This window comes from Candoia aspera, chromosome 3 (genome assembly GCF_035149785.1).
Source record: "Candoia aspera isolate rCanAsp1 chromosome 3, rCanAsp1.hap2, whole genome shotgun sequence".
Taxonomy (NCBI): Eukaryota; Metazoa; Chordata; class Lepidosauria; order Squamata; family Boidae; genus Candoia; species Candoia aspera.
In genome coordinates, this window is record NC_086155.1 from 34,758,383 (window position 1) to 34,828,781 (window position 70,399).

General features: G+C 39.9%; 1 protein-coding gene across 1 annotated transcript; it reads right to left on the reverse strand.

Moving 5' to 3' along the window:
* Nucleotides 1-2,781: 2,781 nt before the first annotated feature.
* LOC134493082 (receptor-type tyrosine-protein phosphatase V-like) lies at nt 2,782-58,985 on the reverse strand. The gene is made up of 37 exons (XM_063297349.1): nt 58,704-58,985; nt 55,037-55,103; nt 52,139-52,405; nt 50,454-50,720; nt 49,483-49,752; nt 46,988-47,260; nt 45,969-46,235; nt 43,011-43,280; nt 41,475-41,744; nt 37,390-37,659; nt 36,527-36,796; nt 35,968-36,240; nt 34,354-34,623; nt 31,991-32,263; nt 30,256-30,528; nt 29,411-29,692; nt 28,857-28,991; nt 28,550-28,760; nt 28,178-28,245; nt 27,159-27,285; nt 26,632-26,679; nt 25,910-26,003; nt 24,582-24,672; nt 21,818-21,894; nt 16,499-16,633; nt 15,221-15,343; nt 14,704-14,864; nt 13,478-13,613; nt 12,702-12,775; nt 12,105-12,192; nt 11,372-11,465; nt 9,794-9,870; nt 8,147-8,281; nt 7,113-7,235; nt 6,102-6,256; nt 5,812-5,950; nt 2,782-4,619 (listed from the first exon to the last, which is right to left on the reverse strand). The coding sequence occupies exons 1-37, from the start codon at nt 58,881-58,883 to the stop codon at nt 4,560-4,562; spliced, it is 6,393 nt and encodes a 2,130-aa protein (XP_063153419.1). The 5' UTR covers nt 58,884-58,985; the 3' UTR covers nt 2,782-4,559.
* Nucleotides 58,986-70,399: the final 11,414 nt, after the last annotated feature.

Genomic DNA, 70,399 nt, shown 5'->3' on the forward strand with positions numbered 1-70,399 from the left:
AAATAAATAGCTTGGACTCAACGTGATGTAATGGAACAAGTGTTGAATTAGGACTGGGGAGACCCAGATCAAAGTCCACCTTCAGGCATGAGCAGGGACTCTGTCATCTTAATCCACCACACCAGATTGTTTCAGTTTGGGGGAACAAACTGAAGAGAAGTCCCTGTATAATCTGCCTTGAATTCCTACAGAACAGGTAGGGTAAAACAACTAACAAATAATACATTTGTTAATTCCAGCATGCGAATGATGAATTTGGGAGGGGTCCCACAATGTCTACATCCTAACCTGACAACTGCCCTGCATAGGGAAAGAAAGGGAAACAAGAGAAAAAGCAATGGGGGAGGTGTGAGACAATGTATTCACCAGAATGGCAATATTGGTTTCCAAATTTATTAGAAATCATATACCTGTGTGTCCCTGGCTTGACTTAAAAAATAAACAGGTCAGGGTTTTCCCATTTCTTTACCTCCATCTGGTGTGCCAGAACCGAGCCACTGAGAAAGCTAGCAGCGTTCCCAGTTGCCATGCAAGGCCAGGACGGGAGCTGCAGGCGGGAGAGAAAGGGAAAGGTTGAACATTGCTCAACTCCTTTAGGAGCAATTCTATCTCCCATTTCCTGGCAACACCCCCCAGCTCAGGTTGCTTGTGCCTTTCCCATTGTAGACTTCAATTGCTTGTCTTTTCTTCCCTTCTCTTTAATTGTGATGCTCCTGGGAGCCAGACACTATCTGGGGCCTTTGTTACTTGCTTAGAGCAAACTCCCTAGCTTTGATCTCCATTTCAGGGCCTCCTTTTCTTAAGGCCATTCTCCAAGAATGAAACCCAGCAAAGCCAGAAATCTAAGACTCACTCTGAGCAGTGAGCCTTCCGCCCACCTGCTATGTCTGCAAAGCTTCCCCAGGAGCTAAGGTGTGTGTCTGGTGGCGGTGGAAGGGAAGCATGGCATACATTCTTGATAGATGTGCCCCCATGGTTGAGCCTTCTTCATCATAGACTGCAAGTTTTGTGGCATAAAGGTGTCATTAAGATAAATTGGCTTTTCACAGGAACTTTCCAAGGAATTGATTCACTGGCTGGGTTCTCACACTGCATGAAAGCCTTAAGGTAGTCTGCTTGGTCTGGGTTTAATTGTGATAATTGGGCTTAATTGTGATTTAATTAACAGAAACAAATGGTCAATCTTTAAAAAATCATGGCACAGCTCAAGACGTACACCCCGCCATTCTCTCATAAACATAATAAAATGGAACACTAAGTTTTGAGATATTGGAAGCTTGAGGGTAAAAGACTATTTCTGTAAAATGCTTAATGTTTAAAAATGAAGAAACAAAACCACATAAATAAATGCTAGATCATTAAATTTTCCTAACAGGTGGCTCTGCTGTCTTGCATTTCAGTTGTTCAGGTTTTACAATATTTTCTATTCATTCTGATGACTGGGTTGTACCATGTTTTGAAAATATGCTAGCCAGACAATATATAAATGAATAAATGTGATGCGTAATCAGACAGCAGACTGCACACTGACTCATTTAGAAGACGCATAAGAAATTTACAGGTTTTCTGCTATTTCAGTTTCATTGCCCAAAATCAATTCACATTACTAGGTTAGCATGTTGAGAATTACTCAGAATTATATGAGAAAAAAGAGGGCCAATCTTTAAAAATCTATTTTTTTTACACTTTTCCTGCTTCCTACCTAATTCTACTGTTTGTTCACCCTTAATCTCTTATGCTTCTCAGAATGCTAATGTGACCTTCCTCCAAATCTCTCTCAAAACTAACTTTTTCCAGGCAGTCAATAGAAACTTCTCCTCTAGTCAAAAAACTACCTTACACCCTTCTATAACTTGTTACCTCAATATTTGCTGATTATGACTCCAATCATGTAGTGGGGAAAGTCTGTTTTTTGACTCAGGCTTAACTCCTAGTAATTTCCATGTTGTTTTCTTGGCAACAGTAAAGTAGTTTGTTATTGCCTTTATCTGAGATATTTCCTTGATTTCCCATTCTAGTTTATAGCCCTGGAATCTTCCATCCAAGTGATATATAGGCCCAGCTCAGCTTAGCTTTTGAGCCCAGAAAGGTGAGCCATGAGCCACCTCTTGAGGCTATGAGATATAGTCCAGCATATCTCATCCTGGAGAAGGTTTATCTATGTGGTTGCTGAGAGTCAACGCTGACTTGATGGCAAATAATCAATCAATCAATCAATCAATCAATCAATATCTCAAGGGCACCAGGCTTGGGAAGACTGCCTTATTTGATCTAAGCTGAATTACATATAGCTGAAAGAATTCTGCTGTTCATCCCTATCTCCATCTGTTTTCTCTCCCATTTTTTCCCCCGTGTCTGTTTTTAAGATTGTAAACTCCTGGCATCCTTTTCGAAGTTGACACCACCAGAAGTGTTTGAGTACTCAAGAATCCACAGCTTGCATTGGAGAAAGTTGCTCTTGAGAGGGTAGCCTGCCAAAGCTATGTTCTACAATACACTGTCATCTATCTGTTGAACCATTCAAGCCACACACTTAGTATGACTGCTGGTTTGTGTTAGCCCACATCTCCTGGGTATATGAATTCATTGTTTCTAAAATTCCCTGGCTCTCATTTGTTTGCCCTCTGGAAGAAGACTCCCTATCCTACTAGTGATCATTTTGACCACAACCTTGTCTTCTAGTGAAACACCACTCACATTGCAAAGTATGACTAAGATTTTCTCTTAGCACAAACATCAATGGATGAAGCAGACAGAACTGAATAATGCTAAATATTTTTCTTTTCATAGAATAATTTATTATTGTAAAACACTTCCCCCAGGAAATTGGGGTAATTCATACCTATTTGTAAAAATGTATTTCTCCCAATGGACAGTTCAACTCTATTTTAAAACTAAATTGATCGTTTTAAGAAATGGAATTAGAAGGGAGTCAAAGAAAAGCATAACTGGATTTGATGAAACTCAAAATAAATTTCTCAAACAAGGCTTTAGAATAAGAAAACCCTGTGATGGAATCATATGCATATTAACAAGAATTAAGTCCAGTTTAGTACAATGAGTTACTTCCATGTAGATAAGCGTAGGATCACAGATCAGAACTTGCAAGAGGAAAAGCCCAACTTTCAGCAGTGTCCTCAAAACTTACCACTACAGCTGTTTTTACTATGTCTTTGCTACACACTCTGAGGTGGAACCAAGTGCAACTCAGGAATCCAGAGTCAAGGAGAAGAATGGAACTCGAGAAATGGAGTAAGCTGTAAACTTGCAATGTGGGCCTCGCAGCAGTTTTTTAGAGATTGGACAGTTTCTGCCTGGTTCTGCATATGGAATATGGATCAAGGGACTTAGAAACCTTGCCTTATCTGCAACAACAGCTAGGCACATGCTTTGGGAAAATTCAAAACAAGACAAAATGGTGCTTGTAGCTGGTATCATCTTTTCCAGACCATGCTATAATTTTAATCCCTCAAAGAACCTACTCTGCATTAAATAAACATTTATGCAAATGCTGATGCAAATCCCTTTCACACCAAATTCCATAAGTTATTTGTATTCTCTATAAGGATATTCTTTTTGAGAACTTCTTTATCAAAATTCATCTGGTAAACGCTTTATTCATTCTTTTATTTACCTATTATTTTACATTCCCAGAGTGGATCTAACATAACCTTTCTAAACCTGTCTCTTTAAAATATTTTTTCTCTCTTTTTCTTTGTAAGAAAGCTAGGTTTAGGCTGGTTTTTTTAAAAATATGAATAATTTCATATATGGAAAATTATCTTTCTGCTTAATTTGGTTGTGAATGTGGATAGAAGATAGCCCACTGATCTGGTATCATCCTAGTATTAACATGCCAGTTAGATAACCGTAAGGTATTTACTCAGCCTGCTTGTATTGGAAAATGTCAAAAAAAGAAAAATAATGCTGGCATCCAGGCCATGCCATTGTGTATGGTAGTTCCATGGACCTAAGTGTCATCGTTGGGTAGCTCTGTTGCTATAAAGGTCCAAACAGGCAACATCAGAAATGTAGCAGAGAGGGAGAAGGAGAACCACTGGATCTTTATGTCCATCATCCCTTCTTGCAACTTTTGTCACAAAGCCAAATTATCTGAAATGTACTACATACTGTACATTTATATAATGACATTATGAGACATCTTGAACCCACCAACTACATCCATATCCAACAACACGGTTCATTGTGTTTTAAGGACATTGAACAAACACTGGGAAGGCTCAGGAGGTGGTTTTTCTATTTTTTCCTCAGCAAACAGTGCATCCAGAATGAAGGATGAGTTGTTATGGCATGCACAACCTTGCCTTGAGGAACAGAAGTCTGCTGTCAGCAAAAATTAGCTTCCTGCAACTGGAAGAGTGGAACATCACAGCCAGCACTTTTACAGACTCATTATGTCACCTTCTGCACAGATTAAGGTCAGAGCCCTGGGGTAGCTGCTCATCTCAGCACAGGAAAGCACCAGTTCAGTCTATGTCCACAATTCTGCTTCACAATGAAATTCTATCCACTGTCTTACAAGGAGCAGAGACCAGAGCCTAAACTTGTTTCTGGGTGATGACGTCACGAATGCATTCATACAGATAAATATACTTATCCTAGAGGAATGGGGGAGGGGGAGAGAAAGAGACATGAAATACATGAGATGTCACAGATAAGCAGATTTAAATATATATATATATATATTGATATTGATATTGAAAAAAATGAGAAACATACACTGAAGGCCATCACACTACACTAGGAATTAGGTCCAGAAAATTACAGGTTCACGCTAGAACTACTAATGTAGCATGAAGAGCTTCATATAGTAACAGCATGAGCAGTAACATCTGCCACTGCTTTATGGTTATAGGGAAAAAACAAACAAACCACAGCCTGACCACTTTGCTACATGGCTAGCAAGGCTAAACTGCATGTCATTAGTGACCTGTATTCCTCCTCCCAGTTGGACTCTACAAGGCAGTGCCAGGGAATTCGTTGATTACATAAACTTGGAACATGCATAAGCATCACAGAGCTAAGTATAAAATCTAAGCAATACAAATTTTACATCAATGTTTCAGTTTTCAGTCTGAGAATAGGTTGTATGCAATGCCCTCTGGTGGCACAATATTATATATTGTCTTTCAACTCCCTGAAAAATTTACTGATGTAGAAGCAAGCTTGTGTTGCCGTCTTATGTGTAGTTGAGCATAAATCTAGATGAACTGAATTATTTTAAAAAATATATATGATTGAAAGTGTTTATATCACTTCATTTAATGGAGTAAAACATGAATTTGTCTTTTATTCACAGCAAAAAGCCTGTGTTTTATTCACAGTATGGTCCATATATTTTCCTAGTACTAACTCTGCAATATTTTGATTTGACAAACTGCAATTCTTCTCCAAACTGTATTATTTCCTTTTATACTGAATATGGAATGGACATGTACCACAAATGGCTAGAGATGATGGAGAGTATAGTCCAATACATTTGGAAGGCATTGGGTTGAGTAAGACTGACTTAGAGCAATTATCTGTCTCCTGCCATGGTGACGAATGAGCCAAAAATGCATCTTAAATGCTCCTGATAATAATGTTCTGAAGCATTATATCTAATATATTTTTGCTTCTTTTGACTTATAATTAGAGACAACCATATTTGATCATCAGAAAAGATATCAGCACAGTTAAGGGGACAAGCTCCCTATGACCTGTACAGAGGCAGGCTTTAAGGGCACAGCAACCATGATGACTCTGTAGGCAGGAATCTTCCATTGCTGGTCAGTTCTCTGCTTTACTTACCAATGATGGAGTCATGAGACAACAGCTTCTCACCAGCCTCAAAACAACACCATATATGTCCACATTCTTCTCTCCTTTCAGCTGCTGCAGCAGAGTATCCAGGGCAATAAGTATCCCCATCTGGCCCACACCTCCCGAACTGGGAAAGAAGTAAGGATCAGTAGGGGTTGCCATATTACTGCTATATACTGACATCCAATCCAGACAACAGGGAGTATCTAGTACTCATCAATCCAAGATTGATATCCAAGAAAGATACCCTTGACCCAGAATGGGATTTGGGCTCTTACCTGCAATGCAGGACTAAGGGGCTGGTCCTCTTCCGGTATGGCACTAGCTGTCTGACAACAGTGAGAAAGCCCACCAGAATCTGAGGATCTGGCAACTCTTCTTCCCCCAGAGGAAATCGGAACTGTTGCAGCAGTCTTTCCTTGGCCTTTCTTTCCTGACAAAGCAATGAAGACATCATCAGTGCAAGCCAGAACATGAATTAAGAATTCGGTGTAACTCAGAAGCTTATATACACTGAGAAGGAGTAGTCCATTGTCAGTCCAAAAGAAAAAGAGATGGTGCATTTTCATTCTCTTCCATAAGGAGAATCAGGAACAGTAAACACGGGTATGACTAACAATACAGGATTCCATTTACTTTCAGTGTAGAGCTTTCACTTCACGTGGAAACATATGCTACTGGGGTTTCTACCTCCCTATCTCCAACCAGCAGCAAAGATAATCAGACCTTGTAGTTCCATCTGTTGTGAAACTACAGAATGGAATGTGTGTGTGCGTTTGTGTGTATTCATAATACAAGTATATCCAGATCACATACAATAAAACCAAGCTTCAACAGTATAAGCATGTAACAATAAAAAGAACCCAAAATCTAGACTGTTATTGGATCTAGGAAAAAAAAGTAATTGGTTTCTAAGTATAAGCAGATCCATTGAGTTCCTCCAAGAAAAACAAAAAACAAAAAACCACTCCACTGAGTTACTCCAAAGAAAATATAACATCTCCCCACATTATCTCTCCTGCTTTGCCTTGTATTGGCAATTCCAGATGCAGTAAAGTGGTGTCTGCAGAATTAAAAAGGTCTATCTAAGACCATGAGCCACAAATTGGAAAGACAGAAGTTGACATCTTCCTAAATATATTCAACTTCTGAAGTTTAGTTTGTTCACAAGCATCTGTTGTCAAGCTCTTGTTTAAACATCTACATGCTATGCCAGCAAGCTATCTCTGAACATTGTTGTTCATGTTCCCATGACTGTTCGTCTTTCCCCTCCTCTCCAACTTACGTACATATTTTAGTCTGAGCTGAACACAAGACCATCCTGAAATTATCTTTTCAGCCCCTTGCTGTATGGTCAGCATCTCTGTGCAGACAGGCTCACTTTCCGATGGCCAGCAAGACTTATCTGGAGCCTATGCAAAAAATGAATGAATGAATGAATGAATGAATGAATGAAAGAAAGAAAGAAAGAAAGAAAGAAAGAAAGAGTACTGCAGTTACAAAGCCATGTTTCCAGAAGGACTAATAGCATAGCTATTGCTGGTCAAAGTCCTTGAGCCAAGAATAGATCCACATGATCAACTTCCTATACCCCAAATAAAATTCATAACATCAGAATACACAGCCAAATGATTGTAGGTGGCTATTACTGATCTAATGCTTCCCACATGAATATTTTGGCAGAGCTCATTCGAAACCCATTTCCATGCACTGAAAAAGAAGCAGGTATCCTTTTGTTATCATAATGATGCTAATTAACAGGGCAGTCTTCAACATACTGGAGTCCTACAGAAGGACTCATAAATATGGGGCAGGGATAGTTATTTATTTAATTATACAATTTGTATGCCACCCATTTGGGGCAGATAATAATTAAATAATAAAAGCAAAACAACAACAACAACTTTAACCTTTAAGAATAATAGCATTACAGCCCAGGCATTCTGAACCAGCTGCAGCTTCCAAGTGCTTTACAAAGGTAGCCTGATGTAGATCCTGTTACTTAGGCAAGAGGTGACTAAGGCATGAGCGATTGTAAGCAGAAATTTTTCCCATGAGTCATCACCATTCTGGGAAGGACGGTGTTACCTATGTAGGAATGTCTCAGGCTTTTGGCCCTGCTCATGAAGTAACATCACAGCTTCCACTTTCATGGAAGAACAACTCTTGTGCAGCTAGGAAAGTATCTGAGTGGCATTTCTGCCAATCTTAAGTAGCCAAATTAAACTCCTTCTATTATTCTGTATTGCTGAATCATTTAATGTCATTATCCCAGAATGGCCTCTCTTTAGGATTCTGTGAATTTATATAATGACTATCTTACCGGACTATTCATCTGCCCAGGTAGTAAAGTGATGATAGTGTGGACACCACGTTCCCAGACTAGTCCCCAGAACTCCTCCAGGGCCAGTTTGTCAGGTCCTTCTATAGCAATATAGTCTTTGGCTGAATTGCAGCCCTACCAAATTAAAAATAAATAAATTTAACTAATTAACTAACAACACTAGTGTTTCTTTTATATAATTTGTTAGCAGAAAAGATGCAGTAAATTAAGGAAGCAAATGGCATTAGGTAAGTCTGGCCTAATATTGGGATAACAAGTTAAACCTAGTCTAAGCCTGATCTAAGTTTTAGCATGCCATTAGAAAACTGCGGCTGAGTTACACAAGTAAGTTGCAAATATACAATATCTGCACCTGTCCTCCACCCCCATGCAACATGAAAGCTGCTCAGGGATGGGCTGCCAGGAGTTGCTGGAACTAGAACCAGAACCTTCTAGCTCCAGTATAAGTAGCCCTATAGTTGGGCAGGACATGTCAGCAACTGGAAGTACTGAAAGATAAAGCTCCATGTGTGTAGCATTCAGTCTTTCCCTCAGTCCATAAATTAGTGCACTACTCTGCAGAATGAAAGATGCTATGCCAGTGTTGAAATAAGGTTTAGTTTCCACACTGAAATAGAAGGGGGAAAGGGGCATCATCTTATCCTTTATCAGTGGTGGCAAACAGAATTAGGAGAAAATAAGGAGAAAAAAATCATCAGCTTTTTCCACATCGAGCATAATTTTATCAACTCTTATATCCCCTTTGCTTGCCTTTTCCCAAGCCATAAATTTTCAAACATAGTAACTTTCTTCATAGAGAAGTTGACCTTATTCTGGATTCTTTTGGTAGGCCTTCTGGCATGCTGAAAATTCCTTTGCTTTGAATACATTTCTACCAATGCAGCTAAAGTAGCACTTAGCAATTTTGCAAAATAGTATCCTGTTGGACGTAGATCTTCTTACCTTTTACAGTTTTTGTATGAAAGTATTTTTACACATTTTTGCCTCAAGTCTCTAGATTGTCAAGATATTTTGGATTTCTAAATATGTCCTCAAAAGCATTTACAAATGGTCCCTAATTCAGGTTAATTCGCAAGCTTTGATACTGAATTTTCTTCACCAATATCTATGTTATTAATGAATAATGAGCTAAGAGTTTCTGCATAATCCAATTATTATCTCTTCCCATCTTGACAAGAACTACATTGTATAATAATAATAATAATAATAATAACAACAACAATAATAATGTTCCTTCAACCTAGTCTTGACTCCTGGAGACTGCCTGTATGAGTCCATGCAGTTTTCTTGGCAATATTGATCTTGCCTGCTTCCTAGGGCTGAGAGAGAGAGACTGGCCCAAGGTCACCCAGCTGGCTTTGTGCCCGAGGTGGGACTAGAACTCACAGTCTCCTGGTTTCTAGCTTGGTTCCTTTAACCAACAGATCAAAAGTCTCAACTACACATTTTATGGATATATAAAATATATATTTTAATATGTGCCTTTTACATTCATAGAAGCAATAAACAAAGAAAATAATATCTACATGCGTAAATGATTCCTTTTATCAATAAGCCAAGCAGCAAAGAAATAGTTTGGTAATACAGAAAGCAGAAAGAAAGGAACATAAAGTATGGTGGACTCACAGGAATAAACCAGACATGTGCAAGATCTGAGAACGGATCTCGATCCAGTGGTAAAAACTTCACTTTAGAGCGATCATCTGCAAAACAGCCTTAGTGTGAAGGACAATGGTTGGAAGACACAGTGTATCAGGTTCAGCTGAGACCATCCAGCAGGATTTCACACCTACCATCCCATCTCTTTTAGCTCAGCCTAGTTAATTCAGCTACATTGTTATTGTTCTTGCTATGGACCCTACAAGTCTCAGAGCAATTAGTTTTTTATATTAAGGCTTTTGCTTTGCCCAGCTTAGCTGTAACCTTTTTCTGAGGATGTCTGACCTAGCTATAAGGAGAGCCACAACTAAAGACAAGCTAAACTAAAGGCTTCCTATATATTTTTAGCTGTGCAGGACTATCATACCATTGACCACAGTATCCTTCTGAGATGGCTCTGTGGGTTGGGGATTGGGGACACCGTTTTACGGTGGATCTCTTCCTTTCTCTGGGTTGGTTCCAGTCAGTGTTGGTTGTGGGGGAGAGACTGCTCCCTAGGCCCCTCCTTTGTGGTGTGCCACAGAGTTCTACTCTCTGTCCCCTCCTTTTCAACATCTATGTGGAACCACCAGGTGAGATCACTAGCCGGTTTGGGGTTTGGTATCATTAGTATGCTGATGAAGCCAATGATATTTCTTGACCCTGGGACAGCCAAGTGAGGCTGTCAGGGTTCTGTCCCAGTACCTGGAAGCTGTGCAGGTCTGGATGGGGAGAAACCATCTCTGACTCAATCCTACCAAGACTGAGTGGCTTGGGTGTTTGGACTGCCTGGATCTGGGGATTTTTCAAATGAATGCTATAATTTGACACAGGGATCAGTAAAGCAATTTCTCAACTCTGCCTCTCCAACCAGTCTTATCAAACAGCCAATCTCAGCTGCACAAATCCAGATGATCATTAAATGGCTGCCAAGAGAAAAAAAAACTCTGGTGTCACCTAGTGATCAATATGTGGATGAGTCAGTCAACACACATTTTGGAAAAATTTTGTGGATGTAACTGAGAGTACTGCACAGCTGAACGGGTCTTTCATAAACACCCAACCCCCTTTCTTGAACTCCAGCCCCAAGAATACTTATGAAGCAGCTGCATCTGGGCTGCACAAATCCAGACAACTGATATATTGCAATTAAGAAAGACAAACTCTTTCCCACCATCTAGTGGTTGCTAGGTTGATAGGGACAAAAGTCCTTTGAGAAAAGAAAATAGAAAAAAAGATTGATTCGATTGGTCCGGACCTTATAAGCACCTTATCAGACATGCTTATGAAATTAGTGGCAAATTTCAGTCAGGGAAAACTTCCAATTACTGCCCTTCCAGTGTCATGTGGAGAGGTTGTATGGACAGCAGCTCAGCATGATCCCAACTTGGATGCACATTAAAGGCATGCTGTGGGGACAACACAATATATGCTGATATGATTACCTCCTGACTCTGGTTCCAAGAGGAAATCACAGCCAAGGGGCCATGTAGATGAGCCCTCTTTTCTCCTTAAGTACAATTTCAAGACATATGCTTTTTCTGGCTACAAAACTGTATCACTCACATGGAATCTTGCTGGAGCTGAGGTTGATTTGCTGGTTGACAGAGGGTGGTATGGCAGAATTTATTTCCTCTTTTGCAACTTCCAAGAGCATCTGCTGAGGACATACAGAGTAGACGAGGAAAACTAAGACTGGAAAATTGTTAGCTTCTGGATTCCTGACATACTTTTCATCCACAAAGAGCATGGCAGAATCCTGTCCCTGTGGGTGTGGAGAGTATCAAGCCAGGTCCTTTGGTAATTGGTACAGTTAGTACGCTCTACAGTCTTTCCAAACATTCAGCGAAATGGATAAGGTCTGTAAGTCATGAGGAGTCAGGCAGCATATAATTTTAATAAATAACAACAAAAGCCAAATTGACTGGTATGTGCAGCTTACATGCATTCAACACAATTTTTTTTAAAAAATGAAAACAGTCTCTGAAACTGTGAGTTTTAGTAGAGGAACGTTGAGGGAGAAAAACTGAGCTCTACTTGAATAAATACCGAGAATAATGTAGGAAGGTATGTACATATAGAAAGCTGCATTACATACTGAGTCAGGCTTTATTTAACCCAGTACTTTGGACACTGGGGTTCTGAAGGATTTCAGAAAGGATACTTTTCAGCCCTACCTAGTGATGCTGTTATTGAATTTGGACCTCTGCTATGGAGTTATAGTCTTTCCCAACTGACACATATGTGTGTTGTAGGAAGAATCTCCTTAAACTCAACATCCTCTATGCCAAAATCTTACCTCATATTCCTTTAGGAAGCCAGCATTGGATTGAGAACAGTTTTTTGCATGGTGCTGAACAAAACTCTTGAGAGAGACTGGATGGGAGCTTGAAAAGAGAATCAATGCGTTTACTCAGCTACTGATTACACTTATTTAACATCAGATGATAACTGTATACAGAAAAATCAGCAGCTAAAAAGATCTGGTATTGTTGGTTGGTATTATTGTATTGGTAACAGGAACAGCAGACGTCAGTCTGCTGGGCAAACTAAATTTTAAAGGAAAAAAAATGGAGAATTCTATAAATTGTACTGAAAAGAAGCTTATGTTATTGTAATGCAGGGCAGGCCAAACATGTTTGCCATGAGTATGTTGCATGGACTGCTGATTTCCAAAGGTCCTTGTCGATGTGAAATAAAAATCCCTGGATTTGTTCCCCTTAGACTTACAGTTATACAAACTCTGATCTGACACAATAGTGTGACGATCTGCTTGAAGATAAGGGATAGAAAATTTCCATGGTTGATAACTTTTGTAGGGCAAGCACTAGTTAGGCTGAGAAGGGTAGATATGATGCGAAACCTAACAAGGATTTAATGTGGAAAAGAAACTTACATCTCTGACAGACCAATGAGTGGATCTTCAGAGATCTTCTCTAGAATGCAGCTATGCAGAAAAATGTATTGTCCCTGGAAAGCAGAAAATATAGTTTATCTACACAGCACATTTTTAAGTAGAAATGATACATTATCTAATGCTAGTGCACAACTGAGAGTTTCTATCCACTGTGTGGATTGTCAAAACTACAGAAAAGTCCAACCCTGGGGACTGAATAGGAGGCAAGGACAAGTAGGACAAGTCTGAAGGTCTGAAATCCAGTCAGTGATTCTGTAACTGGTCTCTAGACTTGATAGGGTCTCCCACATCATGTCTTCTCAGTTTTTCTATGTAGCACAGTTTCTTACCAAGCCTTCAATTTGCAATGTCTGCTTCTCATAACATCTGGAACATGTCTCTGATCTTTTACAGTATTTCCCTTTGTTTCTCGCTGAAAATTGGCAGGACATAGTTCCACCAAGTTCCAGAGTTTTGCAACCGATTTTCAGCACCATCTTGGGGGCCTCAGAGAACCACACAAAAAGGGCAGGGAATTGTATGTGGGTCACAGGCTACTCATTCCAGTGTAATAGCTCTTTCATCTATTTTAGCTTGGTAATAATCAGTTCTCATTATTAAGGCTTTTAGTTCCTCTTCTTAATGAAGGATTTCTTTCCACTATGGTTTCAACACCTCCACTGGCCACAAATACTCCATGGGAAAGATAAGACTTTCTTGTATCCTTAAATGATTGGACAGTTTCAGGTTTAGGACAGAGGTCCAAGTTTTCTCACCAGGGTCTCTATCATACGATGGCGGTTCATCCGAAGACTGTAAATGGTACTGAAGATATCCACCAGCTTCTCGTGCTTTAGCTGCTGCAGGAGCCGATCAAGGGCAATGAAGGTGCCAGTGCGGCCCACCCCTGCACTGCAATAAGAGTGAAACCAGGGATTCTCTCAGTGAAAAGTTTCATGTTTCTGTTCATTTTATCCATTCTCACCTCCATTCTCTCAAAATCCAACATATAAGGGATTTGTACAAGAAGTGGCTCCTGTTCCTTCAGAAGATGAGGAAGATGTAATATAATTCCTATGTCTTAGACTTTCTTGTCACCATAGTTTAAGAAATCCTTCTTCTAACATAAGGATGGGCAGTATTTTGGTAGCCAAGGGTTATATTTCTGGGGGCTGAGGATTGATGCATAAAGAGGCACATCATCCTATTGGACAGGAATGACTTTGGGGGAGACTCTGGAAGTCTAGTTGTTGTTTTTAACTGAAATGTGCCTGTTTTGAGCTTGTCCTACAGTTTTGTTTCCCATCTCAAAATGGAAGGAAACTATGCCTTCAGTTTTAAGCAATCAGTGTCACAGTCACAGCCTTCCTGTTCTAACAACTGTTCATGGTAGAGCAGCACTCTCCTCTTCTACATCTTCTGAAGTTAGCTTAGAGATGGTGAGGGAAAGGGCCTTTTCAATGGTTATCATGTGTCTGCAAAATGCCATCAAAGACGGACAGACTAGTGCCACCAGTGTATATAATTCTGGTTCTAGGTAAAGGCCTTTTTATTTGCTCAACTTTCTCTTTTATATATAAATAATCTAGAATAATTAATCTACCCAACTAATTCTCTTGGCAGCTATCTTCTACATTTCTCTAGTAAGTGCTAATGAATTGTTCATCGAAAGTATATTATACAGCTTATATAAGAATATATTACTTTTAAAATGCAAGCAGAGGTTGCTTCTTTGAAAGCTGTCCAAACCAAAACTCTGCATATCAACAGTATCAGAAAAGATGGCAAAGTTAGAACTCTGAGGGCACAGCCTTCATACATGAGGTTTGATGCCTCCCCTTACCTCCATTTTGAAGTTGTATTGTTTCAGGAAGGCCATACCACACATCATTCCTGCATGTATCACTATTTTTGTCACAAGAATGAATTGATGTAAATATTTCCTTTCTATCTTTGCAGATTCTAATAAAATGAATGTTCATGTGGGTTGATTGCAACTTACCTCCCATGTACCAGGATAGGTCCACATTCATTTACGCTCTGCATGTGTGCTCGTACCAGCTCTATGAAAGCAATCATGGAGATGGTTGACTCAGGAACACCATGATTAGGCCATGCTGTGTAGTGTAAGTGACTCACTCTTCGTTCCATATTTAGTCCTTTCTGTGATAAGAAGGGACTACGTTAATATCCAAAACAGGAGGTCAGGTAACAGAGATGGTCTGGGCGAACGAAGACAGGAACAGACTAGCAGAATCAAATGACTGAGCTATCACATGTTGTACCACAGACTAGGTCCTAATCTTGAAATTGCAGACGATAGAGCCTTGCCCTGGTACTATGTGAAACAGCTTCTGTGGATTTTAGCTATTGCAATCAAGAAAGGTGATCCAGGAAGGGTCCCTACTAGCTAAGAATCAGTTACTACAGCCCAGTGATTAACATAACCTATTTGCAGTTTTCATTTGGGAAGATTTTTGAGATCTGAAATGGGAGTACTTTGCAGGGCTTCTACTTACATGCTGCAGCTTGAATTCCCGTGTTGTCCACTCGTCAGCAAAATTCTGAGCAAGTAGATGAATGCTAATTTCTCCAGAAGAGACAGGAGAAGTGTCTGTTGGCCAGTAGTATTCACATAATACCTATAAAAATAGGAACATTTTCAAAGGATGTAGAAGAAAGAGCAGTCCAAACAACGTTAGCACAAAACAGCCATGCCAGCACTAAAGCATATTTGTTCCTGGTTGTCCTTGATCAACATGCTTTGTGCAGTGTAATATACCACATAGTAGGGACAAGCTGATTATTCCACCAATTATAAACAGATAGAAAACAGGGTATTGGAAATCAGAGTCAGCTACCTATTGCACCTTATGAGCCATACACTGAAATTAAGACGGATCTACATCTGAGTCTTAACAGATCAATTATATACATATTTTACTGAGACTGAAAATGAAGCAAATAATATAAGACCGGAAATTATAATTAAATAACCAAGCAATGAAAACTCTTGCTCATCTACTGCATATTCCCCAGAGATCTATCTGTAGATCTCAGTCCATTTTGTGACCAGCTGAAGTATGTAACACAAACATGATTAAAACAAATGCTTTCTCTGCAACAAAGGTTTGTTGAAATAACATCCACCACATTGAAATCCTGCTCAGTATTCATTTGTGTTTGTCCTTTAGTGTGTCCTTTAGTATATAGTGTGTTTGGTAGGGTAATCATGTAAGATGTGAATAAGTTAAGGTAGCAAATTAAGTTTCACAAATATTTGATACCTATCACCTAGGCAAAATAGTTAGTACATAGGTTACTTATCAAATCTCTTTAGAAAAGAGATATATTTAGAAATTTGCAAATACTTTGTTCTTGGGTTAATATAAATAAGTTTACAATTATCATAACACATTTTCATTCTTCCTGAAGAGAGGTAATTGAAAGGGAATGTTGAGTGGGAAAACAGCTGACAGGTACAGAGCAAAGCTCACCCCACTAACACTTCTAACTCAAGATCATAGTTTCCCAAAGCTACAATCCATTATTATAAACAGAAATCTTAGGAATTTCTATTTCCTAGGAAATAGAAATTAGTTATGCAGATAATTAGTATCTGCATATAAGATCTAGTCTGACCTTCAGCTAGATCTATAAAAAGAGGCCTCTGAGAATAGTCATGAAAACGAGTCTCTTTCTCTCATATCCATTCAGGACCCACTCATTGTTTAGGAAGCACTGATGTGTTAGAGTGAGAAATAACTGTCCTCTGTTGTGGTGTCCATCAGACCTACCCGTCCATTCTCCATGCCCACTGTCAACATCACAATAGTACAGATGTTCTGCTCCCAGACCAGTCTCCAGAAATCATCCAGAGTTTTTTTCAAAGGCCCCTGGGTGGCAATGAACTCCTGTGGGGAGTTGTAACCCTGTAACAACAGAAAATGCTTTCAGTAATAATTGAACATTTTTATTGGAGACAGAAAGGTAGAAAGCAGTCCTCCTCCTCCTCCTCATTTTGAAAAAATCTCTCTCCTTTGTTAATTTAAATCTTCAAATGAATATGGACATGATCCAACAAATGTTTGATATATCTCAGTCTCCATTAATTTTTTTCTGTATTATGCTTAATAAGTCTTGTAACTTCTTAAGTAGAATGTTGATGTAATCAGCCCCCTTCAAATTATTTTCAAGCTGGGGTTTTACATAACTGACTTCCTAATTCTGTAAAAATCCCAGTTCTACAGAATCAACTTTCCAATTCATCAAGAATATAGGCGAACATTCTTTTAAAATATTTAACTATCAAGGAGAAATAGAGCTAAAAGCTCAAAATCTGTAGTTCTTTCATATCCCATATTCTATAGAAATGATTTAATGTACAGTACAGTTAGTAGACAGATTCTGAAGAAAGGGGAAACGATTCTTTCTAATAATTAGTTTCTAGGATGAAGAAGAGATTGACTGGCAAGATAAAGTGAATGGAATCAGTACAGTGCTATTTGGAGAAGAGGATGCTCCACATTTATTTATTGATTGATTTGTCTGTCACCTCTATCACTGAAGTAACTCTAGTAATTTCCTGGAACTGCATGATCCTTTAGCTAAAGGAACACTGAAAATTCCAGAACCTATCTACTAAAAGTCTGCTAAAAAATTTTTTTTTGTCCAACCTAGATAGGACTCTACATGTGTCACTAGCTATATATGCCTAAGTGTGTAGAGCCGGGTCATCCTCGGGTGGAAGGCAGGGCTTGGATTAGATTTCACACTGCTTCCTGTGAGAGGGGACAGTGCAGACCTTCCTCCACATGTCAGACTCTCTTAATCTAGAGATTTCCCTTTTTTCCCTTATTTTGCTGCCACCCTTCCCTGAAGATCAAGATCAGCCACAAGATGGCCAACAGCTTCAAGGACTGTTCACTGTAGATATATTGGAGGACCTCTCAAATGACTGGGATTGAGTCAGGGGGGCAGACCTCCAATGACAGGAGACTCCACCCAAAGCCATAGCTGCCAAGTTGCTGGCCACAAGCCATACAACATTCATATGTGCCAGAGGGTCAATTACTATTCCTCCAGTGAACTGGATGACCCAGGCACTGGAGGGATGAAAGCCAGCAGTGCACGGCCCCTGATCTTTCCCCTATTCTGTAATGGGGAAACATCAGCCTTTGATCTCCCCAACTGCACCTGTCAGTTAATATCTTCCCTTGAAGCCAGCCCCCAGCTTTTTGTATCTGGAGTCCCCAGGGAAGGCCAGACAATAATTAATCAGGCTATGGTCTTGATGGATCAGGCCCACACCAAAACCATCTACCTCATGAGGAACACAAGGAACAGGAAGCACCATCTTAAGGATTTTCAACCAGAGTAATCTGCAGGAGGAGCAAGGACAGGAGGAAATTGACCACTGTCTTTCCCCTTTCTACACCCCTCTTTCCTGAAAGCCTCATCCGAAGACCTCAGCCTCAAGGGTTGGAGTCCAGGCCATCAGAGTAAAGGAGGAGCACTCTGTTACTACCTTATATTGCATGTTAATCAGTCACCTCCCTTCAGGACATTGGATAAGAAGGAGGGGAGTTGTCCCTGGGTGGGAGGGGAGACCAACAGCCATTCACTAAATCCATCAGGCTTTTTCAAAAAGCAACCCCCCACTACTACTTCGAAAAATCTGCAATACCCCCCTCTCCAACCTCATGGATTCCCTAATGGAACTGCCAGAGACAAAGCTGAAAATCTCAATTCTCCAGATATTAGTTATACAGGAACTAGCTTACTTGGCAGAAAGCTCACAGACACCATTAATTTCTTTATGAATGAAGCCATATATGCCAGTACACAAGAGTCAACCCATATATACTGGATTATGCTCCAAGTTTAAATTCCCACGTTTCCAAATCAATGGATTGGCTGTTCTCTTGCTGGCTTTGAGAGGCACTTGATCTGTCTTGACATAACGGTTCTCTCTAACATTGGAACTGTTGATTCCTGCTTTGGCAGTTTCATTCCTTACTCTGGGAGAGGTATTCTCAGTAGCTAACATCACATGTTTTCTATTTCCTAATACCTTTAATAAAACCCTTAAGCAGAGTACAGGCTCTAGGGTGGCACTGTCCACAGGCACTCTAGACCTTCTCAAGACTCCCCAGTAGTTGTTCCTATGACAGTTCTAGTTTTGGGAGAGATTGTAAAGACGTGGAGAGCATCTCCAAACACCTGGAGAACAGCAGAAGGGAGGCTTTTTTTCAGTGAGAATGCACAAGCCATAAGGGCCGGCCTTGTCACATCCATCTTTGTTAGAGGCCAAACAGCTGTCCCAACTCATCCCCCAGAGCACAGATAGTTCAGGCAGGGCACAAATAATCTAGCCAAGGCTGTCATTTTCATGGTAGATGTTAGTCTGAATAATGTCCCATTCTCAGCCAGAGTGATTATAGCTAATATGGCTACTAAGAGACAACTATGGCCAAAGTCCAAAGATCCCAGAGATGCTTGGAGATCTCAGTGAAAAGCAGTCAAATGGTGGCTCCTGGAAGTTCTATCTAAGGGGATGGACACATGACCTTCTCACCAAGTTCATCAGAAATGCCAGTCTTGGAGTATGGGGATTGCTGTGCTTTATCAGGTAGCCCAGAGATTCTGGACAAGGAGGCCCAAGGCAGCATAAACTTGCTGGAGACACACAGCATGCTTAGCTCTGATAAAATTCTCAACTCTCCTAAAAGGCCAGCAAATCCTTCTCCTAGCAGACATTATGACATCAAGAGGCAGGGAGGCAGCAGATCAAGGCAGCTGATAAAGTAAGCAACAAAATCCCCATGTTGTACCAAGAAAAATGTATCATCTGTCATGCCAGAACACATCCAGGGAATTCACAACATAGTGATGAAATACCTCAGCATAAAGTTCTGGACACCTATGCCACCTAGGAAGTATCTGTAGGCTGCCCACATGGCAGGAAGGTTCTGCGGAAAATAGTTTCTAGCAAGAAGTAGGTATATAATTACCCTCTAGATGTATGATCCCGCTGCAGGGACGTCCCTAATATGTCCTACTGGAATGCTCTGGCACCACTTAGGAAAATGGTACCTTAGACTTACCATGAACGTTCATCTTCTGTAGAGAGGCTGGACATCCAGCCCACTCATTTGCAGCTAACTGTACATAGTTTTCAACTCTCTTTCATTTTCCTGCTTTCTCAAGGGTAGAGGATCAAGCCATCCCCACCCATAGAATCAGCATCACATCTAAGTCCTGCCTTTGGAGCAAAGGGAAGTAAGGTGCCCACTACTGGATGCTCTGTATCCTGAGGAAAATTGTTAAATCAAATGTACTGTTCCTCATCCACCCCCAACAACACTCCCCCTGCTGCCCCATGGCTGTTTTCAAGGAAGGAAGAAACACCATGCTGTTAACACATCCCTGTGCAGTCCCGGGCCTCATTAATCTACCTGCTTTGTGCCTTATATTAAAACTAAGATAATTCAACCACCCATTCAAATAGAAATGCAATTGCATACATCTGATTTGTTATCTTCCATTCCTCTCCACCTAATCTCATCTCTGGTTATGATGGATAATTATTTGTCTAAAGTGTGGTGGCCAGGAATGTGAAATCGCATGGAAAATAATATGGTTAAAAAAAAAAGTTATTTTTACCATGCCTCCCACTGCCTGGAAGGGTGAGGCATAGGAATTGCCTGAGTGGACAGATAAGACCGAGGATCATTCTCATCCCAGAGAATGAGTCTCTTTCCAGCAGTGGCTAGCCAATTGTTTTAAGCCAAGGCAGAGTGTAAAGGGGATACATCTTTACTTCTGCTAAGGAAATCTGATCCTACATGAAAAAGGTAGTGTGCAAGTTAAGCACAGTATTCTTACACAGGCATGCAAACATGACTGCTGTGCAAATAAAGACACTGTCCATGTACAACTAGACAGGCATGTGCATGCAAATATAAATTACTGCATGCACACACATAAATGTGGTGGGGAGGGGGGTAGCCTTTACCTGGATAGATCACCAGAGAGGCATGAGGGTACATCCAAGCTTTTTAACATACAGCTGTTATTAGCAAGAAAAAGAGAAGAGAGAAGTAACATGTTTAGAGCAACAGGGCTGCTCCAGGAGCGCCCTTGCTGCATTATCCAAACACACCTATTCTTCTTCAGGATTAACTTCTGGGGGAAAAAATCCAATTTCTGCATGTTTGAAGCAAAATTTGCATGATTCTTATTGCCTGGGTGCTGCGATGACATCCCCCCTCCCCTCCCCTCTCACCAGAGAAGCTTTACACTTTTAAGTTAAAAAAAAAAGACAAGAAAAACATAAGCATTCAAGTGCTACTTTAAAGCTGCAGACAATCTCAGACATGAGAGAGTCTTTTCTGTTACAAAGCCAGTAGATGACATATCTGAGATCTTATTTAATCTTCAAACTGCTTTTACTTGGAGACGAATTAAAGAGAAAAACGTCTATCCAGGAAAGAACATTTACATCTGGACCTGTCTTCTCAGTAAATTATGAACAGATTATCTGGCACACAAAACTGTCCTCCCTTTCTTTTATTTTGCCTTGTTGGGCTTGGTATTATCTTTCTACTTATCTCACTGAAAAGAAATACTGGATCTTCTATAATTATATCAAGAATAAAGATATTTAACAACAGGGATGTAATTAGAATTAGAAAAAAACTTGATAATTTTGAACCATGTTATAAGTATGCCCTCTAATTTTAGTTACAATCCCTTCTTTTAGTTATGCTTTGGTTATTGCTATTATTATAAATTGCTGACATTATACTGGCATATGTACCACAGTTGCCCTGATGTACTGTATATGATTTTGCCTCCCAAGGTTGAGCATTTTTCAGCTCTCCTACTGCTTGTCAGCCTCATCTCTCTCAATTTTCTTCTGTAAATACAATGTGCTCAGTTCTAACACAATTACCAGTCTTATATCCAACTCCCTGGGGTTTTCTATCAGATCACCAGCTCTGATAAATGGTTTCATTCATTTGTAAAATCTCACATGAAGTTCTCATTGCAGGGACATTAACATAATGCTGTTAATAACTAATGTGGGGCCAAGATAATGTGCAGAAACTCACTGGCACAAAGTTGGCATTGATATAATCAGAACGGGGTTGTTCATCCAACAGGCTCAGCTTCACTCGAGAATAATCATCTGTAATAAAAACAGAGTTAGGAATTGTTTTAGAAGAGCTCTACAACATAGATAGCTGCACTAATAGCTGGTAATATAGTTCCTTTCAGATTTATATGCATGGTTATAAATATATAAGAACCAACATAGTATAGTTGTTAAAACACTGGACTAAAATCAGGAATATCTGGGTTCAAAAACTGGAAGTGCCACACTTACTTACTTATTTGTTATATTCCTTCCTCCAGGAGCTTAAAGCAATATACAAGGCACTCTCTTCCAATATTTCCACAGCAACTACCCTGTGAGGGGGGTTGGCTGAGAGATAGTGACTGGCTCAGTGTCAACCAAGGAACCTCCATGGCTGAAGATGGACTTGAACCTGGGTGTCTTCAATTCCAGTTCAACACCTTAACCCATTGACTAATATATTGCCTACTGTATGATTCTGTGCCTCTTTAAAAAAAAAATCAGGTTTTCACTGAAGAACAGCATTAAAATACTACATAAAACCAGATCATGTTTAGCCTTAGTTAAAGTAAGACACCTTAAAGAAAAACCAAAATAAGGATGGGCTCTTGTGTCACAATAGAAGTTGTACTAACCCAAAATGTATTACCTATTTATCTGGAGGTGCACTGAAGATTTCTTGGAAACAGGTATGCTTATAATTGTAAGACAAAAAGTAAAGAAAATCTAGTAATGCAGGAAAAATCTGAAAGTATGAGAAATTGTCTACAACATAAGAACACAAAAACATAAGCAGTGCCCTGCTGGATTGGACACCTGGCCTATCTGGTCCAGCAGTCTGTTCTCCCAGTGGCCAATCAACTGCACAAGGAAGCCCACTAGTTTCCCAGCAGATGGTCTTCAGGGGCAGTCACAGTGCCATCAAGGCTAATAGCCAATGATCCCCATGACATCTCTAAATTTGTCCAACCCTTTTTTGAAGCCAGACAAGCTGGCAGCCAGCGCTACATCTCATGATAGCAAATTCTGAAGTCCAATTACAGTTTTAAGAGATATTCCAATGTCAATTCCAAATAGATACTTTCTTAGATAGACAAGTTATTGAAGAAATTTATATGGGAAAATAGGCTACCAAGGATTTCCTTGGGTAAATTGAGATTATCTTTTGACAATGGTGATTTTAATTTACCAGATTTTCAAAAATATCATTGGGCTTTCATTTTATTGGCCACATTTCTGTGGAATAAAAATTTAGTAGACTACCAATCTTTGTAAGGTTTATTGGAAAATTATTACTTATTTCACCTACAATTTTGGTAATTACTTGGCTTGATACATATTTTAAAAGTCCTCTTATTTCCATGACTGAGAGCAGATAGACATGTACGGGCCCTTTTGGGCTGAAGATTGGATTTTGATGTTGAAGCTCATGAATATTTAACTTGATGGAAGAATTCAACCTTAAAAATATGTGGCAATATGGAAAGTATGGGTGGATCTGGAATAGTTACTTTGAATAGAATACTCTGTAATGGTTATTTTAAGGATTTTTCTCAACTTTAGATAGAATTTTACTTTCCTAATACACAACAGTGGCAACATGTTTGTTTTGATAGCCCAATATTGTCCAGTGCTTTAGCTGTTTCAAAGATGTTTTCTCTTCCGATGGACTCTATTTCTGAAACCAAATCTACATTGTATTTGTATCAAAAATTAAAGAGTATTTTCAAAGTTGAAATAATTGACATTTATAATATCATGGAATAAAGAACTGGAATATCCAGTAATGGAACACTAATGGCTACAAGTTTTAAAGAATATTAAATTGCTCTCATTGGATTTAAGATGGAAATAGATTCATCAAAAGATTATGTTTCAAGTTTAGTGGACACCTCAAAAATATTTGAAAGGATGGGTGTCAGATTTTCTCTGTTGGAGATGTAAAACATTTCAGGGATCTTATGAGTTACTGTCTTCTTTTTGGAACAATATTTTAATATATATAAGTAAATTTATGGGGAAAGGATGGTAATATTATCTTAAATTATTTTCCAAACATCTGGAATTTGTTTTTGAGAAACTTTGGTTATATCAAGTATGGGAAACTGCTAAGAAAATTATTCTGAGAAAGTAGAAATGCACTATTATTATAGATATTAAGGACTGGATATGTGTAATCTATCCATTTTTGAAAAGGCAATTTTTTTTCTACTATCCAAAAATGGATTCAATGTATTTCCTTTTGGAAAAATATTCATGATATTGTGCAATAGAGTTTTTTCTTTTTATTTATTTATTTGTCAAATTCTATTACCGCCCATCTCCCGCGCAAAGGAGGGACTTTGGGCAGTTTACAGAAACAAAATTTAAAATTCAATGTCAATATAAATACAGTAATAAACAAGACAGTAAAAATATAAAATATAATAAAATACAATAAAATCCAGATGTCTAAAACTTGTGTTAAATTAAATTAAATTAAACTTTTTAATTTGAAATTTGCTTATATTATTTAACATTTAATATACAAGTGATATGCTCAGATTTCTCATAATCTTTTTTTCTATTTTCCTTGTTTGTGTGCTGTTACATTCTTTTTTTTTTGTTCTTTGTTTAGAGTTCGTTTACTTTTTTATAGTTAGCTGGCTTTCTTTTTCTTTTTGCATATTTGTGTATTTTTAAAAACTTGTAATACAATAAAAAGAAATCTTAAAAGTAGAAATCTGTCGAGAACTTACATGGTAGAACATGAGGGTATCGATTCTTGAGGGTATTGGCTGGAAATTCAGCTTCTGTCTTTGGCTGTTCCTTTCCAACTTCCTTCAGCTCCTGTAGGATGCAAAAAAAAAACACCTTCTCAGTATAGTCACTGATTCTCAGGATCCTTCCCCCAGGTTGTTTTGAGCCAAGCTTTAATCTGAAAACAGCATCCTTCAGATTTCTTCCATTACAACTCCCATAAGCTAGCACAGCCAATATCCATGCTTCTTGGGGATGATGGGAGTTGCATCCCAAGACATCTAAGGACATGGAATGAATTGGGAAATGCAGTCATTAAGATATATTTGAAACAAATATTTCCAACAGTACTGAAGCTGATCAAATGTAAAGCTAAAGGATCAAATGCAAGAAGCAGCTGCATTCAAGCTTTTCTACAATCTCTGCTAAATGTTTAAAAATGTATGTTCTAGACTAGGAAAATGAGTTTAAATTTAAGGACTCTGCTATTTGATACAGTACCATAGAACATTTTTCTCACAATTCTTACCACCCACACAGAAGTAATTTATTCATTTAGGACAAAACATGCTTTTTTTCCCTACTTCTTCACAAAGGAATATTCTTCGTGAGCTGGTCTGTAAGAATTTAAGACTCCATCAGAGACCAACAAGCATCCACCCTCCATAGCTCATATCTTGTAAATCTCAAACCATCTTCTAAAAGTACTTAAATAAGTTACTTTTCTGGATTCAACAATACAATAACTGTATTACAGTCATTCATCCCTGTATACTGTTCATAACAGAGAGTATATTGATGGTTATGGGCTCCATGAAATACAGCTTCCTTTTGTGCTGCACTTAATAGATTGTGGAAGTCAGCAGTTACTATATTGTCAAAGAAAGACCATTCCTTCTAGATTAAATTACCAGCTACGAGTAACAAGAAGAAAGGAGACAATGTACATAGATCAGTACACGCAGTGGTGGAGAGTGCCATAATTCTTCCTTATCTGGCTTGGCTGTGATGGACCAGCCGTCTCCAACCTACTACCTTTTAGACATGTTGGGACTTCAATTCCTAGAATTCCTTGCTTGTAAGGCCAACAGGGCAGCTGGAGATGTATCATTCCAGCCCATGCCCTGATGTAATAACCAACTTTTAATGGATTTTCTAAAAGCCAATAGGGAAGGGGTATTTGGATAAAAGCTAGTCCAGAGGATAGTGCAATTTGGTTTTCAATCTCTCCCCACCCTTTCCTCCATTCTAGCCTTATACAGGCTAGAAAGGATAATGCTGTTGTGGCCATAGTTAGCCTGGATGGAATTTTAACTAGAATCATTACCTCAAAATCCTGAAAGAACCCATTATTTGAGTTTGCTGTCCTTGTCTCATAATATTGTCTAAAACTTTGCAGAGGGATTGGACGATGGGTATTCCTGCAAGGAATTAAAAAGTGCTCAGAGAGCAATGAAACAGGAGAAGTCTAAGCAGACATCTTAGATGTCACAAGGCTGACATAACCAACATATACAACAAGCTAGACAGAATTCATGTTTCTTTTAGTTAAGTCCTAAGTTAGCAATATACACTATTTGTTTTGCAATAGAAGCAAAATCATCTGGATTTTGTTGCAATGCCAGAGGAGTTTAGATCTCTGGATGTTTATGGGTTGCTTTTACTGGGAATTTACTACAGCTACAGACTTCAATGTACAGGTGTACTTTTTATGATACTATGTCTGCTATTATATCAAAGCTTTGGCTATGCTATAAAAGAGTGGATAGGTACAGTATTTATTAATATTGATTGCTTATCCCTGATTTAAGGATATGGTTTAAGAATCCCCATGCAGGAAAAGATTTTGAAAGAAAATCAAATGTTGTTTCTAACTTCCTGAGGCTGACATGGAGATAACTTTCCATAACAAATCAGACTTATGAGATGAGCTCTGAGAATGTCACAATTGTTCTTTAACAAAAACATTGGAGTACCAGGTCATTATCTATCCTACCATATCTAATATCTGGCTTGAATGAATAGAGAGATGAATATTGCTTCACCTACCTCAGACTGTAGATGGCCATTTCCTGAGGTATATTACCTTTTTCTACCCTGAAATCAAAACATGGACATTGCTATTTTTTTTTGTTTTGGTGAGAAGCTATTTCTTTCCAAGTGTTTGTTCGATCTATCTATCTATCTATCTATCTATCTATCTATCTATCTATCTATCTATCTATCTATCTATCTATCTATCTTTGTATGGTTACTCTCAAACTGTTAACTTTAAAGTATTTTAAGTAAATAAATGTACAGAACTAAATATTCTTGGTTCATTGTGTAGTTTTTTCTCTATTTTTCCAGGGATTGCCATATGAAATAATTCATGACTGCATTTTGATAGGCTCTTGTTGAGCTATTTCCCTTACCATGTGGTACCATTCAACTAACTCATATCTTGGACATGAATATGCACACATAGATAGATATCATATATCTAGAGAATCGAAGCTAGGACCATTTTTATATTAATTCCACACACTTCTCATGCCCAGCTCCAAAGCGTACAATCCTAAATTTTATTTTATTACCTTCTTGTTCTTAGATGTTTCCAATAAACCCATCCAGAAATTGCCGTGGCTGTCACAAGGAATCCCATAATGATTCCAGCCACAACTGGAGCAGATAGAGTTGCAGAATCTGCTGAAGCAGCTGCTGCTAGACACCAAAACAAGGAGAAATTCAATTTATATGTGGTACCTTTCTCTCCAGCCCAGAAAAAAAAATATCATCAAAATAATTTGTAGTCCCTGCATGACTAGAAACCATTAACAATTTAATCTATAAGGAAAGACAAATGATTGGACATAAGAACAATTCCACACCCCACAGTAGAACAGAGCAACAGTATTATTCTGATATATTGTGATTGGGTGGGAAGACAGGATGCTGGAGAGACTGTGGGAACCGGAGAGTGCGTACTGGGTACAGGATGGGTACAGAGAATAAGGGGTGGCTTATATGTGCACATGCACAGGTGTAGTTTGGAAATGCCATTGAGCAAACTGTGTGGCCCACAGAACCAAAAGATTGCCCAGCCACATCACACCCCCATGGCCTGTTCGGAAGAGATACTGTACCTACAACACCACTGAACGAAGACAACTCGACCAAGCACAGTTAAGAGCCCGTGTTTGGGATTACATCAAGGCAGCAAAACAGCTATTTCTCCATTCTTATCACATCTACAGATAGCCACCTAGCAGCCTTCCAGCAAGGAATAAGTGTCTTATAAGTGGCAGATAAAGTCACTTGGGTTCACTTGGAGTTGGACTCTGACTGGGCAAGTCCTGCTGAGGTGATGGAAGCAAGCCTTGTCTAGTTAATGGCAGCTCCAATGTACATTCCTACTATATGCCTTACATGCTGATAGGATGGGAGCGTATATCTGAATAGACATGCACAGGATTGCGCAATTGGTAATTTAATAAGATCATTTAATATATTCCTTTGAATATTTGGGACAGGCAGGAAAAACCCTAATGAAATTAGATAGAAACTAGACATCTATTTAATCCAGAATATACGCAAACAAACAAACACACCTTACCTGAGAACGCTGTGAAGGACACTTTTGGAGTCTGTTGGCTGTATCTAGTGAATGCAGCAATGCTGAACCTATAGGAACATTGAAATAAAACTTCTGATGGTTCTATTTGCTGATCTACAAATTCAGTAATTTGTTGCATTTATATTGTCCCCCGCTCTCCAAAGTGTTCAGCGCTGGACATGTTTCTCTCATACCCATTCTTTTATTCTCACAAAAATCCTAGGAGATGGATAGGACTAGTATGATTGTTAAATACTTTCAGTAAGGAAATGTTAGGGGCCAGCTGCAAACCCTCAAGGTTTCTAGGTGATGACCTATGAAGATCAGATGCACCTCTAGTATTTTACAGCAGGGCTTTTATTACATTCTTACCTGTACTGTGCATTTGTTTTCAACTTTCCATTGCAAGTTGCTCGGGAGTGGCTGCATTCGTCTGCACCCACAGACACTGGCCAAGACTTGGGGCTGGTGCTCTCATTAAGATGAAATGGGTTTGGCAGCAGTACAGCCAGGTATGAGTCTTCCTGCCCATAATAGTGGTCATACCATGTGTGGGAAATGATTTCTTGGGTAGGCCTCAGTACTGGAGAGATAGAAATAAGCATTGAAGCATTAAGATCATAGGTACATTAGAAAACCTCTCCTACCAAGAAAAGCACATAGAGAGCTAGACACTTACAAGACTCATTGGTGGTGACAACAATTCCATAATACTCTATAAGACCATTTTCTTCACTGAACATATCAGAAGAAATGATGACTCTGGAACTGGCATCAAACTGTGGGAGGTCAACTCTCACAGGAGGTGGAAGAACTGCAGTGGAAAGACAAAGATGTTGAATGAAACTGGTAGATGACACTGCATTAAAATGTAGCACAATGTGTAATACTACAGATCTAGACTTAGATTGTCAAATATATTAACAAAATCTGAATGAGCACATTTCAAATGTTCAAGCTATACAAGGTATACTATCTTATCATAGTATTTCTTACAATGGCTCTGTAAAGTAGCCTCCCTTAATTGTAGATAGATACCTTGGGGTTGGGAGAAGAGTGACTTATAGAAAGTCAACTAGTAAATTTATGGCTGCAGTGAGAACTGAATTTCTCTTGTATTCCCAGCATATCATTTCTTACTTTTTAGACTTTAAGTTTTCAATCAGTTAGATAGATAAACCACTATCCAGAGGACACCCTCTGTACAATCAATGGAGAGATTAGAAACAATACCTTCCACAGATGTGTTGCATACTATTGTCACAGCTGGGCCCTTTATGCCATTCCTGCCAACAGCATTAACTTGGATTTGATAGGAGGTATTTGTAGTCAGCTCTACCAGAGTAACATTAGTTTGGAAAATAACCAAAGGAAGTATAGACGCTTGGAGGACTCTCTCTGGAAATGTATTCACTGTCAGCTCATAGGATTTAATGTCATTCTCAATGATGGTCCAGTTTAGAAACATACTGGTGGTATCTGGTAGACACTGCAGGTCCTTTACATGACTGGGTTCTGGGGAGACAAGACACAATCAATTGAGCAAGTCCAAACTTATCTGTCTCTATGACAGTTAATAAGTATCTGCAATACAAGAAAAAATGGGACAGAGAAAATGCTGCCTAATTCAGACTATTTTGTTCACAACAAAAACTTTAGTGGAAACAGAAAAGGCATTGAAATCACAGATGCTGTGTACCACAAGTGTATGAAAATCCTGATTTTGATACTTGGAACTTTGAACATATACAGGCTTGCTTCATAAAACTCTTACACTGAGCCATCTGGGCAAGGATCAGCTGTAAAAGATTCTCCAATGCTTGGACAATTTGGTGGGAGCTTCCTATGTTTGGAAACAAAGCACAGAATGAAGAAAGTGTCTCTGACATTCATATGCATTTGAATTTTGTTGCTTAGCATACTGGACTTGACAATTTGACCTAACTTTCTCTTCTGCTTCCTGAGCCTCAACAAATTTTATGACGTCCTAGCAGTAATCAAGATAATCCAACAGAAAGGATAAGCCTGGGGATGAGGATGGAAACATGAATGTTCTGTAAAGATGAACACATACCCACCTATTGGCATTGCTATCATTTCAGAGCTGTTCTTATACGGTCCAGCAACACAGGTGAGGGATACAGAATAATTTCTCCCTGGAACTAGTCCCTGAAAAATGTGCCGGACTTGCCACTGAGTCAAGGTGTGATGCTGTAGCACGGTGCTATTTTCTGAATGCCACAGCTGCAGCTGGCACCGCTCTGGTTTGCTGACTGGTTTTGCCCAGGTCACAGACAGTGCAGGATTTCCCTTTTCGGCCTTTACAGAAAGTTTCCTGGGAACCAATGGGTCTAGTATGTAAAAACAAAGGAGGACAGAGTAAACAAGTTGCTAAAATGATAACGCTGATTTACAATTCTACAGTGAGGTCCTGGACAACTAATGATCTCTTTCTTGTCTCTAGCATAGATTTTTCTGATTGCCTTGGTGCACAATTACTGTTCTATAATCAGGCCTAAGGCTCAATTGAATTGGGTCTAAATTATTTGCATCATCCCCAAATCCCATATCTAGAACAATGTCCAAGAATACTTGGTCCATGAAAGACTGTTCAGAAATTATTCAGTCCAATGGGGTTAAAGGAAGACTTTTCTTTTTTAAAACAAAGTTTCACCACCACCTTTTTAAAGGAATCAGACTCCTTTGCAAAAAGTCGTTCACCACCATCCTTAAAGCCAGTTCTTATGGCTTAATTTAATGAGAATTTCATGAAAATTGTGAGACTTCCTGCATTTTACACAAGATTACACTCAGCAAAAATCTGTTACAGCTTTGATTAAATCTGCTTTTACAAATCTAAGGGTAGTTATACTTTAAGAATGTTATTCAGCTTAAATTCGTTTTTGTACAAATGATTACGGCTGTTCTTTCAAAAAGCTTGTGCAGAAGCCAGAAAAAAAGGACTGCTCTCTTAATGAACAGCAGAGAGACTCAGTGCTTGCACAAATTCTTCCAAATCATTTTTGATTCATTGATTGAAATCAATACTATAAACTACTAAGGCTGAATTTAATTTCACCTAGTAATCAACTACCATTACAGCATAGATGGACAACTATTTTGGCCTTGAGGATCATACAAGTTGGCATGTTGAGAGTTAGGGGCTCATACACACATCAATCATTCATACATTCACATGTATCTCTTTCATCTTACTTCTTCATCCTGATCTCTCCCAGCAGTTTTGAACAGAATTGCTAATTAAAAAGGAAAAAAAGGAAGTGACAAATTTTCCTCCTTTGTCCTAATCACTCACTACTAATTACCAATTTTATGTGGGCCACCTGATGAGCTTGTAAATAGGAAAAGTGGACAAAATTTAAAACCAGTGAAAATCTCCAAGAAGTGTTAGGACACTTCCATCTTATTAGGGTTTCCACTCCCCCATTCTTCAAAAGCACCTTAAAGCTGATTGTCTTCATTCTTCCACCTTCAAAATGGAGTACAGCAGACAGTGAGGGAGAAGAAGTTGCAGATGAGGAGGGTGAAAGAATCTGAAAGACAGGATGAAGCCCCTGCCAGTGTGGGACTCGACTGCCTGCAAACTCTATAGAGCCACAGTGCTTGGAGAGGAAAAAACGCCCCGCTTTGCTAAAATTAAACATATTCTACAGTGAAGCCAGTAATAAATTGACTGAGCTTCAGATACAACTGACATTGGAAGATTCAGGAGCTCTGGAGCTGATTCTGAATTGACTTAAAGTTCCTAACTGGAAATGTCCATATATGGACAATGAAGAAACTCAGACTCACATGTCCAGTCACTGATGTTCCCTGCTGATATCCGATATGGCCCTGCTATGGAAGCAACTTCCAGCAAGTATTTACTTCCTGGGATGAGGCTTCCAAAGGTGAAATTAGTAATGTCCTTTTCTACAGATACCTTGGCTACCACAGTGCCCAATGCAGCACTATAGAGTGTTAGTACATAGCCACTTTGATCTCCTGCAGGAGGTTCCCAGGAAGCACTCAGCTTGTCAGTGTGCCCTTTGTTTGACAGAAGCACCATGCGAGGAGGTAGAGGACCTAAGCAGAAGACGAGAAAATTGAAGTTATGTAGTATCAATAGGGAAAATTAATTTAACAAACAAATCTATATGAATTTATCTCTTTTGCATAATGAATATTGCCAGAAAAGAATTATGAAGGGCACTTAAGTGTCAGATCTTTCTCCTATGATATTGTCAGCAGCAGCTCAGATCTCAGATGCAGACACAGTATTTTCTGGACAAGTCAAATACATTTGCTCGTGAACTAATAGAAAAATGGATTCTAAACTCCTGGTCAATTCCTAGGGGCAGTGATTAATTACTGATTCTATTGTAAAGCTCTATGATTATTGATATAATAGATTTAAATATTAAAATATTTGCCTTTGTGCCTAGAAGAGATCAATAGATTTGAGTAAGTTTTGGCAACATTGCAGGTCAGCCATTATCTGAAGCAGCTGTGTCTCCCCCAGGCCTTATTTCAGGATGTAGCAATAGCTGATCATTTTATTGACTAGTAACCATCTGATCCTGTTCTTCAGAAGAACAGGATCAAATGATTGCTAGTTGAAGCCAAGCAGAATTTTGAGGTTCTATATCTAAATTGACCAAGAATTTGGGGAGCAGATGCTAATTTTCTGTGTTAAAATTGGCAGTGGGGTTATTAATTCTTGGATATATTTGGACTCCTTGATTCTAATATTTACTGATGCAAACAATTTCCTATGAAACTATCAGGCTATGGAGATCAATATTTTATTTATTTATTTTTATTTATCAAATTTGTCACTGCCCATCTCCTCCGAGCGAAGGAACTGTGGGCGGTTTACAATATAAAACAATAAATATATAATAAAATTTGAATATAAAACACACTCTAAAACAATTTCACAGAGCTACCAAATATAATAAAATTCAGAAGGCTGTGGTCTCATTCAATCCTTGCGTAGGAGGGGCACTTCAAGGCACTAGCCAGCCCCAAGTATGACTATTCTCCTCCCTGCCCCAAGCCCGGTGGCAGAGCCAGGTCTTCAACTTCCTCCAGAAAGCTAGGAGCGATGGGGCTAATCTCACCTCCGGGGGCAATAATAAACAAGTTTTATCTGCAGTTTCACAGAATATTATTATATACAGAATATTATTCATGATTTGACCTCAATGAGGGAAGTCTCATCCATTTCAAGTGAGGTTCAGGACCCATATTTCTTCTAGCTTCAGACTGACAGCATGCTGGTTCAGAATGAGTTGCTTGGAGTGAAACTGCGGAAAAAACTTGTTTATTAAATTAACAAGTTCTCATTCATATGGACACGTTTTGGTCTATATTTAAATCAGTTTCTGGGTCTTGTGTTCTGGATCTGGATCACAGGGCCAGGAGTAGTAATGGAATTTATCATTTTCCAAATTACAAGAGCAGTTGAAGAATCAGGAACTCAGTGGTGCTGGTTTCTTTTACTCATGACAATACTACTCTGTTTGGAATAGATGGAAGGACGCAGTATGATGCTTCTGGGTTAACTGTTTCTTTTTTGATGAAGTTTCTTACAAGGTTTATCTAATACTGTAACCCATTATGGTGGAGGAAGAAATCTGTTTTCAGGAGGGAGTCTATTGTAGTAGAAGATTAGACTGGGGATTCTGAAAAGACCAGCCTTAGAAGAAAAATATATGGTTGGGTATTTCTGAAAAGTATAGAGATTATTAAATGCTCAGGAATGAACTAAGAGAAAATAAATTATCCAAATGAGGACAATGGTAACCCAGGTTGTGGCTATTTGTCTAACTAACTTATCTATTTTATCTTGTAAGTTCATTTTATTTTCACTTAAGAGTATAAATTGCTATCCCCACAATCTAAACCAGTGTTTCTCAATCTTGACAACTTGAAGTTGTGTGGACTTCAACTCCCAGAATTCCCCAGCCAGCATGGCTGGCTGGAGAATTCTGAGAGTTGAAGTCTACACATGTTCAAGCTACCAAGGTTGAGAAACACTGATTAAACCATCACAATACTACAGCAGAAGCCACACATAGGTCCACGAGAGCTAGTCATTATAACTAGTAGCAGTATTTTAGAGTAATATATGGCAGTAATAGATTGGCAGGATCTCATCAGCATTTACTCACTTGTCCAAGCACTGAAATTCCCTGCTGAAGTCCTATAGGGTCCAGCCTTTGAGACAATCTCAGATAAGTAATTGATTCCAGGTGTCAGACCGGAGAAGGTAAAATTAGTGGCATCGCTCCCTAGATACGCTTGTGTTGCTAAGGTGCTAGATCCTGTGCGGTATAGGTTCAGTTCATAGCCATCCAGTCTACCAGAGGCTGGTGACCAGGCCACATGCAGCCTGTTTGGGTGTCCATTCCAGATTTGCACAGAGGTAGCTGGCAGGGGAGCTGTGAAATAATTAAGAATGTATTTGATAAAGTGAATAACAGTAATTGACATAAATGGCAGTACATGGTAGCTGCAGGGTATGGGAAGATGGTAGCTATACAATGGATTCTATAAGCTATATAGTATGTATGTATGTGTGTGTGTGTGTGTGTGTGTGTATTAAGCTTAATAAAATAAAAATATTTATTAAATGTGTAAGTTGTATTTCTTATAAAACAGCAGTTTACAAAATGAGATAGAATCCACAAAATTATAAAGATTTAAACCAGGAGTCTAAAGGAATACCTAGCAACAAATAACAAATGTCATTAGCACTCTTATCCTGAGTAAACAGGACAGTCTTGAAAAATTGGCAGAACTGCAAGTTTGAGAAGGATAGGCATATACCTGCACAGGGCACTCAATTATCAATAACAGAACAAATTAATAGAAGATATAATGAAGGCTGGCCAGAGTCAACATCAGACAGCTGATTTACACTGAACCAGACAATTGATCCTACCCACTCACAGTTTTACTGTCAGCAGCTTTCTAGCTCTAACCTGAATCCAGAGGGCTTAACCTTGAAGGGATATACATGTTTATTGAGCTATAGCCTTTCTCCTTATTGGAGTTCCTTTCCCTTTATCCCAAAGGGAATTAACCCTGCTTTTCTCAAACTGGTATCTTCCAGATATGCTAAACTTCAACACTTATATTTACCATCCATGCTGGCTGAAGGTTATAGGAGTTGAAGCCTGATACATCTGAAAGGCACCAAGCTAAGAAGGTGAAATTAACTTGCTGTAGTTACCATTCTACATGGAATAGATCACCATCATACTTTCATTGCTCCTGTGCCCATTTTGAAACTTTCAGCCAAATTCACTGCAAACAGTTGAACATGTGCTGGATGCATCAATATGCTAATATGTAAGCTTAACTATCTTGGTCTCTGAGAGAATGCATGTGAGAATTTGATGTATAGCAACATTTATAGATTTTTGCATCTATGGGAGCAAACACATCTAAAGATTATTACTTCCTGTTGCTGAGACCTACATTTCCCTTCCTCTAATTACATCTAAAAGAGGGACCAAGTCAGTCAAGAATAATAAAAACTTTCTCAGCTTGGGGATATATCCAGTTGTTTTATCTTGTAGGCTTCAGGAAAGGAAGAAATGTGAGGTAATAGATCAGTGAGCAAGCAGGTGGAAGAAACTGTTGAATCAGGGCAGATCCAGAAACATTAAGAAAGAGTTTGGATAAAGGGAATGATCTTGAGAATAGAACTGTTAAAAAAAATTACATATTTATGGGTAACAGTACAGCCACAAGTCTAGGATCTAGACTGTCAGACTCACATGTCCATTCAGCAGCAATGGTGGAGGAGGCCTCAGCCTGGCCTTTCACTGAAATAACCTGCACAGCAAAATGGCTTCCTGCTGGTAGACCTGTCCAAAGGAAATCCTGGACACCTGGGCCAATGACATGAACTCTCTTCATGCCTGGAGGATCCAGGCTATACAGGATCATCCGATAGTGGTCCCGTCCTCCTGGGGGCTCAGCCCAAGCTGTGTATAGCACAGATGAATTGTCCATATTTTTCAGAGTCAGGTTCATAGGAGCAGCAGGTGCTGCAGCCAGAAAGAAGAAGCTTCAGTCAGAAACTCTTTTCATGGTATAGTAACACACATGGTGAAACTATAAAAATTAATGAATATTTTCCACTGCTAACAAGACTAAGCTGTAGAGTAGGCCAGTCCATGCAACCTAGGCTCCATTAACATGAGAAACATAGTCTGAACAAATCTTTTTGCATCAAAATTCATTTACTGTCCCATATAACATATTCATAGATCTATTATCCAAGATATGCCATTCTTGTTCTCACTTAGTAATCCACCCCAGTGTGACACTTACCTGTGCAAGCTGAGCTGTTCCGAGAAGCAGAGCTGTAGGGTCCAGCTAGTGACCACACTGCAATCAGGTAGCAGGTACCAGGGGTTAGCCCCACAGTTGTGATATTGGTGCTGGTTTTCTCCACAAACATGTGACTTCTAGTATCTGTAGATCCCTCTTTAGATACGGAAACCATATAGCCATCTCTCTGCCCACCTGGGGCCTTCCATTGCACAGATAACATTGAAGAACTGTGACTGATCACCTTCAGAGACAGCGGCAACAAGGGCACTAGAAGGAGCAGCACAGGTGGTATCAGAAAATGTTTGCTCTACAAAGATACTGTTATTTCGACAAGTGCAAAGGCTCATTGGTTTTTATTGTCCCATTAGGATAGATAAGTTATAAATATAGTGTAAGATAAGAGGAAGTCAGTACTAAAGATAATAATGAATACAATATGGAATGTGAACATTAACACCAGACTAGGTAAGAGTCTCATTTATTGACTTAGTGGAATTAAAGGACAATTCCTCTTCCAGTATTGTCTCTTGCAATAGCTCTGGTCATTATGTAACATTATTAGACAACATAATTTCACAACTAACGCTAAAATATTGGTGGGGGGAGGAGTAAGTCATAGCCCATAAATCACAGATAGCCCTCAACCAGACTTTTTACTGTCAGCTGAGGCACAAGAACCCTATCTGTTCCCCCCACCCCCCGAGTATCAAGATATTGGAGGTGGGAATTGGAACAGTTGGAGGCTTAATGTGAGCAATCAGCAATGGGAGGTAGACCCCTCTGGAAAATTTGCAGTCCCAAGGTATCTCAGGCAGAATAAACAGAATGGAAGAAAAGGCAGAAGGAGCCCTACATTGTACCTGTGTAGCCAATGGCTGTTTGTGAAGAAATGTAGTGAGGTCCAGCTCTGGAGACAATCTCAACACGATACCGAGTCCCTGGAACCAGGTTATCCAAAGTCACCTGTGTAGTTCCATGTGGTACAGACACATTCTGGATAATGGAAGGGGATTCCTCTGAATAGAGCTGTACCCAATATCCTCGTCCGCTTCCTGATTCTACCCAGTTCACAATCAATTGCTGGGGGTTCTGGCTGCATTTCACACTCACATTTTCCAGAGACAGAGGATCTATAGGGGTAAAAAAAGGTTGACACATCACAGTGAGATTTTAGAAAAAGGCAGGCATGATGAATTTACCTGACAACAGCTGATTTACAGAAAAATTTAGCATCAGTGGAACCTTGGTATCCACCAGCACTGTGACATCTTGTATTCATTCCTCTTTTCAAGTTCTGCAAAGCTGGATATACTCCAGCAGACTTGCAAAATATTAATTAAATATTATGTTAATGATATCACATAAGAACATGAAAAGATACCTGTCATACATTAGTGAGACAGAAGAGAGTAGAGTAGAGGTGAGCTAACTAGATTACAACTCCTAGTATTCTTTATTATTACTCTGCTTCTACAGTCACCAGGACATCTGGAAGACCACAGGTTTCCCAGTTCTACAGCACTTCAGTCCATTTTTAATTACAGCTCCAAAATCAACATGAAACATGCAGATGGTAAGCTGATAGCAAATACAAATATGGCCCTTATAAAGATTCCAGGGATATTACAAGATTAATGTTAGATGAGTTGTCTACCACCCCCAGTAACCAAAGTATTGGCTGGGTCTCATAGGGGCTGTAGCTCCAAACACCAGCATGGGAACTGAAGTCCAAAATATCACAAGCATAACACATGATGATGGTCAAAATGGCAGGATATAAATCCTGTGTATAATTTTTAAAAAACTGGAAAAAAATCAAGTATCATATATTTCATTTATTTATTAACCTTACATTGTACTCTTGGATAACAAGGCCTTCGGGGACTTATTACAAAGAAAAAAAATTACAATGACCATTCAATGAATCACTGCATTTGATTGATTGACTATGGGCCGTCAACTTGGTGTCAACTCTTAGTGACCAGATAGATAAACGTTCTCCAATATATCTGTGCCCAATCTGGCCCTTCAGGTCTCCCAAAAGTGGCCCCATCACCACTGTAATCGAGTCTGTCTACCTTGCTGATCATCCTTTTCTTCTCTTTCCTTTCACATTTCCTAGCATTATAGACTTATGAAGGGAGCTGGGTCTTTGAATAATGTATCCAAAATATGATAATTTGAGCCTGGTCATTTGTGTCTCAAGCAAGAACTCTGGATTGATTTTGTTTTATGACACACACCCCCTTTTTTTTTGACTATCCATGGTATTTCTCAAGAGTCTTCTCCAATATCAAAATTCAAAAGAATCAATATTCTTTTTATCTTGCTTCTTCAAAGTCCATGTTTCACAAGGAAAACCACTGCCTGCACAATTCTAATCTTTGTACATATAGACACATCACAGCATCTGCATATATTTTCTAAGCCTTCATTGCTGTTCTACCAAGTACTCATTTGCAACAAACTTAAAAGGCATCCACCACTGCAGTGTATTCATTGTTAATTCTAAGGCAGATTGTTATAACTGTTGTCATGAGTTTGATCTTTATATTTAATTATAATCCCCTTTTTTCACTATGCTATCTTGACTTTTTTACTAGTACTTACAGATTATTTGCAGTTTCAGCTATCAGAGAACTGTCAGCATAGCTACTCAGGCTACTGGCATTTCATCCTCCAATTTTAAAGCCATCTCATATTCTTCCAATCAAGCCTCCCTCAATATATATCCTTTCCTCATTTAGTGACTTCATTCTGTTCCAACAACCTGGTCATTAGGCAAAATGGTTGCTAAGTGAACATGAGACTGAGAGAGAGAGAGATGCTGTGAAGATCGCTGGTTGCTGCCATCTCATCCAAATAAATTCCTCTCATACAGCTGCCTGTGCCTGACCCATTTTTCCCCTATTTTTTGCCCCTTCGCAGGGTAGAGAGATTGCTTAAACAAGCTATCTCTTCTAGGACTGCTTTTCTCTGCAGCAAGCAACTTAACAAGCTCTGTGACCTTAATTAGTTTATTAGAGGGGGGGGGGGAGAGCTGCTGCCTGAAACTGACCAGACTTTAATCAGTTTCACACTGAAGACTTTTGTCCTTAGATGCATGAAATTTGGTTGTAAATGTGCGCATTGATCAGAAAATGAATTTTTTAAAAAAAATATTTCCATCATATAAATTGAATAAATAAATAGAGTATATAACCTTGTCTTACACCTTTGCTGATCTGGGGTGAGTCTGTTTTCCCATGTTCTGTTTGGACTGTAGTTTCCTGTCCTGTATGTTACTCATGAGGACTATGAGATGTTCTGGGATTCCCATTTTACTAAGGACATTCCAGAGCTTGACATCATCAACAAATCACAGGCTTTTCCATAATTATTGAAACATACTATGACTTCTTTTTAGTATTTTTTTGGCTTTCTCAGTTATCCAGCATCAGCAATAATATCTCTTGTTCCTTAGCCTTTTCTAAAATGTATTAATCATAATAAAAATCAGTTTGAACTTTTGCGATCTCCTTTTCCGTGTAGTGCTCTAATTTGTGTTGGATGATCCTAACCATTATTTTGCTAGTATGTGAAATTAAGGATATTATGTGATAGTCTGCACACTTGGTTATGTCTTCCCTCTTTGGTATTGGTATGCAGACTGACCTTTTCCAATGTGCTGGCCACTACAGATTTGTCGGCACAGTTTGGTTCTTTACTGATTATTCTTCTGTTGCGTGCCTTACTTATGTAGACATTCTATCCATTTTTATAGCCTTCTGAAACGATAATTATTGGAGTGCTGATCTAATTTCACCTTCCAGTACTAGAGGTTTTTGTAAATAGGGAATATCTTCTAAGGTAGCTTGGAAGTTGACATCTCTACCGTACAGAATTTCAATATACTCCTTCCACCTTTATTTGATCTTCTTTGAATCAGTTACTGTCTGTCCATTAGTGACTTTTAGTATACTAATTCAAGATTGGATAACCTTCATATTAAAGGATTGTCCACAAAGTCCAATTGACATTATTAAATCATTGACTGCATTGTACCCAAGCACTGTTCATCCTATATCCTTCTGACTATGAAAGCAACACTATTCCTTCTTTGTATTCACATCCTGAGTAGTAAGTATTATGACACGACTGGACTTAATGATCTTGACATCTTAAAAGTTTTAATTTAGCCCCATCATAAACACCATTAGTACTCCAAAAGTTCCTCAGAAATTCTTCAGTAGCATGTTGAGTGCCATCTGACCGGAGGACCCATCATTTTATCATCCCAACACCTGAGGGCACTATATCATCAATCACTTATCTTGGTAAAATGCAGGAGTAATTTACAATTTCCTTCTCCCATGCAGTATGAAATGATTCCTTTGCTGTTGTCACTGAAGTGAATTTCCAGTATTTCCCTATATTGCTGCTGCCCAGTATAAGTGCCTCCTTGCTTCAGCTGGGTAGCTGGGATGACCTTCAAACCTTGGATGACCCTGCTGGGAATACATACTCTTGGCATGCACTCCTAGTATTCTTCACTTATCCCTCCCAGGAATACCCCACTACCACAATGAGGCAGCACAGAAGAAGTTGGGGTGTGACACTACAATAGCTATAATATCAAAAACATTTTTACTTAAATACATTCTTTAGGTTTATCTCATTGGCTGTTAAAAAGTTCCTATTCCATAAGCATAAGACCACTAAAACTGCTTCCTCCAGTAACAAGATAAATGCTAAATTCCTTCTGCAACTCAATGGGAATGGAAAATTGTTATAATCTGTCAAGTGAGCACAAGGACATTGCCATAGCATCTGCATGAGTAGTTTATACATCACTCTATTCATTCTTAGGCTTACTGAGATCTTAGTCCGCAATAAAAGCTGTCAGTTCAGGAAAGTCTCAGCTACTGGGGTCTCATTATTTGCAGAAACACATTTGAATACTCACATGTCCATGCAGAAACCACCTGAGATGAAGCTCGGTATGGTCCTGCCAATGCTGTAACCTCCAATAAGTATTGACTGCCAGGTTGAAGACCCTCAAAGGTAAAATTTAGCATGCTTGGCCCAATTGTGATGTTCCTCTGCAAAGGTTGTTCCAGACTGTAGAATCGCAGGAAGAACTGGTCTCTGTCACCTAGGGGTCGGTCCCAAGAAGCAACAAGACTGCTGGACCACCTGCTACTGGCCAGCATCACTCCTGATGGAACCAAAGGGTCTGAAAGGAAACAGGTTTATCTATTACTAACTTGTAACATTCTAGGATGGAGAGGTCAGGCACAAGAACAGATGTTATTTGGAAGGAAAGAAGTTCCAAGTAAAAAGTGGCTTATCTTGGAGCAATTAATAAAAGTAGTAAAGATCACATCTATGAGAGTCATTTATCAAATTTATTAGGAGTACTATATCTGGGCTGTAAGCATCCAGACACCACTAGATTTATTTATTTATTTATTTATTTTATTCAATTTCTATAGCCGCCCATCTCAACCAGTGACTCTGGGCGGCTCACAACAATAAAAACCATAACACAATAAAACAATTACAATTAAAACAATTACAATAAAAAATAAATATACATGGCTGCCAAGTAAACAATGTAAGATGTCAATACAACCAAGAAACGGGACCATTACCACACTCGGGGCCCCAGGCCCAGGCACATAACCAGGTCTTCACAGCCTTACGAAAGGCCAACAGGGTTGGGGACATCCTGATCTCTGAGGGGAGAATATTCCAGAGGGCAGGCGCTATGGCTGAAAAGGCATGCCTTCTGGTCCCCGTCAACTGACATTCTCTGGCTGATGGGATCCGTAGCATGCCCAATCTACCAGATTGAATTGGAAGGGTAGAAACAACTGGGAGAAGGCGGTCCCTTAGATGATAGCAAAGAGATACAGAAAACTCATCCAGATATAGAAACCCTGGATTTTTTCTTGCCTTGCAAACTATTAATACAAATTAAGATACAATTAACCTCTTAATGTGAATTAAGATGATACAATTAATGTTTGAACAAGTTACAAAATCCAAAGTCAAATACAAAATCTGAGATCTTGGGGAATTTTGAACTTGGATGAAGAACTGTTACCTTTCTAAATAGGATCAAGCTCTTACTTCAGCAAAAATCAGGCCAGGTCCACACAAAATTCAAACTCACAAATTTCCTGCCATTTCCACCTCTGCTTTTCCTCTTCCTCTCTTTATTTTCACTGAGATGAGTACGTTTGCTAATACAATTTCTACTTGTGGGTATATAGACTCAATGAAAGTGAAACAAGGACAGGATTTACTGGGGAAATCTGCTGCTGCAACCCTTCATCAACCCAATACTTTGATGAGTTGGACTATATCTCTCAGTATCCCCAACCAGTATGGTAAATGGTGGGTTGGGATGATGCATCTGCAGTTGAGCCCAACTGGAAAGTGCCACAATGGAGAAGGCTGCTTGCTCTACTACTGCTGAGAATGGCAGCATACTCACATGTCCAGTCACTAACTATTTGAACATGAGACTGAAATGGTCCAGCCACTCTTGCCAACTTCAGAGTGTACTGACGTCCTGGGCTTAGCATTTCAAAGGTGATATTAGTTTCTGCCAGGGTCACATTTTTTATCACTAACAGGGATTTGGTTTCCAGGAGAGCTCCTACATAGAAGCCTCCACTTTTGGAGGGATTCTGCCAAGAAGCATGGAGTGACCTCATGCTGTGACCATCGTTGCTGAGTTTCAGGTGCTCTGGAGGCAAAGGATCTGAAGGGAGGAGAAAGGAACCAATTTCAGACAGATTTTACACTATAAGCAAATACTTACAATTGACCAAAGTTATTTCCTAGAAAGCTGCCCAGAAATTAAAACTAGTAACATGTGTCCTGAAGGAAACACAGAAACCTAAACCAAGACTAGTTGGTTCTCAGACAGGTCTTGATCACAAGGTTCTGAACAGCTGGATCCTACTTGTCAGTGGAACAGACTGTGCATCAGGGCCTTCATCAAAAACAACCTGCTAATGGTTGCATGTTCTTCCTATAGCTGCTTTAAAAAAATCTAATCCATGCATAAAGTCTAAAGGTAAAGGTAAAGGTTTCCCTTGACATAAAGTCCAGTCGAATCCAACTCTAGGGGGCGGTGCTCATCTCCGTTTCTAAGCCTTGGAGCCGGCGTTGTCATAGACACTTCCGGGTCATGTGGCCAGCATGACGACTCGGAACGCCGTTACCTTCCCGCCGAAGCGGTACCTATTGATCTACTCACATTTGCATGTTTTCAAACTGCTAGGTGAGCAGGAGCTGGGACTAGCAACGGGAGCTCATCCCGCCGCGCAGTTTCGAACCGCCGACCTTCCGATCGACAGCTCAGCGGTTTAACCTGCAGCGCCACCGCGTCCCTGCATAAAGTCTACCAGGCATAATAATTATGGCACTATCTGTGTTTTCTTCACCCTCTGTAATATTAAACCATGTACAGCAAGGACTGCCAAACCCAAATCTTATGTGGACTCCTGTGTTTTTAAGAATTACATTAGAAGTTTAAAAAAATTGAATCAGCTTTTGTGCTGCAATATTGGAAGAGGCCATACTTACTAGAACAAAAGTGCACAATTCTGTCAGGAAAAGGGAAGTCAAGGGGCACGTTTCAAGACTGGAAAAGGTGGGGGTGGAAGTGTTTAAAGGGATGAAGAAGGTGAAGAACTCTCTGCAAGAGTCGAGACATTCTTTTTGCCTCACCAGAAATCCTTACTTTAAAAAAATAAAAAGCCAAATATTTTGGCCTCCCCCACTTGGGGGAAGGGGCTCTGCTGTTAGAAAGCTTCCACATATTTTGTAAATGATAGCCTGAGTAAAAAGGAGAGGACAGATGTGCATGAGCTGTGGTAAGTACCTTTGGTGGGTTCTATTGCCTTCTTTTAATATTTCCACCCTTCCTCATTCATGCTAGTATGGTTGCAAGGTCTTGCATAAGGGTTAAGGTAGAGAAGTTGTCACCAAGGCCCAAACCAAATCATCTATGCTGATTTTAACTTTCCTATTCAAGGAATTTATAGGTTACTTAGTTTTATTGTATAGATGCATATACACAGACATAATGTCTATACTTATTTTTCTGATGTTAAGTTTGGAAGAAAGCTGTGAATCCTGAGACTCTGGAATCATGTGTAATTCTGGGGTTCTACCTGTTACTTCCTGCTCATGTGCCAAATCAGTGCCACTCACTGACAAAAATAGATTATGTTAAAGAATTGCCCAATTCTTCCCCCTCACCACAATTCAGGAAAGAGAAAGAAAAACAACTTTCAATTTTTCTTCTTTTTGAAAGTGAGAACTTGACACTGTCTCCTTTTCATTTACTAAATTCCAGGTGGTGGTGGTGTGGGGTATGCATGTGCTTGGACAAAAGATAATTTCGAGGATTTGGAGGGGAAAATTTCTGCCATTCAGGCAGCATCCTCATACTTGCTGCTCAGTTGAGCAAACCCCCACCCTGTCCCTTTTCTCTTTCTCTCGGTCCCCTTTCTTCAGCTAAGCCAGTTACCACTGCACTCAAACCAGCAGACAAGAGTAGATGTGCTTTTGTATTAAATCCTGTTTCTTCTCATTGGTCCATATAATTAATTTCTTTCAACAGAAGAGAATATCTGTAGCTCAGGGTTAAACATCATCAGTGTTGTTACTTAATTGGGTAATGAAATGTCTGCAAGCAGACAACCAAGCTCAGAGAGTACCAAGGACTCCACAATTAACTTCTTCTCCATCCCTTTTATAAGTTTTCCCCATGAACCTCATGAACATCGCAGCCATTCTTTTTTCTCAACTCCATCCCTAGAAAGGAACTATTCCTCAGCTCTGCTTTTAGGTCACTCTTTGCCTTCCTTTTCTCCATCTCATCTCAAATGCTGGTCTATCCTTGGCTTTCTTGTTCTCTTTTTTATAACTTTCATCTGCAAAAATATTTAAATACACACCGTTGCTAGAAATATTACAGATAGTTTTCTAGACAAATCTTCTCTCAAATTCAAACATTGTTTCCTTAGGTCTTGCTGAATAACTGCCTTTTTCATGTTGCATGTGTTTTGTGTATGATCTAGTCACATGGTCAGTTTAACAGGGATTCTAATTCTCTTGATTTGTGCACTGAACCTGCTTTAGTTCTTCTATAATAACTACTACTGTTTCAAGCTGTGTCTGTAGTCATTTGGGTATATCAGGTTTTTTAAAGCTTACATACTGTACTTCAATATTGAAATATTTTGCATATGTGTGTTCAATTTATATATATGTAATGAACACGCATGTATGTAAATAGGCATATGTTGCAACAGAAAAAGGATGCTGGTGAGCTGCATTTTTGCACCCCTGATGTAATTTTTCCATTTTTTGCACTTTCAGTGCCCCACCCTGGTAACTCTGCATGACAGAACAGTGTTGTTCTCCTGACACTCACATGTCCAGGTGCTGAGATGGAGGGGTAGAGAAATGTGGGGGCCTGCAACAGTGCAGATCTCCAAGGCATATCGAGTGCCTGGTCTTAACCCTTCATAAAGTTGGCTGGAGGACTGCTTAGGCAATGAACTGTTTTGCAACACAGTGAGTGGCTCCATGGTATATAGTGTTGTCACATAACCAGTCCCAGCTGCCTCTTGCCAATGAGCCTGAAGCATGTAGGCACTGCCCTGATTCAATAAATTCCCGCTAGATGGAGCTATGGGATCTGAAAGGGAGAAAAAAGGACCAGAACATTGTGCAGGTTTTCTTGTAAAAGATCTGGAACAATCCAAGATGGGAAGCTGTGGTCTGAGAAATGGCACAGTGCAACAAAAAAGACCACAAAGCCAGTAATGGTTGTCTGTTCTGGCATTCAGATCACATTTCCATTCCCCTTCTCCTTACTAGAGTTCAGGGGAGATTATATGGTCCCACAACTAATTGTAATTTCAAACTAGACAGATGTTATCTGGCAGTCTCTGTCCACCATCATCATAGCTACTGATTGGCATACACCAGGGGTTGACAGCTTATAGCCCCTTGGTTGAAATCCCATGAGCTGTCTCCTCCTGTAACTGCCAAAAGTCAAGACCACATTTTCCCATTTTGATTTTGAAAACACAGGAAAACTGTAGAATATACTCTAAAATAGTTCAGCATCTTTTTTTTTAATTCAAGAAAAAATTAAGAAAAATCTGTACACATATCTTAGGCAAACCCATTTTATGTCACTGCTTTTGTTGGCCCTTGCCTCCCACTCCACAATATCCTAAATGTTGCCCCCAGGAACCAAATGCAAATATACTGCCCCCCCCACCCTCCTGGAGGCCAATTTCAGAGTGGAAGACAATGTGTATTTATCTCTCTCAACCAGCATCCCCCTCAAATCAAACATTCCCAGGCAGGTATTGAAGAGGTTACACTGCAATCACTTCTCTCCCTTCTTCCTATAGGATTTGAACTTCAGCTCTTACTTACAAGTCCAGGCAGAGATGCTTTTTGCAGTTGCTTTATGGGGCCCAGCAACAGCTGTAACCCAGGCAGTATAGTGGCTTCCAGGGGCCAGGTCATGAAAGATGACATATGTGCTGTTCCCCCCCACCAATATGTTTCTGACCATAATGCTGCTCTCTCCTTTCTGCAGAATCACCAAATAGTATTCTCTTTTGCCAGCTGCTGAGTTCCATGAAGCTTTCAAAGTGCTATTTCTGTCATAGTTGATCAGATTTACATTGGCTGGTTTCAGGGGGTCTGTGAAAAGATGAAAGGAAGGATCAACATTCATAATAAATAAACTACTCAGAATAATTCTGATTAACCATGTCCAACCAGGTACCCTCCAGATGTGTTGAATTATAACTTTCATAATTCCATCAAATAATTATTAAAAGAGCCTCGTGTGGCGCAGAGTGGTAGGCGGCAGTATTGCAACCAAAACTCTCCCCACGACCTGAGTTCAATCCCAGTGGAAGTTGGTTTCTCAGGTAGCCGGCTCAGGTCGACTCAGCCTTCCATCCTTCTGAGGTCGGTAAAATGAGTGCCCAGCTCGTTGGGGGAAAGGTAATTACGACTGGGGAAGGCAATGGCAAACCACCCCGCTCTGTAGTCTGCCAAGAAAACATTGTGAAAGCAGCGTCCCCCAAAGAGTCAGAAAATGACTCAGGGGACCTTTCTTTCTTTCAATTCCATCAAACAATCAGTGATTGCTACTGATGATAAAAGATATACTTCAATATATTTGGAGGCCACTAAATAGGGCAAATGTTGTGTAGAATGTGGACCTACATCTCCCTTATTTCACACACATACAGAGAACCTATTGTTATATAAACATTCTAAAGATTTATCAGTTGATCAATCAATCAATCAATCATAGCTCTTCAAATCCTCAACTGCTCACATACTTCCAGGTTCTCTGTCTCATCCCTGAAAATAAAGTAGAGGATCTACTTAGCACAGTGGAGTCTTGTGATGGGAGACATACTGTAAGTACCAAAACAGAGGACTTGCATATTTTTCCAGACCATATCCAGCTGAATACCCAATCAGGATGGATCTTTTCTGCTCTGGATTGCTCAAATAGATAAGGATATATTTAGAACATGAATCTAATCCAATATGCAGAAAAAATGTGGAATAGTTTCAATAAAAAACATAAAATGGATGTAGGGGAAACACAGACTTCAAAGCAGGAAATGAACATAGTCCCTTTTGTCCCCTAGATTAGAAGGGGACAAAAGACTCAATTTGCAACACATTGAGTTCCAGCAAAGGAAGTAAAATAACAACAACAACAATTCTCCCTTGGAGGTCATTCTCTCTGCTTCAGTTAGGCTGAGAGCTACAAAGGCAATAGCTTTGCTACCAGAAGCTTCAAACACGCAAGACAGATGTCAACTGAGACGGCAGACATCTCCAATGTCCATTAATAATAATGCAAACAAAAATTGACTACTGGGACTATACATCTGAAAAAGTTTCAGAAAAAGTCAAGATCTTGTCAGATTCTAGAATACAGACTAACAGATCCCTGAAACACCACACACCAGACATTATAATTATTGAAAAGAAAAAAGGGTGGTTCATAGATGAAGCACTACCAGGTGATGGTCACACTGATGAAAAACAAATGGAAAAAGTAACAAAATATCAGGATTTGCAAATTCTACAAGGAAAATATTAGAATTAGAACACAAAGATAGCTTCCTAACACTAGGCAAAAGGGTCTGAAGGAACCACCTGCTTTAAAAATTAAGCCATCGATTGCAGAAGATAATCCGAATTAAAGTACATCATTAGCTTTTTGAAATTCTAAACTTGTGACTACATAAACTATATATATATATATATATATATATATATAAAACACTATATATATATATATATATATATAGTTTACCTATACAAAAAGACAATTCTGGAGGCTCTCCTATACTAGCAAAACACAAGTATAGAACAAACACCATAAGTCTATCTTAATGACCAGCCTAAAAATTCCATCTGTTCACACAGAGGTTATTTGCTATTTTATTTATTTATTTATTAAATTTCTTTGCCACCTATCTCACATATGACTCTGGGCAGCTTACAAATAATAAAAATAGCAATCACTAAAACAGTTCAATATAAATACCTAAAAATACAAATACAAATACTAAATACACAATATAAAATATAAAATTCCAGATGGGAAGATCTTAACCTTGGCACCCTATGGGGCCAACCACCCCCATGAATAACTGTCCCCCCTCCCATTCCAGGCCAGATGGCATAACCAAGTTTTTACTCCCTTCCAAAAGGCCGGGTGTTCCAAATTTGCTATCCTTATGAAACAACGGCAGATAAAGCTTTTGGCCTCTTAGAACAGAAACTCTCTATTCTCACGCAGGTGAAGTTAATTCTTAGTTCACCTGACTTCATAGGGCCTGCCCACCTTCCAAGTATTGTAAGCAGCTAGCTTGCTGCATACTTACATGTATAAGCAGTAATATTGGGACCCTTAACCAGGTAAGGCCCAGACACAGCTTTAACATCCAGGTGATAGGGTGTTCCTGGCTCTAAGTGCTGGAAGGTATAGTTAGCTAGGCCTCTCCTAAGTGACACTGTCCTGCTGTCAGCAGGGGTATGCAGGTTCTGGAGAGTGAAATACAGCCATTCTGCTCCCTCTGAGTTAGTCCATGAGGCAATCAAACTGGAGCTGGAATTGTTGTTCTGGAATATCAATGTCTTGGGAGCAGTGGGAGCTGTGGGGACAGAAGAGAGCCAGAAAGAGTCACCACTCCTTGGAGGAATCCATCTTTCTCACAAATCCATGGAAACAACTAGCCTATAGCTACCTTATAAATACGTTATAAACTAGCTGAGCCAGAGTGGTTTTTTTATAGTTCTGCCAATTCACTTATACCTTTTCTAGACCAAGATGGCCTTTGAGTGGTATGTTTGGGGTTGGTTTGTTTGGCTTGGACAAAAATGAAAGTTGGTTTAATTTTGTTGACATTTAAACTGAACTAAGTTAGAACTAATGAAATATATTTCACTTACTTATATTTCATTAGACTCAATTGTTTCCTTCTTGTGTCATTTAACATTACAATTTGAAACAACTTTTTGAGGGGCTCTGCACCCAAAGCTTTCAGATGTACCTCAAACTGTGCTTCTTTGCTTCAAAAGAAGAAAAGATCCTGTCTTGTTTGTTGCCTGAAGAAGATGAAATAGATATTCAGATGTCTATTTCATAAACTTCTTATGGGTTTACCAAGTTTGGCTCAATAATGCCTACTTTTTTATAGCCCTACCCCCCAAACTATTGATGAAATATACAGTATATGGACATTCAGATAACAAGGGCCTATTGCTAGAGCTGGATGGATTCTGCTGATACTTTCACCTCCATATAATTGATGTTATTCTCTAACCCATTGGTCAGTGTACCAATTCCCAATACCTGTCCATTCTCGTGCACTAGTGCTTGCTTTGTAATATCCAGCCCGTGTGGTGATACGGAGGGCATATTCGCTGCCTGGTAAAAGCTTCTCAAAGCGGAAACTGGTGGTGCCTCTAGCAGTGGTTGCATTCTTGACAGGCGCCTGCGAGTCTATGTGGTAGAGAACCAATTGGTACCCATCTTTCCCACCTGGCGGTTCACTCCAGGAGGCCAATAACACTGAGGGGCTTTTGTGACTCAAGGTAACATCCCGCACAGGTAATGGTACTTAAAAGAAAGACATAAGTTCAAAAAACATCTTTGCCAATGAGAGAAGGCATCCATACCAGCATGTTACACTTTTCACTTATCCTCAAGCCTATATCTGAAGTCCTCATGTTACATACTCCGAAATTTTATGTGAGTGTTGAGTTTGCAGTTTGACAAACAGAAGAAAGGTCGACAATGAGAGCTTAGGCATAATTATTGAGAAAGAAGGCTCTTTTGGTGCATCCAGGATTAGACAACAAAATGCTATATGCAAATAGTCTCATGTAGGGCAATCTATATGCAAATAGTCAGCTTATTTCCATTTTGTTGCCAGGCATTTCAAATACTTTCTCAAAACCATCTGCGGTGTCACTCTATCTGCATCCTCCTGCAGCTTGACAATGAAAGCTCTGAATTGCACTAAAAATAGGATTTGTCCAAAAAAAATTCATTGAGCAAGTTTCTGCTAATGAGCACATGTACCTTTCTGAGATTATTATAAGCCTGAAAAGCACTTGGCTATGCAACAAAACATTCTATACAGTTTGTCTCTAACATATAACACCCATATCAGATGGTCCAATAGAAAATTATAAACTACCTTTGCAATGAGTGGCTTCTGCGGTTCCAATGCCCACAAAGACATTGTCAGAATGGCACAGTGCTTATGGCACTGCCATACTAGGAACAGTCTGTTGCAAAACAATCCTGAGCTGACATTGCTGCCAACATACTGCAGATTCTGGCACTATCGCCACACAATTACATCTGTTTTCTGTGTAAGTCACATGGATGGGCTACATATCAGTGTGCCTTTGTTTACTTCCATATGCACTTGAAATACAAAACTAGAAAGAAAAAATAATTAGCATTTTGTTCTGTATGATGCAAGTCTATCCAGATTTGGAGGAATAGATTTATATTACTTACATGAAAAATCATGAAACAGGCAATAAAAAGAAACAAATTAACTTGTTTGTAAGCTTTATTCCAATGTATATAACTGTTTCGAAGAACAATATTTAAAAATTAGAATGAGGTCTTAATGAAAACAGTGTTATAGCACAAAAACAACCTTTCATTTCTGTCTTCCAAATTCAGATGTTTCGCTAATGAAAGGCAACAGCTGGGAATGGATTATGGAATAATGGCCTTTCCTCTACACTTATATCTTGAAGTTTTAAACTAAGTAGCTGTGATAAATTTTCTATTCTGTTTGCAGGTAAAGTTTCTTGTATTCACAATGACTTCATGTGATTCATACAATTCCAAGTGATGTGCCCAAAACTTATATGATTTGATTTTGTGTAACTGGTTTTGGTTATTATGGCTTGATGACATGACAAAACACTGAATGTATGAATGAAAATGCTAGAAGACAATTACCATACATCCAAGTGCTGAAAATGATCCCAAGCTATAAGCTTCTTTCTTACCTGTCTGCCCAGTGATTCTTCTACTGGAATTCTGTGCACAAGCAAGCAATGCCGTGATTTCAATAATATATTGTGTCCCAGGAAGCAAACCCTGGAAACTGAAGCTGGTGTTATTGAGTGCAGTTGATCCATTCTGTAGCAGAGTATTTGTGTCCAAGTCATAAAGAGCTAATGCGAAGCCCTGGGCACCTCCCAAGAGATATTCCCAGGTTAGGAAGAGAGCATTTGAATAACCCCGGTTGTTGATGGTCACATTCAGTGGGTGTCCTGCAGAAGACAGAACATAAGGTGCTCAACAACTGTATTGCTTTCTATCATCTGGTGCCTTTAACTTTATTCCCAATGCTTCTTCTCTACCTGACATATATCAGTGGCACATAATCAGCTAACTGAGGAATCAGAAATTTCACCAAGACATCATCAATGTCTACTTCAGTATCAACATAAACCTGACTTACAGTTGTGTAGTTCACATACCAGGGTCATTGTTTCTTCATGTAATTGACATACAACATCTATTACAAGAAATTGACTGATCACTGTATCTATTTGCATCTAGATGCAAAACACAGCACTTGATTAAGTGGCTAAAGATGAATATCATAAAAGAGCCACATTTATTCCAGCACTTTATGCTCCACATACATTTAAATTCATATTCCTAAATTATGAAATGTAAAACAGATTGACAAAGCAACATTGGTTTCCAGATGTGGCCAGGTATAGATGTAGAAAAGTGAAAAAAATAATTTTCTGTCATCTACAGCTCTCAGATAAAACTTGTGCATTTAAGGACAGAATCACAAAAATCAAACCATTCAACAAATCTGGATGCCTGCTTTCTCTCCATGTCTACTAATCCGTTGCAATATAATAGGATCTTATAATATCACTCATACTGTTATTGTTTACCATTTTCTACTTTTACACCTACATATTTCTCCCAGATGAAATAAATATTTCATACTTCTGAATAAGCGAACTCTAATCAATGACACTCAGTTTATGCTGAAATAAATCTGCAGTAGGAAAGATATGTAGGCATCTTGGATGAATAAATCCAGTTTAAGGTGTGGCTTTATTAGCAGTTCAAGGAAGAACGTTGTTACTAATCCATGGTGAAGAAGTATTTTAAGATCTTATAATTATCAGGATTTGTGCTTATTTTACAGTAGAAATAAATACTGTATTTAGTTCCTCACTGCAAAAAAAAAAAGAAGTACCAAATCTCCTGTTTGCTTGCAAAGCCTGTTTTACAGTCTATGCTAGTCTTTTCCTTGACAATTTCCTCTGGTAATTGCTATGTATGTGGCATGTGCTGAACTGACCTATTTGAAATTCCTGCATGCTACAATTAATGGTTGCGCAAGCATGTAGCCTGATTTAATTAATACTGACAAAAAAACTCAAGGAAACATCAGTTCTCTGCACTCTGTATTTTAATAGAATTTGATTTCATTTGGTATTGGAAAATAAAGAATGAATTCAAGTTTTTAAATGAGTGGCCTACTACTGCTCCTCTCCGACACACATGCAATATGGGATGTATCCAATGGAATCTTAGTGCTAGCAGGATATTTTTGCTTGTTCAGGGTGGAGCACCCAGTGTTGATGAACTGCTCTATCCATTGCAGCATAGTGTGCTTCTAGAAAAGCTGATCCAGAGGACTGGAAGACTCTCTGAAACTGGCTACAGTCACGGATTGCCCTAATTCCTATTATAGTATATTTCATTTTGGCTTAACGTATTCTGCAAAACCAGACATTGTGACCTGTAACCTGTAGTTAATGACTCAATGTGTGTATCAACAATGTGGTGCCAGTGTGCACAGTCCATGAACACCTTCTTTTGTGCCTCACCTTTTTTAAAAAAGCAATACTTCATTAAAATGAAGTAGGAAGCTTGTGTACTACAAAGGAAAGCACAAACTTTAAGCATAATCCCACAAAACCTTTGGGCCCCCCATAGACCCCAGAGGCATTTCTAGAAAATAACTCTGAGTGACTGAGCCCAGTGCTTTGTCCTGAAGCCTTACCACCTGCCCAGAAAAAAAAAGAGATGAAGATAACCTAAAACGGTAGAGAACACCCTGAAAGGCTAAGGGATTAGTGTGAAGCAATCTCAACTGAGTTTTGTGACTGGATATATCCATAGTGGCAACAATTTATTGAGATTATTTGTAACATGCTCATAAAATTCTAAAGTGTCCATTAAAAAAGGTTGACATAACATGTTGGGTGAATCAAAGCAATGTGTGATATTGCACCAAAAACCACTGTCGGTATGGGGAACTGGAGGAAATCCCATGGCTCACTTTAGGCCAACAGGCATAAATACATTCCACAAGCACAAACTTGCCATTTGATGTAATCCAATGCCAGGATCATTTGGACTATATCTGCATGACAAAATGTATCTCAAACTAGACAGCTATTGTTTACCCTGGTATGTTGTATGAATCCAGTCTCTGTATTTTTGGGCTTCAGTCTGTTGTGTAAACCCAGCCAATTGGATTAATTTGTTAAACCATAGGCCAGCATATTTTGCAACTATGACATTTGTGAATCTTTGGCTTAAGAGGATTTTTTCGAACTTAGGTTCCCATAGAGTTTGGTACCAAAGAAAGCCAGGTAGAAGTTTAATGCTGAACTGAATGAAAGGAGAGGAAATCTTACATTCCCCAAGTCAAGCCCATTCCTCCCCTCCTCTCTTAGAAATTAAGGCAAGAAAGATGGGAAAAACCTTTCCACCTCTTGCTGACACCCTTCAGTCTCTACCTCGTTCTTCCCTGGAGCTATATTATACACATTATAATTTTGATGGCCCATGGTACAAGTGATTATTCCTGTAATGTTCTATCTGTGAGTTCCCAGGGATGATGGGTAAAACAGCCTTACCTTTCTCATCTGATACTCCTTCTCCACCTGAAGGTTTTTGCCATTCTGTTTGATTGCATCTGTCATCCTGGGTGATTAGAATACATATTATTATTTCCTCACCTTTCTACTCAATTTCATCATTCAGGGTGACTAAAAAGAAATAAAATACAAACGATAAGAAAACCTCAAAGGCCTCTTGATGAAGGAAACCCCACACTGTCAAAACTGCATCTGTATTGCAGTGAGAGATTTCTAACATAATGAGACCTTTTCCCCATCATGACTTTCTCTGTATCTAATGTAAGATGTTGCCAATTCCTGGCTGGACTCTGAACATCTTACAATGGAGAGTTCCATGGCACTTTGATGTCTCATCCGCACTACAGATTTCTTCAGGAAATGGATAATGCTAGCATGTGACAAAGAGGGGAAAATGTGTGATACCAAACCACACAAGGTTTATGCCAGACAGCTACTCATTTCTCTCTTTTGTCTGTACTTGCCTGTGAAACTCTGGCTTGCTGTTTCAGACAGCACAGAATACTGTATGGTCAGTACTGACAGTGCAACTTGCAGCTATCAGTTAAAATTATGCCTGCCTCACAATGTGGGTTGAACACAGAAGACCTCTCACAGCCTGGTATCGCCCTTTGCTGATCAGGAAGAATTCTGTTGAACATCTCTATAGCCACAGAGCTATTTAAAGGAGAGATGTTGCTTCCTTCTTAGTAGAAAGCCATTTTCATTGTTTTGACTCTAGCTAAGCTGATCACACAATGCCAAGATCTCATCACCAGCATCCAAGTTGTGCTTTCCTGGAAACCAAATTCACCAGTATGTCCAGCTAGATCCTGTTTCTTGTTCAATGGAACTGCATTTGCTTCATTCTACAGTGTGCTGCAAGTTTGTTTGGTCATGCTCCTTTGGTTCAAAGGTCAAGTTATTATACTACAGCTGTAGGGGTACCCCTGCATACGATTTGGTCGGTGCCCAGGAAAGGGCTGGGTCTGAGAGGAGAACATAGGGTCAAGCCAGATATTAATATTTTTCTTCTTCCTATGCAATCCCTTTTAAGCTTTTGTGCTTGTTGTAAAATGTGAAAATTTAAGTATCAAAATAGTAGCAGGAAAACCTGCTAAACCTGCTCTTCACTGACTGTTTCTACCATCTGGGAAAAAAGCTACCAATGGATGGAAAAAAACAAAAAGCATAATTCTAAATAAAAATTGGATGGCAAGGAAAGGATCAACCCCTCATCCCCTTCCCCATTGGTCCATTAATATCTGCAACATTCTAAATTTGCTTTTGCTTTTAAACAATGACAAGGAAACTACACAGTGTACGTACGTATAATTGATTTCTATATTCAGCCGTTGCTCCAACAATATCATTCTGACCACCTACTGGCCACATTGTGCCAAATATGCCCTTACCATTATTAACAAAGAATGCTGCATGATGCACAGGCATGACTAAAGCTGGTAATCTAGTTTATACTATCTTACTAAAAATTATTAAGTTAAAGGCTTGATTGACCAAAGATGTGATTGAGGCAGAAGTCAGTATCTGTGGGCTGTATGGTTATGACCATTGCACATGGGAAATTGCCCCTGGGAATGTAAGAGAAGTAAATGATAAGAAGTATGAAAAATGAAATGAAATGAAATGTAATGAGGGAGGGAGGGAAGATGTGTGTTAACTAAGAGAAAGGGAAAGGATATAATAGATCCTAATGAAGGTAGCCTTATCTTATGGACTAGATATGACGAATACATGCAGGGAAGTTAAAGTGTAGACTTAATTATGAATGAAAGGGCTAAAATATATGTCAGAAAGAATGAACTTGTATCAGGGTGTGAGTACATAAGAAAGTAGGAATCCATAGGTTGACTATAGAAGTATGTTGGCTAGGGATGTAAATGCACATATATTTTTCTATATAAATGGTGCCATGTTGTTGGCCGAGAATCTAAATAATTTGCAGACAGTAATACACTGAATGATGCAACAAGGATTATGGAAGACAAACAATCAAACAAACAATCAAGCAGAAAACAATACCCTAATCAAGGAACTACACCCCCACCAACACTGGCAAGGCACAGGAACTATATATAAACAGGGAGCAAACCCCACACTCGCTCGCACTGATGATGTTACCTAGTCGGGTAATGAAAAATCTGCAAGCAAACAACCAAGCTCGGAGACCACCAAGGACTCTGTAGTTATATTTCACAAGGAAACTGGAGTGAATGGTTGCAAGTTATACATTAATTGTATAAACTAGAGCAAGCAGATTAATTTGTGTACCTTGGTAGAAAATTTAACTAACATAGGAAAATGGACGGAGACATTTTAACATGTCCAAATAATGGTAGAAAGGCAGTGGGTAGTATGTTGGCTGTTATGAGGAATTTGTTGGAGGAAGTGAAAATTGTGTTCAAGAGTCTGCTTCTGCCTACTTTGATATACAGAAGTGCGAACTGGATATGTTAGAAGCTACATAAAAATAAGTTAAATGCAGCAGGAATGGGGGACTAGGGCACGTGGTAAAGAAGAAGAAATAGTATCAAGAATGAATGCTAAATGAATATGGATTGAATACTAAAGGAAATGACCAGTATGAAAGAAGCATTTTGAAGTGGTTTGGTCATATACAGAGAGGGAATGATGATTGAATTGCAAAACAAATATATGAAGGAAAAATGAGTGGGTTGAGAGAAAGAAGAAAACTAAGAAAGTCACATTTGGAAGAAGCTGATTAGAACCTCAAAAACAGAGAGAAGCTTAAAGAAAAACAGCATTGTATGAAATATTGTATTGATGTGGCAGAAGCAAGGATGATTTCTAAAGCCAGAAAAATGTAGAGAGGTAGGAAACAGTGTTGGTATAGAATCGTTTTTGTTATGCTTTCTTTTCTTTTGTAATCTCATTCTTACTCTTTCTTACTCTTTTCTTGCACTCTGTACTTCGTTTACCCCAAAAGGAAACAACATGAGAGGTCCTCCCCGGAACCAAGTCACAGAGCTGTGCCTCTGTCTGTTTAGAGTTCATCAGCTTCAGACAGAAACATTAATAAAACCACACAGGGAGGAAAGAAAATTCTCAGATGAGATAAGAACGAATGAGAGGTTGTGAAGTGTAATAATGTAACTCATTGCAGTATTTCTGGGTGACCTTGGGCCAGTCACTCTCTCTCAGCCCAACTCACCTCACAGGTTGCTGTGGGGAAAATAGGAGGAGGAAGGGAGATGGGGGGGGAGATGGGGGGCGGTAAAATTTGATAAATAAATAAATAAAATAAATTTGGCGTATCTGCCGCCTGCTGGCTGGGGAATTCTGGGAGTTGAAGTCCACAGGTCTTAAAGTTATCAAGGTTGAGAAACACTGAGCGGGACTAATGGATATTGCCACCCAGTCCTCTGGAGGGCACCCATGCTGGGGGAGGTTGGATTAGGAACTTATCTTCAGACTGCCTCCCATCTCTTTTTGCAGTCTTGCGTTAGCACCGACGGGTTGTATTCACGCACGCATTTAACCTGGTCACGTCTTAGTGCTGCACGTGTCCACTTGACTCGTTAGTTTTCTCACAAACTAATTCCCTGCCGCTGTTTGCCCGACTCCACCCGGAGAAGCCCGCCCATCCGCTCCGTGAGGAAAGACCTCGGACGAAGGATGCGCTTACCTCCCAGAGATGCGCCAGCGCGGGGGCCCAAACGAAGGGCAGGAGCGGGAGCAGCAGCATCGGGTGCCCGGGCAAGCTGCAGAGAGGAAGAGGCGCAGCGGGAAAGTAGCCGCCCCTCAGGTCTCTTCTCCCGGAGGCTCTCCAGCTGTAGCTGCCTCTGCGGCCACAGGCTTCCCGCATTCGAGGGTGACCTCAAAACATTGGCATGCAGGATGCCAGCGACGCCAGCACAGACGTTCCCTGTGGCCGGCGGGTTAGGGCAAGGCTCCTCGCGAGAGCGGCCGGCGGCGGGGGGGGGGGGGGGTATCTGTGCCTGCCACTCCACGGAAACGCTTCTCTCTCCGGGTGGAGAAAGGATCTGCTGCTGTGTGTGTGTGTGTGTGAATGTGCGTGCCTGCGTTCGCGCGCGTCCGCGTGAATGAAAGAGAAACAGCGGCTGCGAGCCTCGCCAGCAGCGGCGTTCCTCCGTGTGGGCGTGCCCGAGTCTTTGGGTGTGTGTCTCTTAGTGAGGCTGCGTTTGGCCCCGGGTGTTTGGTGCCGGCATGAAAGAACCGGTCGGTGGAAGCGGACAAGAATTCCGGGGGGGGGGCCGCGGGGGGATCGCGGAAGGCTTGGCTCTTCTTACGCCGAACGCCAGAACAGTCCAGAGGGCCAAGCAACGCAATACAACTTCTCGAGCAAGCTTCCGTGTGGCGCCCGAGTAAAACGTGTGCCCAGATCCCTCCTCTCTTTCTCTTTCTCCCGCTCCCTCTGCAGAAGCGAAGTCCGGCCCTGGCCCGCCACCAGGCGTTCCGCTCTTCTCCCGGAAACGCCGAAGTCGAAATTAAGGAAACCTCTTTGGAGTTTCAAGGACAGCGAAACCTAAGCTGGAACCTATAATAGAAAAAGCTGTTAATATCTCAAAACTTAAGTGAAAAGTAAATTGCAGTGCGTGTAGTTTTCACCCCACCCAATGGAGAATTTCATACTCCTTGGAGCCACGGGTAATTTTCTGGAATTTTTGGAGGACCTGAGTTAGGTCAGTGAAGGCTTTTCAGCCTGTTTTCACTGTCAGGTCAACCTGCTGGCAAGTTTTGCCCCTCAAATGGAATGTGTTTATGTTTAGTTTGAATTAATGTTTGTTATGCTGGGGGGAAAAAAAGGAAAAGAATTTTGCAACACCTTAAAGATGAACAAATTGATTATGGTAGACCTTTTGGGAAGATGGAAACATTGCGGAGACTTGAAATGTATTGCGTGAATGAACATTGCATGCGCATGCTGCAGATGTGTTCCAGACTTTGAATCATGCACACCAATAATCGGCTTTCACAACTTGTTTGCTTGAGAGAATGCCTTAAAGCACTCGCGTGTACACCACAAACTCTTACTGTAGGAGATTTTTAGGTTGACACATTCTGGGTTTCAGTACCCCAGTCAGGCAGCCTATAAGGTCTGTCACCTTTCCCACTATGGTTATAAACCACACATGTTAAAGTCTTTGATCTTCAAACATACATCAGCAAATGTTCTTGATATATCAGTGTATTAGATAATCAGTGAAGTAAGTATTCATCTGTAGGGTGTGGAGATATTTTATTTGGATTTTTTCCTTTGCTTTTAAATCTTGAATTGTAAGTATTGCTAATTTACACCCATACATTCTGAATTTAACTTGCCTGGCTTCCAGGGGCCAACCAAGTAGGACACACACACACACATACACTCACACAAATGTACATATCAAGAGGGGAAGTTCACCCCTGCCCTGTCAACCCCCAAAGAAGCAACTGGGCAACTCCCTGATGCTGCCTACCAGCCTCCACCTTGCCATCCCCAGCAGAGGAAAGGGAAGCTAGAGCCTGGAGAAGCTAATCCACCTCACAGGGAAAGACCAGATAAAGGATGCTCACCTCAAGTAGATGTGCCATTTTGGGAGGCCAAACAAAGGGCTGGAACAGGAGCAACAGCATCTGGTACCCACACAAGTTGAGGAGAGGAAGAAGCAGAGCAGGAAAAGAAGCAGCCAGTTATTTTCTCCCAGAAGCATTGCTAGAAGCCATTCAAGAAAAAGGAATATCAAATCATTCCAGTCCCAGGGACTGATTCTAGATCTTCTCAGACATTTTCTATTGATTTTCTCTTTGCAAGATATTTGTAAGGGTGTTACAAGCCTCTCTGTTGTACCTTCTGATTCTAAGGAAGGGAAGGTCTGCTTGCCAAAGGTGGGAAACATGCCTGCAAGGAAGCTGTGTGTTTCTTCATTCATGCCTGACTGAAATCTAATTCCTGTTTATAGTTTTCTGGGACAATGAGAGATTACTGGGCATGCATTATGCATTAGATTTTGTGGGAATTACTCAGGAGGAATGAAAAGAAAGCTTGTGTAACAGCAAAGAATCTGAGATGAAGAAACACTTTCTTAATATTCCCCAACATGAAGAGGTAGGAGGACAAGCTTTCTTCAGTACACATATTCTTATATAATTTAGGAGGTGATGGTACCTCAGGGGTAAACAACCTATTTTGCAAGCAACGGTCCTACCTTGAAGCCTAAGTAGGACTGATAAAAATATTTGGAAAATTGTTGCCAATGGTTTTCAACTTTTAGACATGGGATCTGCCTTCTATACTTTGGAATCAATTTCTTAAAATTGTATTACATCTTGGTAGAAGATTCTTGCTCTTGCACACAGTTGCTCTTCTGATGTTATGCTAGTTCTGCAGACTGACAACTTGCTTGAGCAGTAATTATAGGTTTAGTGAGTTATTTTAAATTAATGGTTTTTAGAAACATTCCATAGTGACTAGGAAGCAGCAGCAGTCCCTTTGTGAATGACTGGTCCACTTTCCATTATTTTGGTTATTTAAAAAAGGAACTGAAGTGCCTTCCTTGTTTAGAAGTGCAAATGTTCCTGATGGAGTTGTAGAAATTTGCATAAAACCACAGAGAGCTCTGTTGGATGAGGCCAACATTCCATTAAGAGCTGCATTCTGCTTCTGTGGCCCATCAGATTCTTCTGGAGACCTACAAGAACATGGGGGTGATAATATCTACCAGCTGGCAGGTAGAAATTTTAATTCCAATTAAAATAAACAGTTTTTCCACATGGTATAATGTTAAATTATGGAGTTCACATATAAAAGATATAATTACAGTTATTAATCAGGATGGCTTTAAAAGAAGATTAGAGGGTAATGTAGCTACTAGAAGTGATGGCTGTAACTCACTTCCAGGGTGAGAGGAAGTATGCTTCTGAATGTTAGTTGCTGGAGAATGTGAGTGGAATGGTGCTGCTGCAATTCTGTCTTGTTTGTGGGCTTCTCGTAGGCATATTTTTGGCCACTGAATGCTAGATGATGTAGAACTTTGGTCTGATATAGCAGAATTGATCATATATGTTACATTTTAACACAAGAATATATAGTTAACTCTGCTAGATTGGAGTTTTTAAAACTTCATTTATATGATGATGATATGGTTGAATATCAAACTTTTTTTAATGCCAACAAACTAATATAAAGCCAACAGTAAAGGCATAATAGTTATTTACTTTTTTTTAACCCACTGCAATAGAGGAACAATTACAGCACAGCTCTACTCTTTCGCACTGATTACCACAAAAATAAAAGCATTATACAACCTCATCTGCTTTCCCAACATTTCCACATTTTAACTTGACCAGATATAACTTAATAATCATGTCACTTAAATTTCCTTAGGAAATGCAGCTCATAGCAGTACACTACAGGGGGGAGGGACCTGAAGCAGAATCTCCGACGTTATTCTAAATGAATGGGAAGAGACTTACTGATTATACAGTAAGAGCCAAAAGGCAGTAGGTAGCATATAAATCTTTTAAATACCCAAATACAGCTATGAAAGCCTGAATATATCCTAATCTGTGGCCATAAATTCCACAAGTTAAGTATGCGTTAGATGCAAAACAGATGCCTAGGGCTGGGAAAGACCTTTCTAGACCTAGAGAGCTATTTGGTTAGACGGACCAATGGCCTGTCTCAAAATAAAGCCGCTTCGTATGTCTGTTCCGGTGTATTTACTCTTGTCGGGGTAGAAGCCCACAGCAAAACAACTTCACTGGATGACAAAAGGATTAGTCTCACAAGAGAAGGGGGAAGGTTTATCTATAACATCTATAACACCTGGTTTCCGTAAAATGGCCCCGTACAATGTGTTGGACATCTCCCATGATTCTCAGTCAGCTTAAGTATGTTCCTTGCAGATAGACTATTGCAATGTGCTCCACATGGAGCTGTCCTTGAAGACCACTTGGAAGCTGCAGCTGGTCCAGAATGCAGCAGCATAAGCAGTGGTGAGCAATCCTCGTTTTGCCCATGTACTGCAGCAACCCTGTTCAATGAGCTTCACTGGTTACCAGGTGCCTTCCAGATGCAATTCCATGTGTTGGTTGTGACTTTTAAAGGATGGTTTTATTCTATGGATGTTGTTATTTTTACCGAATTGTTGATCTTTTAACTTTGTGAGGGTTCCCAGAGTAATTTGGAATTTGGTAGCCTAGAAATTAAATAAATATTTAAACAAACAATTTAATTAAGATTATGCGTCTTTTACTTCAACCTATATGAAGGGTTCCATGTTGAGGACAGTGCCAAGCAGCCCAGAAAGAAACTCTATGAATCATGTTAATATATTGTGTTGTGTCTTAATAATAGAAAAACTACCCTACCTAGACGGGACGCGGTGGCGCTGCGGGTTAAACCGCTGAGCTGTCGATCGGAAGGTCGGCGGTTCGAAACCGCGCGGCGGGGTGAGCTCCCGTTGCTCGTCCCAGCTTCTGCACACCAAGCAGTTCGAAAACATGCAAATGTGAGTAGATCAATAGGTACCGCTTCGGCGGGAAGGTAACGGCGTTCCGTGTCGTCATGCTGGCCACATGACCCGGAAGTGTCCTATGGACAACGCCGGCTCCAAGGCTTTGAAACGGAGATGAGCACCGCCCCCTAGAGTCGGATTCGACTGGACTTTACGTCAAGGGAAACCTTTACCTTTACCTTACCCTACCTAAATCCACATCTGAGTATACCTTGAAAGGACTCTCTTTATTTTGATAGATATATGCATCAGTAGTACATAGACATCTCATATTTATTATGCTCCCTCCCCCCCCCCACTTTTTTTCCTCTCAATGGCTGTAACTGTTTGGCTGCATCTCAAAAGGACTCTCTTTGTGAGGAGAAGCTCAGTGGCAATTGACAAAGGAGCTGGGGGCTGTGGCTGGCTTTGCATTGGGTTTTTTCCTTCCAGGTGGCTTTTTCTGCTGGATAAAGGGAAACAGTGAGGGAAGGGAGGGGGTGGAGCTTCTTGCCATTACCCAAAGCAGAAGAGGGGGCCAGCTGGCTTCCGGATGGGAAGCTGTTTGGAAAGGCTGATTTCCAGGAGTCTGTGGTTGCAAAGAACCAGCTCAGGCTTTGCATTTCTCTTAGAATTGGAATTCTTGCCAGCATTAATCCATCAGCTAGGCATATTTCAGTCAGCATAGTATATAATAAAATATCTTCTGTATAGCTAAGGCAGAGCCAAGTAGCAGGATCCAAAGTTTTTTGTTTTTTTTTAAAGACTGTCATTAGGAAAAGTAAGAATAGAGGAAAATGGAGGAAGTATTAAACAATGTGTACTCAGAATCGTTCTTCTCAGGGTTTCATGTGGGCTCTGAAAAAGAGAGGAAAGGAGAGTCTGTTGGGCTGCAAGATGCTCCAGCCTAGTTCCACAAACTCAAAGCAAACCTGGAATCTGCGCAGATGATGTCAATCTTCTTGGATTTTAACTAGGGCTGTGATGTGTTGGAATTTCAACTTCCACAACTCCCAGGAGGATGGGGACACATCAGGAGGACACTGCACTGGGAAAGGCTGACCTACACAGTACAAGATCCTTGCTGCAATAATATTGCTCAAAGCGTTGATTATGCTGCAACTTATTTTTGAAGAGTCAGTTCAGTTATTACATATAAATACCTTAAAGAAATATTCATATTATGTCAAATCAAGCAAACTACGAAGTATTTTTAGAACAATGAACCAAATCACCTTACAGAGTATGACAGTATGAATGAAAAAAATGACATCTTGGCATGCCAACTAGGCACTAAAATTTGGACTTCTTCCATTTTAATACTCATCACCTAAAGTAGATATGATGGGATTTCATGAAATGGCCTCAGTTTAGTAAAAAGCTAAAAATTAAAGAGTGAGGCCTCTGAGAATTCTCAGTTAGAAGAAGAATTTTAAATTATGAAGAACTGGCCAAGCTCTCTATCTAAGGAAAGACAGGTCTTGAGGGAAATATTGTCACAGTGATTGTGAGCAAATACCTCATATGAGAGAAATATTAATTGCCACAATCTGGAGCCACATAAAAAGGAAAAAAGCACCATGCCGAAGCACATTAATATATCTGGAATGCAACAAATGAGAGCAAATGTCACTACCCATGAAGTATACATATATATTCACATAGTATTTCAAAATACTCCAGGGAGAAACAGTTAAAGAACATCCATGTAATGCCCATAAGAAAAATACTAAAATCCATACTTTTATTATGTACAAGGGTTTAAAATCTGCAGATATCTCAATCAGTCTTCTCCCACTTTCCATCTTAAAGCAACGACCATGTAAACTTCAGTATTGCATCAGACTTTTTTCCTCTCTTCTCCCAACAAGTGTTTTTTCTATTATCTTGCTTATCTGCTCTCATTTCATCTGTTTCACCCTCATATTGCCATCTTTGTGCCTGGAAGCAGGCACCATCAAAATGCTTGCTCTATACCTGGTCTAAATGTCCCTCTTGCCTTTTGTTGATTTGCTGTTTGTCACACTGCACACCTGTTAACTCAGGCTAAAAACATGTTCAGCTCAGAACACATCCAAATCCTTTCACTTCAGCCACTCATTAGAAAACATGAGAATACTATACCACCCCTATAGTGCAAGGAGGCAGGCTAAGTAATGTCTGTGGAGCACTTCCTGTGCAAATTAATCCACTATGCAAGCATGTCTCCTCAATTCCTCTCATATAAGGAGAGCTCAGCCAACCTGGAGCAGCAGCTCCTTTGCTGGTTCAGTGGGTCGTTCCTTGTACAGAGCTTCTGCTTCGATCCCTGGAGAAAGGATGACAGACCAATGGAGTGACAATTAAAGAGCTGGAAAAAAATCCCTTCTGTCCTCTGCCTTTGACTTCAGATAGAGCTGGCCTCAAAATAAAGCAAGAGATTCCTCCACCCAGTGGCTGGAAGAAGGCCTGGAAACAGGCTGTTGAGTCATCACATTTTCCATCAAGCACTGGAAGCCACTGCTGGATTTAGGATATGTGCACAGGGCTGTACTGGGAATGGGAGGTGGAGATGTAGCCTTAAGATATACTGTAATTAAAAACAGAACAGTCAGCAGGCGGAGAAATGGTGGAGAAATGGGAACTCTGCAATCTTCTTAGGAACCTGCAAATTTTCATTGTAGGAACTGTTGTGAATTGTTTGATGGGGAGGAGTGGGGGAAAAGAGCTCTGTGCATATTTGCTAGAATTGGAGAGCATATGGAGCTTCTTATTCATGATATGTTCTCAAGCTTTTTCATGTCTAGATGTGCTGCACTCAAAGTTCCTGGCCAGAATGATCAAAAGGGAGTAAGGGAAGAGTAGCATGTAGTGGGGGAAAAGGAAGATAGGCTCTACATTTTGAAATTCTCCAGAATGACTGGTGACCAAATACCAAGAAAGCGTGGGCTCTGTTCTTTATCAATGATGCAGAAGAGAAAAGAACATCTGCATTTTGGGGGATTCTTTCTCTTTAATATCAGAGATGCAGTGACCCTGTCCATTTTTACACTGGTCACCACTTTGAAAAATCAGACTGACTGCTCCTGATTCCTGTCCCAAGGCAGCATCCAGCATTATACCAGTACAGAAAAGTTAGCAGATCTATTTAGTTTTTCTGAAACTTTTTGATTCTCAGTGCCAGCACCTGATATATACACATGGAACGGGTTAAACCAGTTTTCAGGAAGTTAAAGAACAGCAGATCAATCTGTTTATAGGCTTTGTCCTGCTTCTCAGCCCCATCAGAATCAAGTTTCTCTCAGCCCCATCGGAATCAAATTTCATTGGAATCAAGTTTCCAAGTTTGGCCATGTGATTTTGCAGGTAGCATGCAAAACCACATGCCCAAGTTCAGCCAATACAATCAGGGTTTGGATTCTGCTAGCCTATAGAGCACTGGCTGGGGAATTCTGGGGGTTGAAGTCCACCCACCTTAAAGTTGCCAAGGTTGAGAAACACTGTTATAGAATCTTTAATCCTTCCTGTTTCCTGCTGAAGTCCACAGGACTGTAAAACCTGCCAGTGGAGAAATGTTATAAAAGCAGCAAGTCAGCCCTCTCACAGTCCCCACCCCCACCCCACCATAATGGTTATGTTGGCTGGAAATGATGGAGGTTGTAGTCTAACATATTAGGAAGGTGCCATGTTGAAGAAGTATAGGCATTTTTTCCTTCTGTGTTTTCCATCCCAAGAATATTAAATTATCTCCGCAGAAAGTTGCACTTGGTTCCTCCTTCTCTATAGAAGAGGAACCTGTAGTCTTCCTTCATATTTGTTTCCAGGTTTGAAAGCTAGCCCCTGAAAAATAGGCTTCCACTTTTAAAAGTAGTATAAGTATCTCCCCATCTGAAGCTCTGCATGGTGAGCAAACGTATGCTGTGCCAATCCTCACTGACCACAGCTTTTCAGGGATTGGGTTCACATGTGTCATCCTTTTACAGTAGACCAGACTAAGAAACAGACACTGTGTAGGCCTAGAGCTACTTTTATTAGAATGGCTATAGTAACAATTCTCGCAAGAGCTGAAAGAGCTCTCCCTTCTCCTGTTATCTTCACAAGAATGAACGAGGGGCCTGCCTGAGGCGTTTTTGTAAACCACTTTATTGGCCTGAGCTCAACCCATGTTTATCTGATGTTACCTTGGTAATGGATCTTTCCTCTGTCCTTCATGGCCCTCCTCTATACACTACAACATGTCACACTAAACCACTTTATTGTTGAACTGTGGTTTATTCAGACATGTTAAGCCACAAATTTAGAAACCACAATGGCTAGATTTATTCAAAAAATCCCACATGCATATCATACATGTGCAAACCAGACAAGCATCAAAAGCATTCTGAATGCCAAATATTTTTCCAGCAGCATTGCTAACTAACTTCCAAATGGGCCATACATCCTAGAAGGGAAATACTTCTCCAATACCATAGGAAGAAGTGCTCTCTAAGCCCAAATGACTTACAGCAAAAGCAGAATGCACTCTCTTGGAGCAATTGTTTTTGTTTACTTTAAAAATGAACTGAATTAATTTTCTGATTTGAAGTTTATGTATCTGATAAAATGAAATCTCAGCCAGGTTGGGCATCCCATCTAAGCAAAAACTGATACCCTGATATCCTTGTTTCCAAACTATAGTACAGGAATGGTAGTAACTCCAGTGTGCATTCGATGAAGGAATCTACCATTATTCTGCATCTATTCTATATCATGGAGTCTGTCCTGAAACTTTCCTGGAATTCCCCATTTATCTGTCGCCACCCCCAAACTGGAACAAATTTCTTCCTGGAAATTTCTGTCTTGGGAGTGCCTACCTGTTTTGCTCCTTATTCCAAAATCCACTCTGCAAGATCTTTCTTGGCTGTACAGTGAAGAAACAGTGCGGTTGGCCTCCCATCTCTATTCTACAGTTGCGTAATGTAACTAACAAGTCCCAGCTGGCCATTTGGATAGCTTGCTTGGACTCATCCCAATCCTCTCTCCAACAAAGGAAGCACTGGGGGAATCAAAAGCTTGTTCTGAAGTGGTCTGCTCTATGCTATCTCCTGCTGACATATGCCTCTGCTTTGCTCCCCACTCACCTACCTCTGGAGTGGAAAAGCATCCTCTTTCACCTTCTGGCTTCATTCTGCCTTTGCCCCCACTTCCCATGCCAACCCTGCTTTCTATTCCTGCCAATCTTGTCATTTGCCAGTGCTTCAAGGTAGACCAGACTAGGAAACCAAAGCTATGTAGACTAGTACTACTTTTATTATTTTTTAGATGTTTTTTATCCTGCCTTTATTATTTTTATAAATAACTCAAGGTGGGGAACTTACCAAATTCTCCTTCCTCCTCCTATTTTCCCCACAATAGCAACCCTGTGAGGTGAGTTGGGCTGAGAGAGTGTGACTGGCCCAAAGCCACCCAGCCTGTTTTTCATGCCTAAGATGGGACCAGAACTCATAGTCTCCTGGTTTCTAGCCTGGTGTCTTAACCACTAGACCAAACTGACTCTTTTTATAAGGTTACAGTAACAGAATCTTGCATGTTTGAATGTGCTTCCCCCATCCTTCCCTTTATCTTTGTGCAAATCGAGGAGGATCTTATTTGAGACACTTACTCAGATTACAGTTCTGCCCAGAACTCAGATTTCTTTTATCTTATTGTTGTCTTGGTAGCGGCTGTTCCTCCTGTTCCTTCAGGTTATTCAGTCTGCCCATTACATCATTTGACTTTGGATTTGCCATAAAACTGACCCAGATTTCATGCATCATAAAACTTTTTTTAATAGTAATTTTATTAAAGATTACAAATTACACAATAAAAACTAATACAAACTAAAAAAAAAGAAAAGAATAAAAAGAAAAAATAGAAGTTGCAGAAAAGGAAAAAAATAGAAAAGAAAAATAAAAAAGAAAGAAAAAATAAGAATATAGTAAAGAAAAAGAAAAGAAATATATAAAGGAATGACTGCCCTGTTCAGACTATGAGATGGCCAGACAGAATTATTATCAAACTCTTTATTGAGAACAACTATTTACAATAGTAAAAGTCCTGGTGAATAAATAAGGAAAGCAATTCCAATCAAGACCACCCAGGCAATGACGGATGAACAGACAAGTCTGCAGGATCAGACTGGTAGAACAGCAAGGCAGAATTCAGCTAACTCTGATCAAAGCTGTCAGACTTGGTGAAGCTAGAGTGCATGGCAAGGCAGAAGCTGGAGGCAAGGTTCTGTGAAGGACTGGGCTGACACGGGGAGGCTAGGCGAGACTGGACTGGATCTAGGCAAGGCTTGGCTCTGGAGGCTAAGCTGGGCTGGACTGGAGAGGCTAGGCAAAGCTGAAACCTGGAAGCAAGGCTGGACTGGACTGGAGAGTCTAGGCAAGGCTGGGATCTGGAAGCAAGGCTGTACTGAACTGGAGGGTCTAGGCAAGGCTTGAATATGGGAGCGTGCCTGGATCGTGCTGGGGCGATGTGACGAGGCTTAGAGCTGGACGCGAGACTGTGCTCAGCAGGGATAGCAAGGGGATACTCGACTGGAACGGCTTGTGCAGGAGGTGGGTCCACGATGGCAGAAGGTGCTGGTACTGGTTCCATGCTGGCTACAGGCAAAGCTTCTGATGCTGGTAAGGATGCTTCCGCAAATGCTGTGAGCTCAAAGGATTGGTTGTCTCCAGCAGCTTGCTCCTTGCATGCCTGCCCTTTAAAGCAATCCCTTCTGCACCTTTTCTCTCCTGCAGCCAATCTGGCTGCCTTCTGATTCATGCGCTTCTCTGCTTTCCTGTCTTGAGCGCTGATTGGAGAACTCAAATCCCCCTCCAGAATTTGTCCAATCCGCATCTGCAAATTCTCCCGCTCTGCTGAGTCACTTCCTGGTTTA

What these genes read in the sequence shown, in the direction of transcription:
- LOC134493082 (XM_063297349.1), bottom strand. Translation starts at nt 58,883, where the DNA reads ATGCGGGAAGCCTGTGGCCGCAGAGGCAGCTACAGCTGGAGAGCCTCC. An exon ending in AGGAGTATCAGATGAGAAAG is followed by an intron (nt 52,406 to 55,036) that starts GTAAGGCTGTTT and finishes TGTCTTCTGCAG; the next exon opens with GACACCCACTGAATGTGACC. An exon ending in AATAGTTAGTGACTGGACAT is followed by an intron (nt 41,745 to 43,010) that starts GTGAGTATGCTG and finishes GTTTCCTTTCAG; the next exon opens with ACCCTTTGGTTCCATCAGGA.